The sequence below is a fragment of the Corylus avellana genome, chromosome 2, assembly GCF_965113065.1.
Source record: "Corylus avellana chromosome 2, dhCorAvel1.hap1.2, whole genome shotgun sequence".
NCBI classification, from domain to species: domain Eukaryota; kingdom Viridiplantae; phylum Streptophyta; class Magnoliopsida; order Fagales; family Betulaceae; genus Corylus; species Corylus avellana.
The window spans coordinates 22,473,497-22,545,585 of NC_142491.1; the positions used below are offsets into that span (position 1 = coordinate 22,473,497).

At 37.1% G+C, this 72,089-nt stretch overlaps 3 protein-coding genes, 1 non-coding gene and 1 pseudogene across 4 annotated transcripts in view; 3 read left to right on the top strand and 2 right to left on the bottom strand.

Moving 5' to 3' along the window:
* Positions 1 to 867, top strand: part of LOC132168532 (myrcene synthase, chloroplastic-like) — a 3,798-nt gene extending 2,931 nt beyond the window's left edge. Inside the window, exons 6-7 of the mRNA XM_088513360.1 lie at positions 80 to 328; positions 451 to 867. Of these exons, the coding sequence (XP_088369486.1) occupies positions 80 to 328; positions 451 to 789 (588 nt within the window). The 3' untranslated portion in view covers positions 790 to 867. The remainder of the gene's footprint in view (positions 1 to 79; positions 329 to 450) is intronic.
* A 4,649-nt stretch (positions 868 to 5,516) lies between these two features.
* On the bottom strand, positions 5,517 to 8,027 carry LOC132187866 (uncharacterized). Its single transcript, XM_088513346.1, has 4 exons — positions 7,779 to 8,027; positions 7,570 to 7,600; positions 6,365 to 6,519; positions 5,517 to 5,839 (listed from the first exon to the last, which is right to left on the bottom strand). The coding sequence occupies exons 1-4, from the start codon at positions 7,813 to 7,815 to the stop codon at positions 5,517 to 5,519; spliced, it is 546 nt and encodes a 181-aa protein (XP_088369472.1). The 5' UTR covers positions 7,816 to 8,027.
* Positions 8,028 to 28,337: 20,310 nt separating this feature from the next.
* On the top strand, positions 28,338 to 31,590 carry LOC148587503 (myrcene synthase, chloroplastic-like; annotated as a pseudogene).
* A 13,198-nt stretch (positions 31,591 to 44,788) lies between these two features.
* LOC132162675 (small nucleolar RNA R71) lies at positions 44,789 to 44,895 on the bottom strand. Its single transcript, XR_009438254.2, has one exon. It is a non-coding gene; the product is annotated as a small nucleolar RNA R71 (small nucleolar RNA).
* A 903-nt stretch (positions 44,896 to 45,798) lies between these two features.
* On the top strand, positions 45,799 to 49,802 carry LOC148587504 (uncharacterized). The gene is made up of 10 exons (XM_088512649.1): positions 45,799 to 46,056; positions 46,213 to 46,515; positions 46,641 to 47,228; positions 47,316 to 47,517; positions 47,609 to 47,703; positions 47,861 to 47,944; positions 48,046 to 48,216; positions 48,343 to 48,572; positions 49,214 to 49,323; positions 49,612 to 49,802. The coding sequence occupies exons 1-10, from the start codon at positions 45,799 to 45,801 to the stop codon at positions 49,800 to 49,802; spliced, it is 2,232 nt and encodes a 743-aa protein (XP_088368775.1).
* The last annotated feature ends 22,287 nt before the right edge of the window (positions 49,803 to 72,089 follow it).

Consider the following 72,089-nt stretch of genomic DNA (forward strand, 5'->3'; position numbering starts at 1 on the left):
TTTTTTTTTTTTTTTTTCATAAATATGTGATGTGTTATATATATTCCACAAATTCATTGTTCCACTATAAATGTTTCAGTGGGCAGATTTATGTAAATCTTATTTGTTGGAGGCAACGTGGTACCACATCAGATATACACCAAGCTTTCAAGAATACATTCAAAATGCATGGATTTCAATATCAGGACCAGTTTTATTAGGGCATGCTTATTTTTTTGTCACAAATCCTGTAACAAAGGAAGCTTTGGATTGCTTGGAAGAGTACCCCAACATAATTCGTTGGTCATCAATGATTTTACGACTCGCAGATGATCTTGGAACATCTAAGGTATGCAAACCAAAGTGCATATATACCTAAGAGTTTCATCAAGAATGTTTTTGAATTACTTTACACGAAGATTGCCTAACATCCTCATATTAACATATGTGTGTTTGTGTTTTAAAACACAGGATGAGTTAGATAGAGGTGATGTTCCAAAATCAATCCAGTGTTACATGAATGAAACTGGTGCAACTGAAGAAGACGCCCGTGAGTACATAAGGTCTTTAATTAGCACCATGTGGAAGAAGATGAATGAAGAAGTTGGATCTGCGAGTTCTCCCTTCTCTCGAACATTTATTGAGATCGCAATGAACCTTGGGAGGATTGCTCAATGCATGTACCAGTACGGGGATGGATATGGTGTTGTAGACCGTGAAACTAAGAAGCACATATTATCATTATTCATTCATCCTATTCCTCTACATATAGGGATCGACATGAAAGACGTACTAGAGACTCAACCTTAGCGAAAGTCTAGCATTTAGAGTTATCTTATTTCTCTATTGTTTACCACTTTATCTTTCATTGGAGTTAGAAGCCTTAAGGTATCTTAGAAGATAACAAACCTGAAGTTATAACTTCAGGTTTGTTTAGGAGAAGTTGATCGAATTCTATCCTTATTTATCTTGTCTGTGTGTTTTTTTTTTCGTTAAAGATGTTGAGTCTGAATAAATGGAGATGAGACATATTATTCCCAAATTATTGTCTTTTGTATTAATACCTTTAAATTTCTTGCTTTTACTTCTATTGGCATCTAGGATTGAAATGTTGTACTGTTACAAACAATTTTTTTATTTGGTGGTCATTAAAATTGCTTCAAACGTTTTCCCCTTTGATATTAATTTTTTTTTTTTTTTTAAGAGTTTTAATGAAGAAGAACAAAACTCTACTTTAATTTGTTTCATGGTTTTGACCGTTGGGTCATTAAACTTATTTTGCAAACTGATTATCATTAAAGGTTTTCTTACAAGCCACATATTGATTTATGTTATATATGACCGTTGGTCATTAAATATTTTCAGGACAGTTTTGTTTCTTCTAATTCATGACAGTTACAAGATCTTGTATATTCATGCAACAATTTAATAGCATGAATCAATAGCCACCAAAGAGCACCGTAAAAATATATTCATATATATATATTTTTCCTGATTTGATTATTTAGATATATATACATTATAGCCGCATAGAATAAGGGGCAATGTCTACCTATTGTCTTGTATTCTTTGTATTTTCTTTATATGGTTTTTTCATCAAGAAGATCAAAGGGTTGTTCTATTACTCTTCGTTATTGGAAGTGAGTCCTTAACGAAGGTAGACGCTATAGTCTAATCCTGGGAGGTTGCGTGTCAAATGATCTGATCGCACCGAGTTATACACTCTGGGAGGCACGAATCAACCTTTAAGGACAATGCTCTTGCGTGATTCTATAGCATTGTGAGATCTTTTCATACTCTTATTTTATCTCTTGTATTTTATTTATTTTATTATTAATATTCATATTGTAATTATTTTATATCAATGAGAATTTGTGCACCATCCAAAATTATTTCCAACATGAAATAAGGTCTTAACTTACTAATCATTAAGTGATTTTATTAACCCTTTAATTTGTTATTAAATGATCCTATGATCAAACTTGCATCAGACATATGATCAGTTATTTAACAGTTAACCTTCATCCAGGTTATTAACTAATTGACAGAGCAAGAAGAAACTGAATATTGGGCTGTTTGTACTATATTGTCTCCCATTTTATTGTATTGTATGCATCAGAATATTCGAGGCTGCGATAAGTACTGTTCAACAGGGGGCCTAATTTTTTATTTTTAAAATTGGCCGTGTATGGGTTCTTGATTTTTTAAGTGTACATATACCATATTCGAAAGTAGTAAAGGAATTAAAATCCTTGTTCACTTCAATTATTGTACTGCTTGGATATTTGTTTTTTTTTTTTTTAGAAAATGGAAATGGAATTGCTTTCACTTTAATTCGTAGAGGCGGTTTATTTAGTAAGATTAGAGCATCTTCAAAGGTAATAGTCAAAATAGTTACCAAAAAAGTACCACTCTCTATACCATCTCTAACAAGTTCTCTATTATCTTCTCTACTTGCTTTTAAATATCATTTTCATTATTTTTTTTTATTGTATTCTTGCCAACACTCAATCAAAGAAAAAATATTGGATTTTCACATTGAAGGAATAACCTACAATAGATTTTTCATTCTTTTCGTTGAAAATTCATTGAAATTAGATATTCATTGGCATCGAAATCAGTAAGGTGTTTTATTTTTTATTTTTTATTTTTTTATGTTTTTGAAATCATTCAATTATCCTCATACATCTTTAAGCATGCGTGTGATAAATGAAGGATCATACCAACAAACAACCTCATTAAACCAATAAACACAAAGCCATTAGCGCGTGTTGCACCATTGAAATGCATTCACCAACATCTTAAATGCACTCACTCACTCAACTTATCAGTAAATGCATCAAGGACCGAGGTCATAATTCACTAAATGCATTCACTCAATTACTACCATGTTTTTCATGGCTACAAAATGCCTTCAGAGTAGTAAATGTTTTTAATTACCGTTTATTTTATGAGAAAAACAATTGTTTATGGGGGAACAAGATAAAACAATAAAAAATAAATAGTGACATTTTCCTCGATTGTTTATTTCTTATAGAATATTAGAATGAATAGTAAATAGACAACGTTAAAGTAGCTAATCTGTTGAATACAAAAAAATAATAATAATAACTTATAATAGTCAAATTAGGTCATTTTCATGCTCTGCTGAAGATACTCTTATGCGTGGATTGTACAACATGCAGTAAAACGTGATTATTGTGTACAAACAGCCCATTAATATTACAACAGCCCAACATGCCACAAGTAAATGTACTATTTTTTTACTAATTTTATAACATATCATCATGATCATTAAAACTCCGAAGCTTTAATTTGGGCCCCGAAGCTTTTTTTAATCTAAACCATGAAAAAAACATGATTGTCCGCTAAAGTCTAATTCACAGACCATGACAAAGCCTACCACTCGATTGGATTTAACGACCACAAAAGGATATGTTCCACGTACAATATTTTATGAACCACCGTTTTACTCGCATGTATTACTATTGGAGATATTTCAAAATAAAATGGGTAGATTTCACTTAATTCACTTAAATTATCGTAAGTTGTAACGTGGGAATCTCATTTTTCAGTTTCTTTTAATTTCACTCTTATTATTAAGATTTTGTGGTAAATTAAACGGAAAACGGGTTAAATGTCTTTTAGCCTATTGTAAAATTTATAAAAATATAAATTTATCCTTGATTAAATTTTTTATTTAAAAAAAAAAAGGTAAAACAACATAAAAGAAAAGAAAGAAAAGCCACCCACGGCCACATCGTGGGTTAGTCTAGACTCACGGCTGGCTATGGGTCACCAAGAAATTTTTTCTTCTAAAAAGAAATTAAAAGAAAGGAGGGTGGGGGGAGTTTGGGGTATTCGATTAGAATACCCCCATTTTTAAAAGGTTGGGATGTTTTTGTTAAGAATTGGATTTATGAGAATATATAGATCATGACAAGGTTGAGAGCATTCACGTCCGATTAGTCGAATGTTATTTTGGCTAACTTCGATGTAAATTTGAGTTAAAATGTAGCCACCTCCGTCTAGCTAATTTAGCATAAAAATTGTTGAGCTAAAAAAAAAAAAAAAAACTCTTGATAAAGCGTGTACACAATTTTATAACGTAGGTGATTTGAAAAAGAAAAAAATATATATTTAAATAAAATAGTGGGAGTAACTAATACTAGAAAAGGAGATAGCCAAAATAAGAAATAATAATTTTTTAGTTAAAACTTTTTTCCTATTCAGGTTTCATTTTTACACTCGCTACAAGAAATTAGGTATTTAGGGGCGACTCAAAGTCGCCCCTCAAGGTTCTAAAGTGAATGCTGTTGCCAACAGCGTCGACTTGTCGACCCTAAAGGTGTCGACGCTAATAGTCCGACCCTAATGATCAAATGTCTGATTATCAGGGTCCACTTAAAAGTCGACCCTAATGATCACTTTTAGCGTCCACTTTATCGACCCTAAAAGTCGCAATGTTTTGACCCTATAGATGATGTAAACGGAAGCGAAAGTCGACCCTAATAGTCAGACATTAGCGTCCACTTTTAGTTAACCATTAGGGTCCACTTTGTCGACCCTAATGGTCATTTAAAAAAATAATAATAATAATAACTATCAGCGTCCAAACCAAAGTGGACGCTGATAGTTAATCATTAGCGTCCACAAAGTGGACCCTAATGGTCCAAATTTTTTTTAAAAAAAATTAACTATTAGCGTCCAAACCAAAGTGGACGTTGATAGTTAACCATTAGCGTCCACAAAGTGGACCCTAATGGTCCTCAATTTTTTTTTTAAAAAAAATTAACTATCAGCGTCCAAACCAAAGTGGACGCTGATAGTTAACCATTAGCATCCACAAAGTGGACCCTAATGGTCCTAAAAAATTAAAAAAGAAATAATCTGCGATCGATCGCACAATCGTGTGCGATCGATCGCAGTACCAGTAGGTTTTCGACATTTTGCGATCGATCACACTTGGAGTGCGATCGATCGCAAAATATAAAAAACCTACTTGAAAACCCTCTGGTATTGCGATCGATCGCAGAACCAGGGAACATTAAAGCATACTATTATCATTGCTAAGATTTACCTTGTAGCGAAATGACACTTTTCTTATCTCTCTATTGGAGTACTACTTTGTGGCTCTAGTTCCTTTATGGCAACAAATATTAATTTACATAATTCACCAACTTTTTTAGTTCTGAAAGACTTTAAATCATTCCAAAGAAATGTAATATTTTCCAATTATCAACATGAACTCAGCTTTGGGTTTTGGAGATAGACATTCTTTGGTTGAATTTTATGATCTTTGTTCTGTTTGTGGAAATGGATATTGGGGCAGGGCAAAGCATATCAAGTCATCACCACGTGTTAACTGCAATGATGATAAACTTGCTAAAAAGCTAGAAAAGTTGAAGGTGGGAATATGTAATATTTCTCTTCCAACATCAAAGTGTAAGTTCATAGTCAACTTCTTCAAGCAATCTCCAAGACTAATCGCTTTAAATAAAAATATGACTGTAAGAGAACTAGCAATAACAACAATATTATAACTGAATAAAATAAAAACTGCTAAGCTCATATCTGCTTTTTCCATCAGAATCACCCCCAGAGGAAGAAGTGTGAGGAACAGCTGCTGAGTCAGGCACATCCTCAAGAAGGGTCTGCAAGGAAGGTGGACGCAAAGTGCTTCTTGCAGCAGCAGCAAGAGAAGCAGCTGATAGAACTGGATGATCATTGTGCTCAGCATCATCATCATCATCACTAACAGCGGATACGCCCAAACCAGCAATAGCAGCCGTTGTGAGAGATAGATCCTCCTCCCTAATAATGTGCAAAACATGCCTCACAATATTACCGACAGCAAGCTCTGCAATTATGTACATAACATATTATCATAAGAAAACAAAGATAGATCTTAACACTCCATGTAAGTAAAAAATAAAAATAAAAATAAAAAAGAAGAACAAGAACAAGAACAAGAACAAGCAAGGTATCCCTTCATGATAACCATTCTATTCATGTGATTGTACAATATCCATCAGCAATACTGAAGAATCAGACAAGGATAAGGAGCCCGATTAAGTAAGCATTTTAAAACTACAAAACCATAGTATCACATGTTTCACACATCAAATTTAAGAATAAGTAGCACTGCTATTCATAAATTAAAGTATATTATTTCTGAGAAAATGGAAACATACAATAGCATTTAAATTCAAAGGAATAGTATTAATAACTTCTTTATGCCTTGATTTCATAGTTAACTGTTTGTTGGACTAGAAAAGTTACAGGCCCTACATAACATGATCTTCATTAATTGATGAAGTTCCCTCAAGAAAATATACTACTACATAATTTCTAGTCATAATAAACAGACTATCCATGCACCTACCCACAGGATTTGCAGCAATCAGCAGCTCCCCAACTGCCCTTACAGCATCCATCAAAGCTCCAGCCTGGTTTGTGTACGACACTCGCTGCTGTGAAATCACCGACCGAAGCAATTCGGCCGTCTGCCTTGCTGTGGCCTGCGAGCCCTCAATTTTACTGGAACCACAAATTATCCAAAAAAGAAGTAAATAACAAACTAACATATATAAATGAGCTTATAGTATCTTAAACATAGCCTTCGTATACCATCTATGGAGCTATACAAACAGTGCTGAAGATTTTACCGTTTTTTAAGGTTGTTAAGGAAATCATTCACAAGGACCTGCACGTCCGGCATGATTATCACCAAATTTCAACTAAAAATGTTGCATATATCAATCACAGTTAATATCATTTCAGTCCTACAAAAAGGCAAGCAAAAACAAAAAAAACCAATAATTCAAATTCTAAGCATTTATTCACACAATAAACTATGCATGCATAAGGAAACTTTCACTGGTTAGGTGAGTTGATCAGGGGTTCCATTTTCTTTCGTATTTCCTCAGTTTTCTCAGCAACCAAACAGAGAATTACAGAACCGGACAAAGCACAGCCTCAATAAACTTCAAAATAAGTGCCGGAATTTTCAGTATCAAAAATCTAGAAAAATTCACCTCAAAATACCGCAAATATAATTTCACCACAAAACATCTCCAATAAGATGTAGTTCAAATGGCACCCAAAATAAAATCCCATATCAAGAAACACACAAAATCAAATCAAGAAATTATCCAAAAATCAAAACAACACCCACCATTAGCGTTGACCCAATAATCCTCAAATTCCATATAAATGATTAAGAACATTTATGAATAGGGTCCCCAAAATAAAATCCCATATCAAGAAACACACAAAATCAAATCAAGAAATTATCCCAAAATCAAAACAACACCCACCATTAGCGTTGAGCCAATAATCCTCAAATTCCACATACTAGGGGCTTCTACAAAAAACAAATAGGGGTGGGTTTCTACAATTTTTCATCCCCAAATCCAAAATTAGCAAAATACTCTCAAATCATCCATAGGTATGCCAACATGAAGCGTAAATTTCAGAAATATGCACCAAGATTCGAAATTAAACCAAAGCATGAGAAAACAGGGTTTCGACGAGAGAGAATTTCGGACAGTTACGAAAAGAGAGAAGACGAAGAGGAAGAAAATTTACCCGAAGCTCTTCTTTCTTCCTTGCTCGGCAACTAGAGAAAGACAAATGTTCATTAGTGAGAGAGACAAAGAGATATATATCATATCACAGACCAAAAGTCAGATCTGAGATTAACGTAAAAAAATTGAATAAAACCTGAGAAAACAAAATATAGAGAGAGAGAGAGAGAGAGAGAGGAGAACGAGAAAGAGGACCGAATGAGAGAGAACCTAGCTGTGCGTCTGCAACTAGAGGGAGAAAATACATGGTTGTGTGTCTGCAACTTTGAATCACATCTCTCTCTCTCTCGCGGTTTCATCTGTCAATCTCCGTTTGTCCGTCACTCTCTCTCTCTCTCTCTTGTGTCGATCTCTCTCTCTCTCTCTCTCTCTCTCTCTAGCTCTCTCTCCTGGTATTGTGCAGAACTGCAGAAGGCAGCGGATAACATGAGAAGAATGGGTTAGAGAGGCGAAGAAGAAAAAAGGGGGAGATACAAAAAAAAATTTTCCAAAAATTTCACCCGCCACGCCAATGGATCTGCCGCGCCTTCTAATTTGTACCAAACTGACATATTTTTATATCAGCGTCGACTTAGTCGACGCTGATAACCATACTATCAGCGTCAACCTATAATGTTGACGCTGATTGTCCACTTTTTAATTTTTTTTATTTGAACTTATTAAAACAATTATATTAGCTTATTAATTTTTTTTTTTAAGTCAAAATTGATTGAAAAAAAAAATTAATTTTTTGGGTCATAATTAGTAAAGTTTCCTATTTTTCTATTTTTTATTTGTTAATATATATACATCATTTTGTAGTTTTCTCACACACACACACACACACACACACACACACATATATATATATATGGACAAAATTTTTCTCCAAACTGAGTTGAAAGAATTTTTTTTTTAACCTAATCTATAAAAATTACATATATTTATTGAACATGTAAGATGCACATGTTCGATTGAACCTTCAATTGTATCCAGTTGGATCGATCAATTGATCTTATCACGATCAATCAAACTAATTCACTATGATCGATCAGATGTTCGATCGAACCATCAATTTTTTCAAGTTTGATTGATCATTTGATCCTATCACAATAAATCAAACTAATTCACTAGGATTGATAGGATGTTCGATTAAACATTTGATCCTATCATGATCAATCGAACTAATTTATTAGGATCGATCGGATGTTTGATCGATCATTTGATCCTATCACGATCAATCGAACTAATTCATTAGGATCAATCTCAATCGAACTAATTCATTAGGATCGATTGAATATTTGATTGATAATTTGATCCTATCACGATCAATGAAATTAATTCAGTAGGATCGATCATTTGATCCTATCACGATCAATCGAATTAATTCAATTTCAATTGTTTCAATCATTTGATCTTATCACGATCAATCGAACTAATTCTTTATGATTGATCGGATATTCGATCAAACCTTCAATTTCAATTGTTTAAAGTTTGATCGACTATTTAATCCTATCATGATCGATCGAACAAATGCAGTAGGACCTAACGGATGTGTGAACGAACCTTTAATTTGTTTGAAGTTTGATCGATCATTTGATCCTATCACGATCGATCGAATATCAGATAATTTATATAAAATAAATAATGACATATTATTGGAGGTAAATTTTTGGGAAATAACATTTTAACGCCAAATCCTAATGGAAGGAGATATTGCATCAAATTATATGTTGGATGAGTCAAATATTAAATATGTTTTTATTATTAAAATATTAACAACAAATTTAAATTTAATAAATTTTTAGTATAAAAGATCATTAATGTGATATTTATCTTATAATTAATTATTAGCTTAAATTTTATTTTTATATTTTTTTATTTATTTTTCTACGCAATCATTAGGGTCGACTTTAGTCGACCCTAATACTTAAGTATTAGGGTCGACTTTGAGAGTCGACCCTAATAATAGGTCAATAGCGTCCACTCGTAGTGGACGCTATTGGTCATCAAAATTTTTTTTTTTTTAATTTTTTTTTTTAATTCTTCTACGCACTCTAGTCGACCCTAATACCTAACTATTAGGGTCGACTTTGAGAGTCGACCCTAATAATAGGTTAATAGCTTCCACTATTAGTAGACGCTATTGGTCATCAAATTTATTTTTTTAATTTATTTTTTTAATTCTTCTACGCACTCGTTAGGGTCGACTAATGCCTAACTATTAGGGTCGACTCTCAAAGTCGACCCTAATAATAGGTCAATAGCGTCCACTCTTAGTGGACGCTATTGGTCATCAAATTTATTTTTTTAATTTTTTTTTTAATTCTTCTACGTACGCACACTTTAGGGTCGACTCTCAAAGTCGACCCTAATAATAGCTCAATAGCGTCCACTATTAGTGGACGCTATTGGTCATCAAATTTATTTTTTTAATTTATTTTTTTTAATTCTTCTATGCACTCTTTAGGGTTGACAAAGTCGACCCTAATGCCTAACTATTAGGGTCGACTCTCAAAGTCGACCCTAATGCATAACTATTAGGGTCGACTCTCAAAGTCGACCCTATTGAGCTTTTATGTGATTTGTTTTTTCTTTTTTTATTTTTTTTTTCCATCTTTCAGCGTCCACTTAAGTGGACGCTATTGGTTAAGTATTAGTCGACCCTAAAAGTTTTTTTTTTCACCGCTTAAATTTTTCCCGCCCCTAGGATAATTCCCACGCGTATATTAGGGTCGACTTATTAGCGTCCACTGTAAAGTGGACGCTAATAGTCAACTTTTCGACCCATTATTAGCGTCTACTTCGAGGTGGATGCTAATACGGAACTATTAGGGGCGACTTTCAAAGTCGCCCCTAATAGTTGAGTATTAGGGGCGACTTTTGAGTCGCCCCTAGTAAGTCGCCCCTGATGAGTATCTTTCTTGTAGTGACTAGGCCATCATATAATTTTTTTTTTTCTTTTTTGAATTATGTGATTTTCTAGTGCTATTGCATAAAACTTGATGTATTTGTAGGTGTTAAATCACAACTTATCTCAAAACCTTAAGCTGATAGAAAGATGTAAATTTAATTACTTAATCATTTACGTGTGGGCTCAAACTCCCTTTTAATAGGTGAGACCCAACACCTAAAATATTTAATTGAAATAAGAGGTAAATAACCGAATTAAAGTTTGAACTCATAACCTTTAGATCTGATACCATGTTAAATCACTACTTATCCTAAAAACTTAAGTCGATAGAAATATGTAAATTTATTCTAAACCAGTAACTTTAAAAAGCCTCACCCACAATAAAATTTAATAATAATTAACCCACTAACCCTTGATATATGACAACACACCGGCCACTCCCTCGCGTATAATTACTTTTATTTATTTATTTAAGTGCGCATAATTACTTTTGACTTCTCACTTAAGTGATGCTACTGTACGTGGCTGCAAGCCTATAAAATATTTTATATGTTGATGATTTATCAATAAATAAAAAACAATATATCAGAAATAGAAACAGGTGCATTGAATTTTCCAAAGAAACATTCGTATAGCAGTTTTAAAAGAATTATGATCATCATGTTCATTTGAACTGTATAACATCAAATTAGTTATATTGGAGGGGTATTTTTGTCCCATCAAAATAAAAAGACAAAAATACTCATATAATATAACTAACTGAATATTATTCATTTCAAATGAACTGTGTTCCGTTTTAAAATGGGTGCATTTAATGGACCATGGCGGCTTAGCTATCAGGTTGAATTGGAAGGAAACGAGGCCATATTCATACTACCTTAAACATGCTATATCTCAAAGTAAAACCTTTGTATTAAAGCATCTCCAACAACAAAATAAATTTATCTTATTAATTATATTTAGCTAATATCACTCCATGTAGCATAGTAGATGAATATTTTATCCATTTTCCTTAAAGATATAACTCATATTAATCGTGGCAAGCATCTCAATGAAGACATTGAGGTCCGAAGAGCCATTCAAAGTTGAAGATTAAATTGAATACAAAATGTTAAAATATGTATATTTAGATAGAACATTAATATATAGTTGTAACCACTCATAATTGTAGTAGAAGTTGTATGGTCATATAATAAAAATCAATACAATGATCACACAAGATTTATGAGGAGAACATCTAATTCTCAAATCTTACAATTCGATCTCCTAAAAAAGATTGACCTTGGAAGCAGCAATGTAAGAGTGTTGAGTTGCACTTTGAAAAACACTAAACAGATAAATATCACAGTTTATGCTAAATTAACAGATATTTATCAAAGCAAACAATCACCAAAATATAAACAATCATACACAAGGATTTTGGTGACGAAGAGGAAACCTTTTACAAACTGATCTAAAAGTAAAACATCTCCGGGGCAGCCAAACCCAGGAAATCACTATCTAAAGATTATCTAGAGATTACAAACATTAGGAGCACTTACAACCCTTTGTAAGACCTTGGCTTTGTAAGATCGACAAGCCTACAACTCGTCCCCTTGCTCACAATCTTCTTCAACGTGATTCTCCTTTACTGGACCCTTCCGATAGACTTCTCAGTAAAGCTCAATGAAACTAACAATAATCATCTAAGAGGAATAATAAGGCTCACACAGATTTTCTCTCTAAGTACAGTCTCTCACGAAACCTATAGTAGAATTTCGTACATCTCTCTCTCTATAAAGATGTATATATACCCCTGACAAAACCCTAGACCTAACACACTTAAAATCACTTTTTTGTGCCTAAAACTTACGGAGTGTTTGGATAGGTTAATTGGCTGTCCGGACAGGTTAATGGGTTGTCCGGACAGGGCCCTGCAGAGCAGAAACAGAGTTTCTGGAACTGTTGTCTGGACATGGGGAAGGCATGTCCGGACAAGGCATGCAATGGGTGAAACTGCATTCTAGAAATGTTGTCCAACCTTGATCAACAGCTTCGATTGATGGGCGTTTGTGGTCTGATTGAGCTGAAATTTTGCAGAGATGTTCATGACACATGAATCTACATTATGGTAGAGATTGGATTCTGAGCATTCTATATCAATATTTGAGCCTATGAGCAGTAGGCTCTGCATTTTGGAACCGAATTAAACCAACACAAGAACTAACAAACTCCCAATTTGGCAATTCGGTGACAAAACCAAAATGCTGAGCCAATCCCATCATCTCCCCATATTTACTCTCCCTTTTTGTCTCAAAATGACAAAAGGTCTTCATGTTTTTTGAAACACTTCACAAAATACATCACGGCATATGTGGAACAAGAATTCATAAATAAAACTCATAATAAAAAAAATGACGTAGAATGCAAGATCATAAAGAAACATCAACAAAACTTCCCCTCAATGTACGACTCAATTATCAACAAGAAACTGGGAAAGCAAAACATGTTTCTCCCCCTCAAAAGTCAAATGAACACACAAGATATACACATCAATGACTCATGTATTGCACAATGAATATCCCAAACATGCTCCAAATATGCAAAATATACATGAGACTAGAAATGGCAATAAACTCATATTGCTTAACCCAAACAAAGAAAAATGTTACATTCAACCCATGCTTGTGTGGTGTATGTGTGTAAGCCATCCAAAGAGAAAAATTTTCAACTTACAAAATTAGGAGAAAGTTTCACCACCATGAGGTTTTGACAAGTATATCAAATCAAAAGGCAAACCTTATCATACTAGGGCCTAGCAACTCTCATCCTATACATTTCTCTTTGTAAAACATTTTGCACAAGTTTGACACAACGAAATAAATTCCTTTCGGAATATGATCTTTTGATTTTATTTGTTTCACTATTTTGTTTCTTTTTCTCTTTAAGAAAGTGTCCTTAAACTTTTGGTGCTTATCACAAAAGAGAAAGCATGAATTTTTTTAAGCCGTAGGTTCAACTAGCATATGGTCAATTTGAAAAAATATGACTAGTAAAAAAAAACCTCATATGGTTACCTAACAGACCTCACAAATAAAGTTAAGCAAAACCTCAATTTAAGCTTAAATGTGCACAAGAGATAAAGCATAGGCAAAACGTACCACATAAGCTCAGGCTTTAGGTAACCACAAAAATAAGTCTATTGAACACAAATTTTCATCTCATGCATATTAAAAAAATTCCAAGCCACGGGAAATTAAATCCATGAAAGCAACATGAGAAATTAATGGACTATCTAGGTGTATAAGACAAAAGAAAGAAAAGAAAGACAACCAAAGTAAAATATTTTTGTCTTTTGGAATTTTTTTCACAAAAGAAATGCAGGTAAATGAAAGACAATTCAAAGCAATAAAACAAGAATACAATGCAAAAAGAAAAAAAACAGCATGCTCTAGGATATGCAAAGATATGCAAGAAAATCAATCATAGGCATGTGGGTGACTCACCTAACATAAGGTGAGATCATCACCACTCCCCCTCAAGGGGTGAATGGTATCATCCTTCCTAACCCACACTTGAGAAAGCTTAGGTCTAGACTTATGACTTTGTTCAAACTTATCTAGCCTAGATAGCACTTCTCTCATCATTGTGATCAAACCCTCACTTTCTTTCCTAGAATAGGAATTTTCATTTATATGCACATGAGGTTTCAAATTAAAACAGTGAGGTCGAATGTGACCCACTTTTCCACAATGATGACATGTAGGGACAAACCTTTGAGAAGGTAATTTCCTAGGAGGATGCACGACTCTAGGTTTAGGGTAAGATGCATGTGGCTCAATGTAGATTTTCTTACCTTTCTTACCATGAGAAGTCGGAATAGTTGCTTGCTTTTCTTCACTTGAAGATTCTTCTACTTTTACTGGTTTAACAAAAACAATCTTTGAAGTAGAAGTATGGTTAGAAGACAAAGAAGGAGTTTTATCAAATCCGAAACCAGATTTGTCACCAAAATGTTTCCGAACATGCAACATTTTATCTAGCTTTTCGCTATAGGAATTTCTCAAATGATTTCTAGATTCATTCAGATCATTTTGAAGGGATTTAATTTTAGCAATTAACACATGATTTTCGGATTTAAGAGTATTTCAAATAGCATGTGAATCACTCAAAGTTTTCAACAAATTATCAATTTCAAGTTCAAGATTCTTAACGTCCTTGGCAATTTTCAAGTTAGTATTTCTAAGCATAGAAATTTTTTCCATCAAATTGTTAAAGGCATGTTGAAGATCACTAACTCCTTTTGATTCATTATCAGATGTAGACTGAACATCTGATTGATTAAAATCATCAAAATCATAAGAAGTAATAAAAGCCTTATAATTAGGAGTTTCTTCCTCATCGGTGTCACTCAAGGTAATATTGAAAGCTTTTTGGTCTTTTGGTTTATTACTCTTGAGGTTAGCACAATCCTTGCAAACATGACCATAGCCAGAACACTCATAACATTTTGGACCACGTGGGTCTCTTTCATTTCTCTCTTGAGTACTTTCCTTTTGTTTTCTAAATCTCTTGGAAATTCTATGTTCATTCTTGTAAAACTTTCTAGCTATCAAGGCAAGTTCCTTTTCATCTGGTGAGTCCTCATCAGATAACTCATAAGAATTCTTCCTATGAGTTCTAAGGGCAAGATCCTTATTTTTCCTAGGTTGACGCATGAAAAACTCATAAGTCTGAAGGGCACCAACTAACTCTTCTATCCTCATGGTATTAAGATCAGTGCAAGACTCAATAGCAGTTACCTTCAATCTGAATCTTTCAGGGAGTGATCTCATAACTTTTCTAATAAGCTTAGTGTGAAAAACTTTCTATCCTAGATTTATCATGAAATTTCTAATTTCACTAATTTTACCAAAAAATTCATTGAATGTCTCATCCTCTAACATTTTAATATCCTCAAACTGAGAAACTAACATTTGAAGTTTTGAAGCTTTAACAAGATTAGTTCCTTCGTACGTAATTTCTAGGATCGACCATGCATCCTTGGCACTATCACAATTTGGAATTCTAGAGAACTCAGTGTGTGAAATTGCCAAGCATAGAGCATTCATAACTTTGCCATTTGCCATACGAGTTTGTTTTTCAACATTAGACCATTCGGTTGTCGGCTTATCTGGCACTATAAAAATTAGGCACTTTATTGACGTGGCAAACAGTAAGTCTTGTTTGCCACATCAATAATTTTTGACGTGGCTAAATAAACACGTCAATAAACACTTTATTGACGTGGCGGATTTCAACACGTCAAATATTATTGACGTGGCATTTAGACACGTCAATAATTATTGACGTGTGTAAAAACCACGTCAATAATTTATTTCTGCACATCAAAAATTTTTGACGTGTTACTTTTAGCACGTCAAAAAATCTTGACGTGCCATTATTCCACAGGTCAATAATTATAATTAATTATATTAATTATACAATATGTATTAAAAAAAAATTGGTAGTAAAAATTAATTGGTATCAATATATACGTATAATTATACCTGATTCAAAATATTATCATGCATAAATCATTCTAGAAATGTTAATATGATAGCCATATTAATTTTTTAAAAATAGGACATACAGAATACATTTATTTTATAAGACCCGCAAACCCCACATGAATCCTTCCAACACAAAATATGTGTTGGTTGTTATTTCCAAGTGCCAAAACAAACATTTCATTTCTTTAATATTCTGGCATGCAATGTATTAATATCGTACTACCATTAATACACTGCATGCCAGAATATTAAAGTATTGGAAAGACAAAGAAACAACAAGCAAGCAATTATAAGGAAGGGGGTATTAGTTTCTTGTCGTGAACTTGACCTCCGGTTGTGCACCACTCTTGTTCGGTAAGTCCTTCACTTATCTCAATTGTTTATTGATCGTACGGTGGAAATGCTTGGAAGCTCGATCTGATTCTCGATGAGTGGATTACTGAGCCATCACAAAAAAATGGATTTTATTATCTGTACATCTAGAATATTAATTTATTTGTTCTCTAATTAGTTTTAAGTATATTGTATTGATAATGTGTTATATAAGAGAAAAAAATGATATAAATTAAAAATTTAAAAATTTATCTTTCAATTATTGACGTGCCTACTTATGACACGTCAATAATTCTTGATGTGTCACATATGACACGTCAAGAATTTCTTGAAGTGTCCACATGTGGCATGTCGGCACGTCAAGAAGTTCTTGACGTGTTCTGTGTTGACACGTCAAAACTCCTCATCGGGAACGCGCGAGGCCAGCTAGCTGGTTCTCCTTCTTTTTCTTTTTCTTTTTTTCTTTCTTTTTCCCTCCCTCTCTTTCTTTCTCCCCCGCAGGCGCCAAAGCCCTCCCCGTTGACTCTTTTTTTTCACCGCCGGCCGTTTTTCCGTCTCTGTCACAGTCACACGCATTCTTTCACCCTCGTTCTCTCTCTCACTAGCTAGCTCGCTACCGGCCAGCCGTTCTCTCTCACCCACTCTCTCTCAGTGGTTCTCTCTCTCAGCGGCCGTCAAAGGAAAAAACAAAAGAAAACAAATAACATAGCTACCTGGATTTTTTTTATCTACAATCCCCATATATAACAACTGCATAAATGTTATAATAAACGAAAAAAAAAAAAACAACAACAACAACAACAAATAACCTAGCTAGCTAGATTTATTTTATTTAGGGTTCCCATATATAAAAAATTCATTTAGGTCTAACAAATTTAGATTATGTAAATGTCATAAAAATAAAAATAAAAATAACAGCAAATAACCTAGCTAGCTAGCTAGATCTATTTTATCTAGGGTCCCAATGTATAATAAATGCATTTAAATTTAGACCTTAATTGTGTCTAGGTTGTTAGAATATTATATTTCCGCAATATTGTATTCTTGTAATATTCTCAATATATTACGGAAATATTTGATACCGTATTCATTATTGTAAATATGCTGATTTTATATAATTTTGTAATTATTGTATTTCTTTTCTTTTAGGGCCTCATTCAACTATAAATAGGCCATTCTATTGTACAATTGGACATACATCAAAAATACAAATTTCTTCTCTATAATTATCATTCTGTTGTCTTTTTCTACATGAGAAATCTTTTCAAAAATTTTTAAAACAAAATGGGACCCTCTCTCATCGTTCTTGTCCTTACACTTCTCAGCAAAATGGGCTGCAGAACGCAAACATTGTCACATCTTAGACACTGTAAGAGCTCTTCTCAGCTCTGCCTCACTTTCTGAAAGCTTTTGGGGTGAGCCTGCTCTCACTGCTATTTACACGATTAATCGTGTGCCTTCCCCAACTATTTACAACCAAACTCCTTATGAGCGCTTGTATGGTTGCACACCTAACTATTCTTTACTTCGCGTCTTTGGTTGTATTTGTTTTGTCACTCTTCCTCCACATGAGCGTACCAAACTTGAACCCCGCTCTCGCTTGTGTCGCTTCCTTGGTTATGGCATCACTCAAAAAGGTTATCACTGCTATGACTCCATTGCCCGACGACTTCGGATCTCTCGCCATGTGGAGTTCTAGGAACATAAAATGTTCACCAGTCAAATGCATTTTCCGCATTCCTCCTCTGCATATTCTCTTGTTTTCACTGACCCCTCTATTGCCTTATTTCCTGAATCATCTGCAGATAACTCAAGCTCATTGGACGAGCCTTCTACGGCTGCTTCTAATTTGCATGATTCGACTACGGATTCTCGTGCTGCATCACACACTTGCGAGCCTTCTCATGAACCTCGTCGTTCCAATAGGGTAAGAGCACCACCTGCCCATCTCCATGATTATCCTTGTTTTTTTGTTCTTGCTACTCTTCACGAACCTCACTCTTATCGTGAGCCTAGTGCTGACCCTCTTTGGCAGAAAGCTATGTCTGATTAACTAGATGCCCTCTCTAAAACCCATACATGAGACTTGGTGGATTTGCCTCTTGGAAAGTTTGCAGTGGGATGTAAGTGGGCTTATAAAATTAAAACTCGTGTAGATGGATCTATGGAACGCTATTATGCTCGTCTTGTTGCAAAAGGATTTGCTCAGGAGTATGGTATTGACTATGAGGAGACTTTTGCTCCTGTTACTCGACTGACCTCTGTTAGATCCTTATTTCCAGTTGCTGTTGTTCGTCATTGGCAGTTATTTCAGGTGGATGTTAAAAATGCATTCCTCAATGGTGATCTTACAGAAGAAGTCTATATGCACCCTCCACCTGGCTATCACCATCCGCCACTCAAAATTTGTAGACTCCGTCGGGCACTTTATGGTCTCAAGCAGGTTCCTCGTGCCTGGTTTACCAAGTTCAGTTCTGTGGTTGCTCAACAAGGCTTTGTTTCTAGTTCTTATGACTCAACTCTCTTTCTTCAAACTACTGATAATGGTACTATCCTTATCATTCTTTATGTAGATGATATGATTATTACTTGTGATGACATTTCAGGCATCTGTGCTCTTCAATCCTTCCTTAGCCAAAATTTTGAAATGAAGGACTTGGGGACACTCAGCTACTTCCTTGGTCTTGAGGTTACCTCGAGTAATGATGGTTATTATCTCTCTCAAGCCAAATATGCATCTGATCTACTTTCTCGAACAGGCTGACAGACAGTAAAACAGTGAGCAGCCCCCTTGAGACCAATGTCAAACTTCTAGCCACGGATGGTGAGCTTTTATCAGATGCTACTCTCTATAGGCAGCTAGTAGGTAGTCTCATTTATCTTACTGTTATCAAGGGCACTATGTTTCATGGTCTTCACTTCTCCTCTCATTCATCTCTTGAGCTCCGGGCCTACTCTGATGCTGATTGAGCTGGTGATCCTACTAATCGTCGCTCTACCACTGGATATTGTTTCTTACTTGGAACTTCTTTAATTTCATGGCGCAGTAAGAAACAATCTATTGTTGCTCGATCTAGTACTGAAGTTGAGTATCGTGCTCTTGCTGACACTACATCTGAACTTCTCTGGTTACGATGGCTTTTGTCCGACATGGGTGTTTCCCAGTACACTAGTTCTCCTATTTATTGTGACAATCGAAGTGCCATACAGATTGCTTATAATGATGTTTTCCATGAGCGCACAAAACATATTGAGATTGATTGTCATTTCATCCGCCAACATCTTCAGCATGGTATTTTACATCTTCATTCTGTCACCTTTGCAGATCAATTGGCTGACATCTTTACCAAATCTCATCCACCGGGACGACTCAATGATCTTTTATCTCCAAACTCAAGTTGGCAATATTGAGGGGGGATGTTAGAATATTATATTTCTACAATATTGTATTCCTGTAATATTCTCAATGTATTACGGAAATATTTGATACCGTATTCATTATTGTAAATATGCTGATTTTATATGATTTTGTAATTATTGAATTTACTTTCTTTTAGGGCCTCATTCAACTATAAATAGGTCATTTTATTGTACAATTGAACACATATTAGAAATACAAATTTATTCTCTACAATTATCTTTCTGTTGCCTTTTTCTACATAGGTTTTGCAAATGTAGATTATGTAGATGTTATAATTAAAACTAAATGTATGTGTTTATTTGTTAAAAATAAGCAAAAAATTGAAATGATGTAATTAAAGAAATACACTACAAAAACTAACAACTAACTAACTAACCTAGATTTATTTTATTCAATTAGGGTTCCAGTAACTAAAGCTATGGACAAGAGTTGGATGACAAAGTCTAGAGGTATGAGAGAATACAGAGACGGGTGTAAATTATTCGTGGACTTCGCAGTTATGAACTGTACAATCACTGATGGAAAAATACACTGCCCCTGTAAGGCGTGTCATAATAAGCAGCGCCACCCGCTGGGTTTCGTATTTGACCATTTGACAGGGGGTAAAGGAATAATGACTGCATACAGAAATTGGTATTATCACAGTGAGAAGCCTATACAGTCTCCTGTTGCAGTCTCTAATTCGACTACCACGATCACAGATGCGGGTATAAGCATAGAACAAGGTGATAACATGCACACAATGTTGCGTGATCTATTCGGCATGCACGGTGTCAAGAAAGACAATTGTGAGCCTTAAGTGGTGTTGCAGGGGAATGAAGAAACTGTGAATGAAGAAGCTGCTGAAGGTGACGTACTAAAGTACTACAACATGCTTAAAAGGGCAGAGAAGCCACTTCATGATGGGACCAAACATAGCAAGCTTAGTGCTATTGTACTTCTGTACAACTCGAAGTTCGTTGGCGGACTTAGTAACGTAATATTCTCATCTTTCCTTGAGTTCATCAATCAGTTGCTGCCTGCGAGTGATGAAGTTTTGCCAGTTAATACATATGAGGCGAAAAAGTTTCTAAGGGACATGGGACTCGGGTATGAGAAGATCCCGGCGTGTTGTAATAATTGTATGTTATTCTGCAAGAACAATAAGGATTTAGATTCATGTACCATTTGCGGAGAATCTAAGTGGAAGGATGAAATTCATTTGGATGAGGATGGTTAACCCATATCATCGAGTAAGAAATGCCTGGTCAAGGTGTTGCGGTGGTTTCCACTCATCCCACGACAACAGAGGATGTTTATGTCAGAGCATACTACCCCCTATCTGAGGTGACATGCAGAAGACCGATCTAAGGATGGCGTATTGAGGCATCCGGCCGATGGTGAAGCGTGGAGGGCATTCGACCATTTACATCCAGACTTTTCAGTGGACAATAGGAACGTCAGGCTTGCACTAACTTCGGATGGATTTAATCCATTTGGGAACATGAGCACAACGCACAGCACTTGGCCTGTAATGCTTGTACCGTACAACTTGCCTCCTTGGACGTGAATGAAACAAACGTCTTTTATACTATCCCTAATTATCCCGGGCCCAAAGTCACCTGGAATGGATATAGATGTCTACCTTCAACCCTCAATTGAAGAGTTATAGGAACTATGGACTGTAGGTGTACGCACATTTGACGTCTCCAAGAAAAATAACATTGTGTTGCGAGCGCAGTTGATGTGGACAATTAATGACTTCCCGGCATACGCAAATTTGTCCGGGTGGCCTAACAGGGGTGAGAAGGCATGTCCCTACTGTATACACTCGATAAGGTCCAGAAGGTTAAAATACAGCAATAAATCTTGTTATATGAGGCATAGGCAATACTTGCCCATGGATCATCCGTGAAGGAGGAACAAAATAACATTTGACGGCACGCAAGGACTAGAATGTGCTCCCGATGTGCCAGGTGGAGATGAAATCCTTAGACAATTAGAAGAGATGGCATTTGGGGATGAGAATGCCGGTAAGGCAAAGACGGATAATAAGAAAAAAAACAAGAAGTGGAAGAAGAGTGGGCCTACAGAACGAGGAGGAGACATTGCTAATGTATTGTGGAAGAATAAAAGTGTTTTCTTTAGGTTGCTGTATTGGAAAGATAATTTATTGTGGCACAATCTTGATGTCATGCACATTGAGAAAAATGTGATAGATAACATACTTGGCACAATACTGGACATTCTAGGGAAAACGAAGGACAACCTCAAAGCCCGCACAGACTTGCAAGAAATGGGGTTGAGACATACACTTCATCTGTACACGGGCGAGGATGGTCAAACATATATGCCCCCAGCTTGCCACACGATGTCTAAGGATGAGAAAACACATTTTTTGAAAGTGATTCGAAATGTATGGGTGCCAAACGGATATGCCTCGAACTTTTCTCGATGTGTACGACTTAATGATAGTACAATATCTGGTTTGAAGAGTCATGACAGTCACGTCATTATACAACAACTTCTCCTTATTGCATTTCATGGATCACTGCCAGGTAACGTGTTAGACCACTTGTTGGGATGCCTGCATTCTTCAGAGGCCTATGTTCAACGTCATTGACACAAGAGGATATAGACCGACTAGAGGGTGCCAGATGGAACAGGTCTTCCCCCCCAGTTTTTTTACCATAATGGTTCACTTGGCCGTGCACCTTGTCCGTGAATGCCGACTCAGTGGACTAGTATAATATAGGTGGATGTATCCGGCAAAGAGGTAAAATAACTTTACGATTATTCATCAATTTATTTTCCCTCCATTATAAAACCGTGACTAACTATAATGAATGAATTATGTTTATATGTTTGAGCCTTGAGGGGTTCAAATCTAATGTGCGCAATAAAGTGGCTCCTGAGGGTTGCATTGCGGAGGGCTACATTGCAACTGAGTTGATGGCGTTCTGCTCGAGGTATTTAGATAACGCACCAATATTTCACAATAGGGCTCAAAGAAACCCGGATGGTCAAAGTGGGCGGGAACACTAGTCATCCTCGACCGTGTCACTTTGACACAGATTCACTGATACATTATGTTTAACTCGGACGAGTTCCTTCAACTGCGGACGTAAGTCGTGTTAGTAGCCTATGCAAGTTCAATATCACCTTGCACCCTTAGTTGTGAATTATAATAGAACTAATTTCGTATTGTAGGATGCACATGGATACAATTAGACGATCATGCGATCGGGGGCGAACGACGGAGGATCAGTTGGAACCCCAACATCATGAACAGTTCTGCGATTGGTATCGTGACTACGTAAGACTAACATGATGTTTAACTATTACAGTCTGATTATATTTACTTATGGTTCATAACAACTAATGAAACTAACTTCTTTCTGGTCAATTGTACGTAATATACTCATAGGTCGATCGATTGGACGATCGACGCATGAAGGAAATACGTGACAACCTGGTAATGCATTGTAGAGGGCCGAAAGAGACAGCTACCAGATATAATAGATATGTGGTTAACGGGAAGCTGTTTTGCACTCTTGCAATCGATGCCGAAAAAAGGACGTAGAATAGCGGCGTGTGCGTGCCGATTGTTGATGGCAAAACGTACTACGGGAAGTTATCGGAAGTAATTGAGCTGGAGTACTTCGACAGGAGCAAGTACATTCTGTTCATGTGTGACTGGGTGGACAACACGAGGGATAGGGGGTACAAGGTAGATGAGTATGGCATGATGCTTGTCTGCTTCAAAAATCTTGTCCACCGGGGCCAGCAAATTACTGATGAGCTGTATGCGCTAACGTCACAAGTTGACCAAATCTTTTATGTCGAAGATGAAAGGGACCCTGATTGGGCTTGTGTTGTAAGGACTAAACCTAGAAATGTATACGACGTTGGTCAGAGTGAAGGTCCTGATGATGAATGTGCCAACTACCACGAGTGTGAGCCGCTCATATTGACCAACAATAATGAAGTGGACCCGCAGGATAACATTGACTACGTCTAACCAGACTTAGATCCAATATAATCGTATACATAATTAATTGAGTGCATGATGTGTTTCACAAGTAGATTTGAGTACCAGGGGGAAGAGTAGATGATGGAGGTCCCTACAGGTAGACGACCAGGAGTATAGACCAGTACTCCAGAGCATGTGGAAGGGCAGACCCAGATGGGGTATCAGTCTCAGCCATCTCCATATGACACAGACTAAGAGTATCATACGCCTAGTCCGCTGCCTATGATGAGCGAGTTAGGGATATGTTCACATGGCCATGTAGAGCGGTTATTCCCCCCTGACGAGAACACATGTTTGAACTACAGTGAGCCATCGCAACCAGAGTACAGCGAGACACAGGGACCGACGGACGTGGATGATGAGACAGGTGCCACGCATGACTCGCAGCCTGATGACTCTGGTCCACAAGTGTTGGGCAGTCGCCAAGTCTGGACAATAAGTAAGTATATATGCTTCAAATACCAATATTGAATACGTATATAAGTTATGTAGTTAGTATTGAATTCCAAATAATTAACATCGGTAATTATTAATGTGTTAGGCGTCGATCGAGATGGGCGCACCCATATTCAAGTGGTGGCCATTAAACCATCGAACAAGACGTGGGATGTCCCCAGCAAGCAAAAGGTCGTGTGAGAGTACAATAGAGCATGGCAGCCCGTAGAATTTAGCGGGTTGAAATTCCGAAAGATGACCGGCAACATCATAAGGAGCGGGAATTATGTTAGATTACAGGACGATTGGACGGAGGTACCGCCCCGTACGAAGGAGGACATATAGGACGCCTTGATGGTACGGTTAAGCTATCTGTTATATGTTAGCGTATGTATTTCATTATGTGAAATGTTGTTAATGCATGAATTATACGCCTTACTTTTTTAACTTGTGTAGGCGGACTTCTACATCTCGCCTTAGTACAATCTTGATGTCATAAAAAAGGACGCATTTTGAGATATGGGCGTGAAGCTGAAGAGTTGGAGACACTCGATGAAAGACACGATGAAAATTCTGCCAAGCGATACTCCTGACACCGTGAGGTGAAAATGGGTCACTATGCCGTTCAGAAATGCGACGCCTACAACTTGGATGTGTAGTTGGATAAATGGTGCGACCCGATGAATCAGGTAGGTCACGAGTATAGTTTCATTAATTCTAATTGTGTTAGGGCAGACATATTAAGAATGGTATTTGTGTAGGAGTATGCTGCCTATATGAAGGTATTGGGAGCAAAAAACAACACACCTCACTGCATCGAGTCGATGAGCTTTGCTAGGGTAACACTTGAAGATGTATTTGTCTTATTTTCCACATATATATAGATATATATACGTATCTAACCGTATGTTGATTTTTTTTTTTTTTTTTTTTTTTTTTTAAATTTTTTATGCAGACCTTATGTTTGGGCACTACTCCTACTCGAGCGCAAGCTTATATCTCGACACACACGAAGAAGGATGGTGACTATCCAAATGATGTGGTCAGGGGGAAATGTATAATTACTCACCGATATATATTTTGATAAATTATTTATGATTAACCTTCTTTATATGAGATACTAACTTGTTATTTAATGTACAAGATAGGATGAAGGAATTGATACCCATTGACCCTGCATTAATGTCAGGCGTGACTGAAGGGACGGTACGGTGGACACCGAATGACGCGTATGCTCAGGTGTACGGAAATAAGCCTGGTTATGCTGGCAGGGTCCGATAGGTGGGTCCGAATGTCCTACCGGTGCGGGGCAACATACATTCGTACTATACACCGTCCGGGGCACAGTCGCGGAACCCTGTGAACTCCTCGTTCTCACAGATGATGGATAGGATTAGAGAACTTGAAGAGGAGCGGACAAAACAAAGACGTACGATAGATGAGATAGCCAAACAGATTGAAAAACAAAAAGTTCAGATAGCAGAGAAAGATGCCATCTTTGTGGCCCATTTCCATCAACTTGAGGCCATGCTCGCGTCGACCTTTGGATCCACACCCGACAGAGGTAATGCTCTATTTGTGTAGTTTTTGTTATTCTTCGGTTAACATGACTATAGCCCGCATCGATCACTTTAACGGTTAGAATTGTGTCTCCACAAAAGTCCCCGTTAGCAATGCATTGTTCCTATGGTTCATTTTAGAACTAACGTATATTTGCATCACTGTATATCTGTGTTTTTGATTTTTTTATTGATTATCATTGGTTCACAACTTATTTGCAGGTAATGCAGATAAAGCGTTGGGGGATGACTATGTTGACTTGGACTGAGCACATGGTTTCTCATCGCTGTTAAGTTGTATATATATTTTGTTACTATTTGTTGATGTATATAATTAGATCAAACAATATGTTTGTTGAGACTAGTTGGAACTTACATGTGTTGTATATTTGTCTTTGATTGTATATTTGTAGCAGATAGAACAGAGATAGTTTGATTGTATATTTGTTTTGTGTAGTGTTGGAACGTATTTTCGATGTAGATATTTGTAGTGTTGGAACGTATTTTCGATGTAGATATTTATTTTGTTTTGTGTTGTGTTGGAACGTAGTAGATGTGTTGGAATTTTGTTTAATTAATTTGTGTTGGAATTTCAAATGTATTGGATGTATATGCAAATTGAATTGGAATTTCATATGTGTATTGGATTGGAAGTATTGGATATGTTTGATATATTGGATATGTTTGATGCATTGGATTAATTGGATGTATTGGAGATGTTTGATGTATTGGATTAATTGGATGTATTGGATATTGGATGTAAATGTAGATATTGGATTGATTGAATGTATTGGATAATGTAAATGTAGATATTGGCTTGAATTGAATGTATTGAATTTGATGTATTGGATATTGAATGTATTGGACTGAATGTATTGTATTGGATATCAGGTTAACCCGAATAATTCAGAAAATATATAAATGAAAAAAAAAAAAAAGGATTTTTGACGTGTCAAGTGTTTGACACGTCAAAAATTTATTGACGTGGTAAAATGCCACGTCAATAAATTTTTGACGTGGCACTATTTACCATGTCAAAAATTTTTGATGTGGTGAAACTGCCACGTCAATAAATATATTGACGTGGTGAAAATCTCCACGTCAAAAAAAAATTTTGACGTGGAATTTTCACCATGTCAATAAATTTTGATGTGGTAAAATTGGAATGTCAAAAAAAAAAATTTTTGACATTCCAGCTTCTGACACGTCAGAAATTTCTGACGTGTCAGAATTGACATGTCAAAAACTTGGATTTTTTTACACCCGCCTCTTTAACCGTCGAGACATGTAAAAAATGACACGTCAGAAAGGGTTTTCTGACGTGTCAGTACCATTGACACGTCAGAAATCAATAGTCAAAAAATCAACTAATTTTTGTAGTGTGGAGCTTTAAATCCAGATTCAATGACATGCCAAACGTCTATAGATTTTAAGAAAAATCTCATACGGGACTTCCAATAGCCATAATTTGATCCATTAAAATTAGGCATAGTGTGAAGGGTTTGAGACATCTAAAACAAGCAACAAATATCACACTCAGGAATTTAATCCTTCACGGAGTTAACCCGCTTTGATACCAATTGAAAAACTCTAAACGAAAAAAATATCACAGTTTATGCGGAATTAACTGATATTTATCAAAGCAAAAAATCACCAAAAAATAAACAATCTCACACAAACCCAGGAAATTACTATCAAAAGATTGTCCAGAGAATACAGACACTCAGAACGTCATACTATACAAATTAGGGTTTATGTACATACAAATTGGGGGGACCGGGACCTATCAATTTATTTTGGGGGAACAGTATAATTTTTTTTTTTTTTTTTTTTTTTACTCCTTAAAAAAATCTTTTTTGAGGAAGTAGGGGGGGGGGGGGGGGGGAGACCATGGCCCCAGCCGGTCCCCCCTCCCTCCGTCTCTGTGTGTAAGCAACGTCATTGCAAACATGTATTAATTATAGTGACTTTTTGGAAGCTAGTTATAGCAATTTGAATAATTGGTAATAACTTTTTTAAGGAAGTGGGGGACCATGGCCCCAGTCGATCCCTCCCTCCCTCTGTCTCTATATAATAGTATTCATTGGAAGCAAATTTTTCCCAAGTATCCATCCATTCAATCCAAAAACCACAGCAAGCTTCATCACTGAAAGCCTAGCTTCCATCAATGGATCTTTACCGTCTTGCTTCACTCGATCGGCAATGGCAACTTCACTCCACTACTACTCCCATCTAAAAGTCCCATCTCATCATTCGTGAAATCCACTAGTGTTCCTCCTACTTTCGTATGCATGGCCACCACCCAAATCTCAACTCCTTCCAATATTGTTCGGCGACCAGCGAATTACCAACCTCCCATTTGTCACTATGATTACATCCAGTCACTCACAAGAGTTTATGTACGTGGTATATATATATATATATATATATATATATATATATATATATATAATCTTTCTTTTTCTTTTACGTTTGTTATTTTTTTATTTTTAGTCTTAATTAGTAGTTCCCAGCTAATGAGAAAATTGAATTGGCAGGGGGAGTCATTCACCGAACAAGTTGATAAGCTGAAGGGAGAAGTGAGGATGATGTTTCACAAAGTCGTGGATCCTTTAAAAAGACTTGAGCAGATTGATATATTGCAAAGACTTGGAATATCTTACCAGTTTGATGATGAAATACGGAGGACCTTGGAAGGTATACACAATGCTAACCATGGTGGCAAAATGTGCAACAAGGAGAATATATACGCCACATCTCTTGAATTTAGATTGCTAAGACAGCATGGATATAGTGTGCCTCAAGGTAAACAACTTAATTATAGTAATCTATTTCTGACGAGGCTTAATATTTAACCCATATATTACTTTTAGTTATTGACTGGTGGGCTTTGTTGATTGCAGAGATTTTTAATAGTTTCAAGAATGAAATGGGGAGCTTCAAGGCATGCCTATGTGATGATATCAAGGGAAGCTATGCTTGTATGAAGCCTCATTCCATTCGGTAGAAGGCGAAAGTATATTAGAGCAAGCAAGAGATTTTGCTACCAAGCAACTCTCAGAGTACGTCAAGCAAAGCAAAGATCAAAATCTTACTGCTGTAGTGAACCATGCCCTGGAGCTTCCTCTTCATTGGAGGATGTTAAGGTTGGAAGCGTTGTGGTTCATTGATGCATACAGAAGGAGACACGACATGAACCCTTTTTTTCTTGATCTCGCAGAATTGGATTTCAACATTGTCCAAGCAGCCCACCAAGAAGATCTAAAAGAAGTGTCAAGGTAGAATGCATGTTTATTCTTATTCTTAACTAGCCTAGCTATAGCTTGCACTATATATGGGTGAGTTTTTATATTAAATTCTTCATAAGAAATCTTAGGTTGCCAAAAGCCGCGATATCAAATACATTGCGCACAAAAGTACATCTTAAAACATATTATAAATGGGAAAAAACAATTATACTTTCATATTATAAAAATTAAATTAAATTCAAACCAATGAAAAAATGTTCCTACCTTTATGGGTTGATTTGCACACTCCAATTCTTTCATCTTATATCCGCATACAAAAAAATAAGATCGTAACAAAAGCAAAAAATATAATTTAGCCCTCAAAACTATCATTTGTTTTGCAATTACGCCTCCTAACTTTAAAAAGTGATTAAGGCCCCCACATACTATTATTGTGTGTCATATTAGACACTTTTGTACTTTTCTTTGCAAAATACCCTTGATTTTATTAACAAAAATAAAATTAAAGATATATAAAAACAACCATTTGAAAAAAAAATAATAATAAAGGGGGCTAACATGGGAATGGCACCCATTTTTTTTATGTTTTCAGTTTTTTTTTTTTAATAATTTTATTTTTTGTCAAATGGTTCTTTTTCGATAACTTTCAGGTATTTTGGGGAGAAAAGTGTAAAAGTGTCTAATTTGACATGCAATGGTAGTATGGGAGGCTTTGATGTTACTTTTTAAAGTTTGAAGGTGTTAGTGCAAAAAAGGTAATGAGAAACTTCACAAAATCCCTTTAAACTTTCATGCATTTTGGCACTATTATATTGTCTCCCTTCATTACTTTTCTTTAAATCTTGTCAAAATTTTCAAAATATTCTTTTTTTTTTTCTTACAAAATTAAAAAAATAAATAAAAAATTGCAAAGAGTCAGGGACACTGGTCATGATTTAACGAAATTTGCAAAAATTCCTACGCTTGAATCTTTGCAATTTATTTTTTATATATATATATATATCGTGGTATTTTGACAATATTTAACGAAAAATCCTAATGAAGGTGGGACATTGCAAAATTTTGAAACGTTAACACCTTAGCTATTGGAAGTGCAACAAAGACACAATCCTTTATATGGCACGAATATGTTTGAGCCTTTTTCGAGATATATATATTTGTCAAGACATTTTCTCTGACAATGTGAGTTTTTTTTTTTTTTTTTAAAAAAAAAATCTTAGGTACGACACTTCTCGATTTTAAACCCTTTATTGGAATACTATTTTAAGCAAATTTTTAATCTTCATAATTGTAAATAAAGAAATGCTGCTAAGTATTCTTAAATATTCATCAATGATCAGCATTCTCTTTTGTTTTTAGTGTTTTTTTTTTTTTTTTTTTTTTTTTTTTTGTCTTTAAATTGTTTTGGAACATCACCTTTTAAATTGTTTCACATGAAGGTGGTGGAGGAGCACTAGCCTTGGCGAAAAGTTGAGCGTTCCGAGGGATAGGCTGATGGAGACTTTCTTATGGACAGAGAGTTATATTTCAAACTCGGTTTGGATATTGCAGGAAAATGTTAACAAAGCTCGGGGCACTAATAGCAACAATAGATGATGTTTATGATGTATATGGCACTTTGGATGAACTCGAGCTCTTCACCGATGCTGTTGAGAGGTTCGTATTAATAGCAGTACACCTCAAATGCTTCATATATCGCTATTTAACATAAAGAAACTGTATTAATTCTTTGTTATTCCAGATGGGATACCAATGCAATGCATCAGCTCCCAGATTATATGAAGATATGTTTCTTTGCTCTCCACAATTCAATTAATGAAATGGCATTTGACACCCCTATGGAACAAGGATTCCACATCATTCGGTACCTTAGAAAAATGGCATGGACTGGACTTAAAATCATCCTTATTTATCTTTAACATTCTTTTTTTTTTTTTTCATAAATATGTGCTGTGTTATATATAATTCCACAAATTCATTGTTCCACTATAGATGTTTCAGTGGGCAGATTTATGTAAATCTTATTTGTTGGTGGCAACGTGGTACCACATCAGATATACACCAAGCTTTCAAGAATTCATTCAAAATGCATGGATTTCAATATCAGGACCAGTTTTATTAGGGCATGCTTATTTTTTTTTGTCACAAATCCTATAACAAAGGAAGCTTTGGATTGCTTGGAAGAGTACCCCAACATAATTCGTTGGTCATCAATGATTTTACGACTCACAGATGATCTTGGAACATCTAAGGTATGCAAACCAAAGTATATATATACCTAAGAGTTTCATCAAGAATGTTTTTGAATTAATTTACACGAAGATTGCCTAACATCCTCGTATTAATATATGTGTGTTTGTGTTTTAAAACACAGAATGAGTTAGAGAAAGGTGATGTTCCAAAATCAATCCCGTATTACATGAATGAAACTGGTGCAACTGAAGATGTTGCCCGTGAGTACATAAGGTCTTTAATTAGCACCATGTGGAAGAAGATGAATGAAGAAGCTGGATCTGCGACTTCTCCCTTCTCTCGAACATTTATTGAGATCGCAATGAACCTTGGGAGGATGGCTCAATGCATGTACTAGTACGGGGATGGATATGGTGTTGTAGGCCGTGAAACTAAGAAGCTCATATTATCATTATTCATTCATCCGGTTCCTCAAGAGACTCAACCTTAGCGAAAGTGTGTTTAGAGTTATCTTGTTTCTCTATTGTATAGCACTTTATCTTTCATTAGGGTTAGAAGCCTTAAGGTATCTTAGAAGATAACTTTAGGTTTGTTTAGGAGAAGTTGAATTCTATCTTTATTTATCTTGTGTGTGTGTGTTTTCTGATAAAGATGTTGAGTTTGAATAGAAGGAGATGAGACATATTATTCCCAAACTATTGTCTTTTGCATTGAGGTTTAGGGTTATTATTGGAAGTACATACCCCAAGAATTGAAAATTGAAAAGGAAATTCAAGAAGAGAGAAAATAACAAATAGGAAAGAAAAAGACCCTAATTGCCCCAAATAAAGCAAACAGAGAAATAATTATGAAACATTTAAATTTAATTAATACTTGAAAATTGAATTGAAAAATAACAAAGATTAGATGCCTAGCTTTAATATAGGCTAGGCACCTCCTAATTTAACAAGGAAAATGAAAACAAATCCTAATTGGAAAAGAAATACATAATCCTAGTAGAAAAGATAGAGAAAACATAATCCTAATGAAAAAGAGAAAACCCAATTCTTATTAAAACACACATGCATAATTAAAATATCAGTCAATTTTAAATCTCTTCTGGATTGAGTTATTCTAAATGTTCCTAATTTTGTGTCAACAAATCTGATAGATTTGATTTGCTTTTTACATTGTAGTAGTCTTTAGTGTTTACAACTCTATTGTATACACTTCTTGTAGGAGGGCATTGCAATTTTCTTTCAATAATATTATAATTATTCCTAAAATAATAATAATAATAATAATAATAATAATAATAAATTAATAGTAATAATAATAATCTCACCACAAAGGTTCACTGAAATGAAATGTTTTTCCTTCGACATTTATAAAGGCTGGAAATATGTTTTTGAGGTTATATTTATGAGCTAGTTAAACATGAAAAAATTATTGAAGGCATGACAAAAATTTCATAAGTCATATGTACTGCCCTCCTCGTGCTGCTACCCACATCCCACCTCCACCATGCAGATGTCTCACGAGCTGTCACCTTTGCGCATCCCCCAACTTGACCAACAGATCTAAGGCTTACTTGTTCATTTCCCTCCCCCTCCTACGTACTATGCGTCCCTTTTTGCTTATGGAGACCACAAGAACTTTGGAATGTCTCAAAAATTGCCGTTTTTAACGACTCTTTCTTAGCTGGTGGACCAAGAACTACTGGACTAGGCCATTTTTTTTCGCCCATTCCCAATTATTTTATGTTCTTTTCTAGCACTATATTGATTATTTTGGGTGATTGTTGGGGTTTCTCACCCATTCTTTATATATTTTTTTTCAAAGATAAACGACCAAGCAACTAATTGAGTTGTGCTAGCTAGCACGAAAGTCATTGCACGTTAAATATGATGTTACGTGGCTAATTTTTTTATATTTTTTTATTTGAGAGCCCCTACTATCAGGTCCATCCTTAAAACACCAATTTTACAGCCTCCAATCAAACTTTGACACCTCACTTCAACACACCAAAATACAATAAGACTAAAACACATGTTTACATCTCCTTCTGACCCACCAATCCCTAAACCACTTCACCCCACCAACCAAACGCAGTCGCCGGAATCCTTGAAGTCACCGCTGGAGAGAGAGAGGAAGATGCCGTGACCTAGCATGGGTTAGCAGACCCACGCGGGTCTAGTCGGGCTGGGTCACAACCTGACCCAGCCTGGGTCTGCAGCCAAACCCAGCCATGGGTCTGGCCATGACCCACGGTTGGATGGCCAGACCCTGTCGTGGGTCATGGCCAGACCCATGGCTAGGTCTAGCTGCTGAACCAGCATGGGTCAGCTAGACCCACGGCTGGGTTTGGCCATCCAGCCATGGATTTCGGTGGCGCCTCTATATTCCTGCGGTGGCGTTTGGCTAGTGGGGGTGGAGTGGTTCATGTGTTAGAAGAGGGTGTAATCTGGTGTTTTTTAGTCTTAGTGTATTTTGGTGTTTGAAGTGAGGTGTCAAATTGTTATTGGATGATGCAAAAATAGGGTTTTAAGGACGGACCTAATAGTGTTAAAGTTTTGAGACATCTTAAACAAGAAACAAAGATCACACTCATGAATTTAATCCTTCACGGAGTGAACCCACTCTGATACCAATTGAAAAACTCTAAACAAATAAATATCACAGTTTATGCAGAATTAACAGATATTTATCAAAGCAAACAATCACCAAAATATAAACAATCACACACAAGGATTTTGGTGACGAAGAGGAAACCTTTTAAAAACTGATCTGAAAGTATAACCTCTCCGGGGTAGCCAAACCTAGGAAATCACTATCAAAAGATTATCCAGAGATTACAGACACTCGAAACACTTACAACCTTTTGCAAGACCTAGGCTTTGTAAGATCGAGAAGCTCACAATCTTCTTCAACGTGATTCTCCTTTACCGGACCATTTCGATAGACTTCTCAATAAAGCTCAATGAAAATAACAATAATCCTCTAAGAGGAATAATCAGGCTCACACAGATTTTCTCTCTAAGTATAGCCTCTCACGAAACCTATGGTAGAATTTCGTACATCTCTCTCTCTATAAAGATGTATATGTACCCCCGACAAAACCTTAGACCTAACACATTTAAAATCACGTGTTTGGGCCTAAAACTTACGGGGTGTCCGGACAGGTTAATGGGCTGTCCGGACAAGGCCTTGAGGAGCAGAAACAGAGTTTCTGAAACTGCTTTCCGAACATGGGGAAGGCCTGTTCGGACAGGGCATGCAATGGGTGAAACTGCATTCTAGAAAAGCTGTCCAGCCTTGAACAATAGCTCCGACCAATGGGCGTTTGTGGTCCGATTGAGCTAAAATTTTGTAGGGACGTTCATGACACAAGAATCTACATTATGAACGGTGGAGATTGGATTCTGTGCATTAATATCCTAAGCATAGTTAAACTTGAGAAAATTATTGAAGGCAGAACAAAAATTTAAGGGTTATACCTATCTGTAAAAGGTAAATGGATATAATTATGCCAAAATACTAGCATTAACAACAAGGTTTGTCTACAATCACCTGACCATGCTGAAAGTCAATTGTCTTTATTACTAGTAACTGAATATTTGCTTGAATTCTCTAATTTTATTTTTTTTCATGCTTGCTAGTCAAGCATGACTCAGTAAATGCTGTCACCTCTACGCACCCCCCCACTTGACCGACAGATCAAAGGCTTACTTGTTCCTTCCCCTCCCCCTCCTACTAGGCCTCTCCATAATAGATGCCCCATTTTGCTTATGGAGAGACCACAAGAACTTTGGGATGTTTCAAAAATTGCCGTTTCCAGTGACTCTTTCTTAGCTGGTGGACCAAGAAACTATTGGACTAGGCCATTTTTTTCTCCCCAATTTCCTATTATTTTTTGTTCTTTTCTAGCACTATATTGATTATTCTGGGGTGATTGTTGGGGGCTTCTTTCCCATTCTTTAAATATTTTGTTTTTTTCAATGATAAACAAGCAAGGTATTGAACTGTGCCAGTGCGAAAGTCATTGCGCATTAATCTTCATTTTATTAAGAACAAGAAAAAAAGAAAAAGAAGATTTGAATTAATATAATTGTCTAGAACACCACAACGTACTATATTGCTCACATTGAGACACACGTATACACACAAGTTTACTAGGGTAGATATAAATTGACTCTCCATTTGAATGAATGTTGTCTAAACTAAGTTTTGAATTCCAGGTGCGTCTACTGAGAACAATGCTTCAGTGGGAAGAGCAACTACACTCGGAAGGAAGTCTTGGACAGCCAAAACATGGTGGAAATTTTCATGTTAGTCCTGGCTCTGTTGTCCTTGGGGAAGTCGTGATTGTTTGTTGGCCCCGTGGTGAGATAATGAGGCTGAATACTGATAGCACAGCCACAGATGCTGCTAGAAAAGTAGGACTCGAGAGAAAGCTGATTTTGGTGAATGGCCACCTGGTATTACCCTGTACAGAGCTCAAAGATGGTGATGTAGTAGAAGTTAGAATATAAATAACTGTGTAGAGTCCATCAGTGTAAATATAGAGGAAAAAGAAATAAATTATCCCTATTTTATTGTATGCATTAGAATATTCGAGGCTGCGATAAGTACTGTGAATAGGGGGGGATAATTTTTTATTTTTAAAATTGGCCCTCTATAGGTCCTTGATTTTTTAGTGTACATATACCATATATTCTAAAGCAGTAAAGGAAATAAAATCCTTGTTCACTTCCATTATTGTACTGCTTGGATATTTGGTTTTTTATAGAAGACTTTCCATACCGAAAATGAAATTGCTTTTGCTTTAATTCATAGAGATTAGAGGCTGTTTATTTAGTAAAGTTACCGAAAAAGTTGTTTTTGCTTTTGCCTCTATTTTAGCTACTGTTTTTTCTATATCCTCTCTAGCTAATAAATTCCCTATTATCTTCTTTAGTTACTTTTAAATATCATTCTCATTATTTTTCTATTATATTCTTGCCAACAGCTCAATCAAAGGAAAAATATTAGATTTCCACATTGAAGGAGTCACCTACAATGGATTCTCATTAGATAATGGCGTAGTGTGCGGGTTTTATGCAAGTGTAGATGGGTTTTTATCGATGGCCATTGGCATGGATTTTGAGTTTTTGAACTTCGGAGTTGTAGGCAGTCGACATTGGATAATGATAGTTATATTGTGGGGTTTTGGTTTCCAAAAGTTATAGGACGTGTAACACACTTCATCTATTTTATTTTATTTTCTGTCCAAATTAACTTGATTTGTACATTGGTTTAACAATGGGTCTCCAATTTCAAATTGAGGGATACTTGTCGCGATTTAAAATTTGGAAAGAAAAAAAAAAATTGGAAAGAAGATTGAGAATGAAATATAATAATTTGAGTGGAAACTATAGACAAACAATGAATATAATAATTAAAAATTTAAAAAACTAAACCCTAAAAAGGCCCGTTGGGGGTGGCTCGGCCCCCCCTAGAGGCCATGGGAGTGGCAGAAGCCACCCCTAAAGCCCTTGGGCAAACCTTAGAGGCTATGGGGGTGACATGCCCTTGGGGGTGGTTCGGCCACCCCTAAATCGGCCTTGCGGGTGGTCGAACCACCCCCAGAGGCCATGAGGGTGGTTTCGGCCACCCCAGACGGCTGGTCGAGCCACCCATAGAGGCCATGGGGTGGCTTAACCACCCCTAATGGCCAAATTGGGGGCGGCCGGCCACCCCCATTGGCCAAAATGAGGTGGCCGGGCCACCCCACAATTTTATAATTTTTTATAAAGGTTTAGTTTTCTTAATTTTTTTAAGACATGTGGCATTGTTATGTGATGACACGTGCCAATATGTAATTTCGGGCTAACAGAATGTGATGGAGGTCCTAAGTTGGGCTTTTCTCATAAGTCAGGTACCATCTGTCATATGACTTGAAACCTAGGTACTAAAAAGGTAGTTAACCTTAAGTTTCGACCTCATTCAGAGAGCAAAATAGCTCTCTTCTCTCTCCTCATGAAATCCCCAAACCACTACAAGAAATTTACTCACCAGGGGCGACTACAAAGTCGCCCCGAATGCTCAACTATTAGGGGCAACTTTTGAAAGTCGCCCCTAATAGTTAAGTATTAGTGTCCACATGAAAGTGGACGCTAATAATGGGTCGAAAGGTTGAATATTAGCGTCCACTGTCCACTTTACAGTGGACGCTAATAAGTCGACCCTAATATACACGCGAGAATTATTCAAGGGGCGAGAAAAATATAAGCGGCCAAAAAAATTTTTTAGCGTCGACTTGATAGTGTACCAATAGCGTCCACTTAAGTGGACGCTAAAAGCTGGCAAAAAAATAAAAAAATAAAATAAGAGCTCAATAGCATCCACTTTGAAAGTGGACGCTAATACTTAAGCATTAGGGTCCACTAAAGATTAGGTAGAAAAATAAAAAATAAAATTGTTGACCATTAGGGTCGACTAAAAGTGGACGCTAAAGACCCATTATTAGCGTCCACTTATTAGCGTCCACTTTCAAAGTGGACGCTAATACTTAAGCATTAAGGTCCACTTTAGTGGACCCTAAAGATTAGGTAGAAAAATAAAAAAATAAAATTGCTGACCAATAGGGTCGACTAAAAGTGAACGCTAAAGACCCATTATTAGCGTCCACTTCTAATACTTAAGCATTAGGGTCGACTCGACCCTAAAGATTTGGGAGAAAAATTAAAAAAAAAAAAAAAAAAATTGCTGACCATTAGGGTTGACTAAAAGTGGATGCTGAAGACCCATTATTAGCGTCCACTTTGAAAGTGGACACTAATACTTAAGCATTAGGGTCCACTTTAGTCGACCCTAAAGATTAGGTAGAAAAATAAAAAATAAAATAAAAAAATAAAATTGTTGACCATTAGGGTCGACTAAAAGTGGACGCTGAAGACTCATTATTAGCGTGCACTTTGAAAGTGGACGCTAATACTTAAGCATTAGGGTCCACTAAAAAGATTAGGTAGAAAAATAAAATAAAAAATAAAAGAAATAAAATTGATGCCCAATAGCGTCCACTAAAAGTGGACGCTGAAGACCCATTATTAGCGTCCACTTTGAAAGTGGACGCTAAAAAGTGAGTATTAGCGTCCACTCTAGTGGACGCTAAAGAACTTGTAAAAAAATAAAAAATAAAAAATAAATTAAATTCAAAGCTCAATAGCGTCCACTCAAAGTGGACGCTGAAAGTATATTATTAGCGTCCACTTTGAAAAGTGAGTATTAGCATCCACTATAGTGGACGCTAAAGAGCTTGTAAAAAAATAAAAAACAAATAAAACTAGAAGATTATAGGTTCAATTGAACATCTAAAAATGATAAAATGTCCTTTTTATCCTCAAAACTTTTATAAAATTATAAATTTTCTCTTAATTTGAAATTAAAACTTTTATAAAATTAAACTCTAATAAAAAATGAAAAATTAGTTCGATCGAACATTCAGTTCAACTCTAAGCATTTTATATTACATTAGTGTATTAGTTATATTGATCGTGATACAATTAATAGAATTTGACATGATTGGAAGTTCAATCGAACATCAGATAAGATCAATTCTGATCGATACTAGTACATTAGTCCGATCGATTGTAATGCGATCAAATGATCTATTAAACTCTTTGGATTTTGTATTATCTTTATATATTAGTTAGATCAATAGTGACAAGTTCAAGAAAATTTCACGCTTCGAACATCGAATTTGATGCAATATCCCCCTCCATTCGGGTTTGGCGTTAAAATGTTAAATTACTATATATCTTAAAAATTTAAGCTCATAATTAATTATATGATAAATATCACATTAATGATCTTTTATACTAAAAATTTATTAACTTTAAATTTGTAGTTAATATTTTAATAATAAAAACATATTTAATATTTGACTCATCGAACATATAATTTGATGCAATATCTCCTTCCATTAGGATTTGGCGTTAAAATGTTATTTCCCAAAAATTTACCTCGAATAATATGTCCATTATTTATTTTATATAAATTATCAGATATTCGATCGATCGTAATATGATCAAATGATCGATCATACTTCAAACAAATTAAAGGTTCGTTCAAACATCCGTTTGGTCGTGGTGCATTTGTTCGATCGATCATGATAGGATCAAATGATCGATCAAACTTGAAACAATTGAAATTGAAGGATTGATCGAATATCCGATCAATCATAATGAATTAGTTCGATTGATCGTGATAAGATCAAATGTTTGATCGAACATCCGATTGATCCTAGTGAATTAGTTCGATTTATTGTGATAGGATCAAATGATCGATCAAACTTCTGATCGATTGTAGTGAATTAGTTCGATTAATCGTGATAGGATCAAACATTCGATGAAAAATCCGATCGATCCTAGTGAATTAGTTCGATTGATCGTGAGAGAATCAAATGATCAATCAAATGTTCGATCAAAAATCCGATCAATCAAACATCCAATCGATCCTAGTGAATTAGTTTGATTGATCGTAATAAGATCAAACATCTTATCGAAAATCCAATCGATCCTAGTGGATTAGTTCGATTGATCGTAATAGAATCAATTGATCGATCAAACATCCGATTGATCCTAATGAATTAGTTAGATTGATCATCATAAGATCAATTGATCGATTAGACTTAATACAATTGAAGGTTCAATCGAACATTTAATTGAACTATAAGCTTTTTATATTATCTTTGGATTTTGTATTGATCTTATAATTAATTATAAGATAAATATCAACTTAATGATCTTTATTATAAAAATTTATTAAACGGAAATTATTAGTTAATATTATAATAATAAAAACATATTATAGGAGAAAATAAAGAAAAACAAAAATAAATAAAATAAATAAAAATTAAAAAATTATAAGTATAATTTTTTAAAAAAAAATTAAAAAAAAAAAAATTAAAATTGAGGCTCATTAAGGTCACCCCTATTGAGTGCGAAAAATAAGCGCCATCCAATGGCGGGGTATCTGAAATTTTCGGTCCAAAAATTTCATAAACAGCGTCTTTTTTTTCCCCAAACCTTCAAAACACCAGAATCCTCCCTAACACCCCTCTCACTCACCTCCCTCATCACTCTCACTCTCAATCTCTCTACCGCTGCTCTCCCAAACTTTGACCGACGAAAGCTTTCATACAAGGCTTTGCTGAGAAGCTGAAAGAGGGAGAGAGAAAAAAAGAGAGAGGGTAGATCGTTCAGGGAAGCCAGAGAAGAAAAAGAAAAAAGAAGGAGAGAAAAATCATCGAGGTAACCTCTTTAAACTTTAAATTTTTGTAATTTTTGTGGCCGGTGTTCTTGTTGTTGTAGAAGATTTGGATTAGTTTTTGATAATATTGAATTTGCTTGAGGTGGATTTCGGTTGCTAAGAAGAGTGGTGTGAGCTTGATTTTTATTATTTCTCATTTTTGTTGGGTTAGATTTTGTAGTTGACTTTGATTTGTGTTTGGAGATTTATGTTGAGTATCTCAAATCTGAATTGGGTAATTCTAATTTGGAATTGCCTAGTGTTGGGTTGTGATAGATCGATGAGTCTAGAAAAGCTGAGGAAGCTGGTATTTTATTATTTTTATATTATTATTTTCTTTTCGTTTCTTGTTTCATTTTCTCAGCATCCAAACAGAGGAAAATCAGTAAGTTTGTGTTAGTTGTGGTGAATGAATGGGAGAGAGTGGTTGATGGGTTTGTTTTGTTTTGGTGATTGATAGCGTCGAGAAGGAACGAAGTGGCGGGGTGGCTAAGGAAGATGGTGGGAGTAGTGGGGGCGAGGGATTTACTGGCGGAGCCGTCAAAGGAGGAGTTCAGGCTGGGATTGAGAAGTGGGATCATTCTCTGCAATGTGCTCAACAAGGTTTACTCTGGAGCTGTGCCCAAGGTTAGCCTTTTCCTCATCCTTATCTTCATTTCAATTCTGTGTCTTTTTTGTTTTTTCAATTTGGGATGTTTAAGCAGTAGTTTTCCTGGTGGCTGTGCAGGAAATGGGAATTCCTACGTTTTAGGCGTCTGATCTGGAACAAGTATGTATTCAGGGATCGGGATTCTCAAAGACTTAGGGAATTTAATATCTCTGTTTTTCATTAAAATAGAAATTTCTGTTACTTTTAGCCCATTTTTTCACATACATCAGATGCTGAGGATAGAACAAATATGGTTTACGGATAGAAATTTGTATAGTAATTCAAAATAAATTTGTTAAATTTCACGAAGGGAAATCTAGTTGAATCTGTGCTAAGTAAGGTTGTGGAGGAGTTTGAGCATTGCATTTCAAGCCAATTTGAACTGGTATGTTAGCTTTGGTTATCCAAAACAATCATTTTTCTTTCTTTATTTTTCAGCAGAAGGAAACAATTTGGGCAGAGAGATCCTTTTTCAATATGGATTAGGTGATCAAATATGCTTTGACATTCAACCTAGGACTAGGAATTGATGCACATTCCAAATCAATAAACATGTTCTCTTGGATCCTAAACAAGTTTTTTTTTCCTCTACTTTTCCTATAACTTAATTAATACCTATCTGACTCGTTATTTTTTCATTTATTTGGAACCATTATACTTCCTTGTTGTGCTTTGACTCTCTATGTCTTGGTTTGGATACACTTGTTAACCAAGTTTCATAAACCTTTGTTGGTCAGTTTTTATGGAGGGTAGAATGTAGTGTGGGCCTTTTATGAAGTTTTGAAGTATTTGATAGGATCTTCAAAATGATGGCCTCTTGTATTGGACACAGTCAATCTTTGTGGCAATAGAAAGGATAATTTCAGATAGGATAGAACAACAAAATATATAGGATCATCAATTGAGCCTCTTGTTTGCATGGGAATGTATTTATGTGGGCAAACATAATTTGTTATTGAGGTCCATAAACCAACCCAGTATACAGAGATTAAGGCTTAGTTGAGTTGACTTTAAAGCTTCAAAGTGTGGATTTTTTTTTTATAAATATTTTGGCTGCTGTATTTTATACACAGAAAAGGAAATATTCTGATAAGTTAGGACCTCAATGGAGCAAGGAGGAGCTTGAGCATTTTTATGAAGCCTATCGGAAATATGGAAAAGACTGGAAGAAGGTATGCCTTTATTTGACGTTGTGTTTTATTTACACTTTTGGGATTTACTTAATTAGCCATAATTGGTTGTCTTTCATTATATAAGCAGCTTCTAATTTTTGTGGTGTAACTTGATATCTAATTTGGTTATGCATACATATGCAAACATTTTTCATGCTTTCTCCCTGTAATATTGTTTACAATAAAATTTTCTGTTCTAATGAGACAATTTATAACGTGCTCCAGTTTTGTTTTTGGTCTCTTTTCTATTATTGACTTCTGTGCATATCCAGGTGGCTGCTGTAGTACATAACAGATCCGTTGAGATGGTGGAGGCTCTCTACATTACAAACTGGGTTGGTAGCGTCCATTACTGTTAGATTGATTTATAACTAGAATCCATAAAAAACAAAGCTTTCTGTAATTTAGGAGTATTGATGTGTGCCAAATATTGCATATTCAAATTCAGATTCTGCACGTCTCAGTATTTTGACCATAACTTTTCGTTCGCATATCCGATTGAGATGATTCAAGCGGCGTTGGAAAGCTAACTAAAAATAGTACAATTCATTGGAAATAGGATTTTCCTAATTCGGAATTTTACTATTCGAAAATCGTCCCACAATAAAAGGGTTTAAACTTGGACGAATTTTATCCGATTTCAACTTGTAAAACCCTAAGTTTTAGGTCTATAAATAGGGAATTATCAAATTAGTTGGGGGGCTACGAATTTGAAGATTGCAGAGGAGAAAGAAGAGAGTTTAAGGTTTTCCTAACTTTTGAATCTCTACTTTGTGATTCTTATTTGTAAGTACTCGATTTTACATTATGAATTCAATCAATTTTGTTTTGTCTTTCAATAACATGAGAGGCTAAACTTTCAACTAAGGTTGAAGATGAAACCTCACTTATGATTAGCAACTTTGTTTCATGTATGTAATATTTCCCAATTTAATGGTTTAATTGCTCTATTGTTTTACTTCTAATCAATTGGATTGAATAACTCTTGGATATCTTTTGTGATTCAAGGATACACTTGATGATTTAAGATTATTCAATACAATTGATTGCTTGGTTTTTTTTGTTAAAAATTGGATTTCTCCTGTGATTTATTCTATGGATACAATTGATGTTTTGATAAAGATTGGATATTTTCTTGTGATTTACGGATACAGTTAATGATTTGATCGAAAATTGGATTTCTTTTGTGATTTGGGTTATGAATGGATATATGGGATCTTTTGATTAATTCTTTGAAGCAATAGTAAAAAAAACTTAAGATTTATATGTGAGAACTTTGGGGAATATTATAGATCATGAAATTATGTTGTTATGAATTTGTGAGTGCGGATTCCGAAACCTTAGTGCTTCGTCATAAGATTTCAATCACTTTAAATTGCTCATGCTTTTGCTTTTTGATTCAAACAAAAAAATCTCTCAAAAATTTGGAACTAGATTAGGGTTGAATTAATTTAGATTTAATATTGCTTTCAAGAATACAATTCCCAATGGGTTCGACCTCGCACTTGTAATCCATTAACTACAATTGATTCGTGCACTTGCGAGTTAAATAAATTTGCACGACAAGTTTTTGGCGCCGTTGCCGGGGAATTGTTTATTTTTTGAAACCAATTTATTTCTAGATTAGTTTTATTCTTCTACTAGTTATAATTAGGATTTTATTTTTTTGCAATTTGTTATGTTTTATTCGTGTTACTAATAAAAAAAAATAAATAAAAAAGATTTTTCTTTTTCTTTTTTTGTTGTTGTTTTGTTTGTGTTACAGCCCTGCTACGATCGAGCACACTTGTTGCCAAGACAGCAACCGCAACAGTTCAGTAGATTTTAGCCAAAATCTTTTGGCCCTTTTTCGTGAGTTTTTAGTTTCTGTTTAAATTAATTTATGCTTGCAATTGTGTTTAGTTAGTTTAATATAATTTAATTTAGTTCAATTCATTTCAGTTTTTAGTTTATTAGTTTGTTAGCTTGTTAGCTTGTTAGTTCCTATTTGCATTTTTGGTCGTAGGTCTTTAAATATGGAGTTAAACGCTTTTGATCCCAAAATTGAAAGAACAGCGAGAGAGAATCTAAGACAGCCACCAAACTCACCCATCAATTCTCAAAGTTCCGAGTCTGATTCGGAAAAGTCTGTTAAGATGGGTGAACGAAATCAACCTAGATCCCTTAGGGAGCTGTTCGTACCCAACATTACCAACACACCGTCATGTATAGTGTTGCCAGCTACTCGCTTTGAGCTGAAGCCGAGTACAATAGGTCACCTTCCTGCATTTAGAGGATTAGAGAATGAGAATCCATATGTTCAAGTGAGGATTTTTTTGGAAATTTGCGACATTGTAAATACGCAAATTGCCCCAGCAGAAGCGGTGCGTCTTCGGTTATTCCCTTTGTCCCTACATGATAGGGCAAAATCCTAGCTACTCAACAATAGACCTGGATCTATCACTTCTTGGGATATGTTGCAAAGCAAGTTTTACAGCAAATTCTTCCCAATTTCCAAAATCAATAACCTTCGTCTACAGATCACCAATTTCAGACAGAAAGAAGGGGAAAGATTCACCGATAGCTGGGAGAAGTTTAAAGAGGTTACTATAAAATGCACACCCCACGGGTTTGAGAATGAGGTGCTTGTTCAAATTTTCTATAGGGGACTAACACCAAGTGAGCGAAACTCACTTGAGACTATGAATGGTAGAGAATTCTTAAGTCTTACTGGGGATGAAGCCTATAAGACTTTGGACGAAATGGCTGAACTAGCACAACAATGAGATTTTCAAGATAGTTGGGACAGACAACAACCCGCTCCCAAGACGGGAGGCATCTATGAGGTGAGGAATGATGCTGAATTAAGGAAGGAGTTCAAGGTTCTTAGGCGTCAGTTTGACACTATGGTCTTAAACAAACCAGTGAATGCAGCAGATACTTACCAAGTTGATGCATGCGGGTTATGTGATAGTCAAACGCACTTCCCTCAAAACTGCCCAACTCTGTCAACAGAGTATCCAACTGAGCAAGTCAATGCCTTTAATGAGTATAGAAAACCCACAACTGGACTGTTTTCTGAAACTTACAATCCAGGGTGGCAGAATCACCCTAATTTCTCTTGGAAGCAGAATCAGCCATTGAACTAGGGTAGTACCTCCACTCAAACTCAGAATCAATACCGGCCATCTCACAAAGCTCAACCGCCTGTTTATCAGTCCACCACTCAAGTGCCACAGCCTCCACCACAATCATCACTGGAAGACATGATGAGAAAATTAATAGAAAAAGTCGACCAGTCCAACTCCCAAGCTATACAATAGCTAAAAGGTTTTACCAATCAAGCTATACAGGAGCTGAGGAATTCCAACATGGCTAATGGCAAAGACATACAAGAACTTAAGCAAGCCATGATCAAGGTAGAAGGACAAGTTGGCCAAATAGCAAATCAAGTAGGGGAAAGAGAAAGAGGGAAGTTCCCTAGTCAACCTGTGCCTAACCCAAAAGGGCAATTTGTGATTGGACCTCCACCTCTATGCATGGTCAGGAGCATGTACAAGCCATCGCCACTCTGAGGCCAGGCAAACAGGTGGATAATCAAGTGGACATGTCTGAAGAGGCCACTAAGGCTGCAGTAGAGAAGGAAAACCTGGACAAGCCTGCCGAAGACACAGGACCGGACATTGCCATTCTGATTACTGAGGATCCTTCCAGAAAGTATATACCCAAAGCTCCGTATCCAGAAACACTGATAGTGCCAAAGAAGAGCTCGGAGTTCGATGATATTTTGGAAGTGTTCAAGCAAGTGCAGATAAACATTCCATTCCTAGATGCCATCCAGCAAGTGCCTTCTTATGCCAAATTTCTGAAGGATTTGGTCACCATCAAGAGAAAGATGAACATCCCCAAGAAAGCTTTCCTAACTGAGCAGGTCAGCTCTATCTTCTAGTACAAGATGCCTGTAAAGTATAAGGACCCTGGATGTCCTACCATTGCTTGCAAGATTGGTGACAATCGAGTTGAGAAAGCTCTGTTGGATTTGGGGGCCAATGTAAATCTACTGCCATATTCAGTATATGTTCAGTTAGGATTGGGAGAGTTGAAATCCACTTCAATTACACTTCAGTTGGCCGACAGATCTATGAAGGTTCCAAGGGGAATTATTGAAGACATGCTGATCAAAGTTGATAAGTTCTACTACCTTGTGGACTTCATCGTCTTAGATACAGAAACGAAAAATGCAGAAATTCAAGTTCCAATCATATTAGGGCGTCCCTTTTTAGCTACGACTAATGCCCTAATCAACTGTAGAACTAGAGTCAGGAAGATATCATTTGGAAACATGACAGTGGAGCTGAACATCTTTGATATTAGCAGCCATTTGAGTATGAGGAGGTCAGAAGCACATGCTCAATTGAGGAGATAGTAGAGAAAACTGTTAATGAACCAGATATTGAAGACCCCCTTGGAGAATGTCTGATTGCACTGGGAAGTGACATGGAACTGGACAATCTATTGGAACAAGCTGACGGCTTGTTAGACTCAACTCCTGTGATTGAGACGGAGACTGCAAAAATTACTTTGACATCATCCCCTGATCCATCCTCATTAGCAGCTGAGCCTGTCAAGCGGGAGCTAAAGCCTCTACCAGACACCCTAAAGTACAAGTATCTGGATCCTACAGAATCTCTGCCAAAGATCATTGCTGCAGACTTGGATACTGATGAGGAACAGAAGCTGCTAGAAGTTTTGAGAGAGAATAAAGAAGCAATCGGGTGGTCAATAGAAGATATCAAAGGAATCAGCCCTGCAGTAGTGATGCACAAGATTCATCTGGAAGAAAATGCTAAAACTTCTCGCGAGCCACAGAGACGGTTGAATCCGGCCATGCAAGAGGTAGTTCGAGCAGAGGTAATTAAACTTCTGGATGCGGGAATCATATACCCAATCTCTGACAGCAAATGGGTGAGTCCCATTCATTTGGTGCCGAAGAAGGCAGGGATTACAGTTATCAAGAACAAGAAAAATTAGTTGGTCCCCACTCGTGTGCAGTCAGGATGGAGAGTGTGCATTGACTACAGGAAGTTAAATGCCGTGACAAGAAAAGACCATTTTCCTCTACCTTTCATCGATCAGATGTTGGAGAGATTCGCAGGCCATAAGTACTACTGTTTCCTTGATGGTTACTCCGGCTACAACCAAATTCCACTGGACCCCGAAGATCAAGAGAAGACTACTTTCACTTGTCCGTTCGGTACGTTTGCCTATCGCCGTATGCCGTTTGCCGTTTGAATTGTGCAATGCACCCGCCACTTTTCAACAGTGCATGATCAGCATCTTTTCAGATATGGTTGAACGTCACCTGGAGATCTTCATGGATGACTTCTCAGTCTTTGGTTCATCATTTGAGGAATGTCTACATCATCTCACATTGGTGCTGGTACGGTGCAAGGAGAAGAATTTGGTTCTGAATTGGGAAAAATGCCACTTCATGGTGAAACAAGGAATTGTTTTGGGGCCTGTAATTTTCCACAAAGGTATCGAGGTTGACAAAGCTAAGGTTGATCTGATATCTAACCTTCCTCCCCCACGGACAGTTAAGGAGATTCGGTCATTTCTGGGACATGCTGGGTTCTACAGAAGATTCATCAAGGACTTCAGCAAGATTGCAAGACCTCTATGTAATCTATTGGCAAAAGATGTTCCTTTTGATTTCAATGACAAGTGCCAGACAGCCTTTGAGATTTTGAAAAAGATCTTAACTTCTACACCAATCATTCAGCCACCTAATTGGGGGGTTCCGTTTGAGATAATGTGTGATGCCTCCGATTATGCTGTGGGGCCCGTTTTGGGTCAGCGAGTAGAGAAGATTCTGCATGTCATATACTATGCCAGCAAGACTCTGAATGATGCACAACTCAACTACTCCACTACTAAAAAGGAGTTGTTAGCTGTAGTGTTTGCTTTGGATAAATTTAGATCTTACTTGCTAGGATCTAAAGTCTTAGTCTACTCGGATCATGCTGCGTTGAAATATCTATTGTCAAAGAAAGATGCTAAATCTCGTCTCATCTGGTAGATTCTATTGCTGCAAGAGTTTGATATTGAAATTCGGGACAAGAAGGGTTCCGAGAATGTGGTAGCTGACCATCTATCCAGGCTGGTTGTGGACTTCAATGAAAATGCTATGCCGATTGCTGAGAGATTCCCTGATGAACAACTTATGCACATCTCTGAAAATCCTGCACCATGGTTTGCAGACATAGTGAACTACCTTGTCACTGCCCAGATGCCATCACATTGGACCAGGCAAGACAAATCAAAATTCTTGGCTGGGGCGAAGTACTTCTTTTGGGATGATCCTTACCAGTTCAAATACTGCCCAGATCAGATTATAAAGAGATGCATTCCTGAAAATGACCAGCAAAATGTCTTATCTTTTTGCCATGATCATGCATGTGGAGGCCACTTCAGTTCTAAAAAGACCGCGGCGAAGATTCTTCAAAGTGGATTCTATTGGCCCTCCATGTTCCGTGATGCCCATGCCTACTGTTCAGCCTGTGATAGATGCCAGAAGTTAGGGAGCATTGGAAGAAGGAATATGATGCCGTTAAACCCGATCCTTATTGTGGAGCTGTTTGATGTTTGGGGCATCGATTTCATGGGGCCCTTCCCTAATTCTTATGGGTATCTTTTCATCCATGTGGCGGTGGATTATGTTTCCAAATGGGTGGAGGCCATTGCATGCAAGACGATCACAGAATCGTGTTGCAATTTTTGAAAGAAAATATGTTCGCACGTTTTGGGACACCACGTGCCATCATCAGTGATGGGGGGAAGCATTTCTGCAACCGATATTTTGAGCAACTCATGAAAAAGTATGGCATTACTCATAAAGTTGCAACTCCCTACCATCCCCAAACAAGTGGGTAAGTTGAGATATGCAACAGAGAAATCAAGAGGATATTAAAAAAGACGGTGAACCCGACAAGGAAGGACTGGTCTCTTCGACTCAATGACGCTCTGTGGGCATACCGGACTGCATTCAAGACTCCAATTGGCATGTCTCCCTACCGACTCGTGTATGGCAAGGCTTGTCACCTCCCTGTGGAATTGAAGCACCGGGCTTATTGGGCTATAAAGCAGCTAAATTTCAACCTCACCAAGGCTGGTGAGCAAACGAAGCTACAGCTAGATGAATTAGAAGAATTGAGGAATGATGCCTACAACTGTGCCAAGCTATACAAAGATCAGATGAAGAAGATCCATGACCAAAACATTTTGAGAAGATCGTTTGAAGTTGGTTAGAAAGTCCTCCTTTACAACTCACGTCTGCATCTATTTCCAGGAAAGCTCAAATCCCAATGGACTGGACCATTCATAGTGCGTGCAGTTTCTACTCATGGAGCCATCGAAATCAAGGATTCTAAGAATGGATGTACTCTCAAGGTCAATGGTCAGCGGTCGAAGCTGTTCTTGGAACTGGAAATTTCGGAGAATGAGGAATTGCCTTTGGAAGATCCTACGTCATCTACTTAATCATCAGTGGTGAAAGGTCTGGCTGAAGACTGTAAACTTAGCGCTTATGGGAGGCATTCCTTTTTCTTTGGTATTTTTAGTCTTTTTTTTTTTTTTTTTTGTGTTGATTCGTTTATGTTCATTTTTGTTTTATTTTTGTGTTTTTCAGGACGAGTGTTGTCACGAGTAAGTTTGGGAGTCGTCTCTTTGCTCACTCTGGTTTCTTATACCTCTTGGTATTGTGTTTCTGCCTACATTGAGGACAATGTGTGATTCAAGTTTGGGGGTATGGAAAAATATTTCGTCTGTTTATTTTTGTGTTTATTTGTTAAAGTATTTTTTTTAAAAAAAAAAAAAAAAAAAAAAAATTGTGCTATATTGTTGTCAAATTTGAGTTAAACTGTAACTGTGATTTGCATTTCATTAGCTCGCTTAAAGGGTTGAACACATCATTATGTCATTAGGAGTCTAAGTCTCTTGACTTATTTTTGGGTAAAAGAGATTTCACTTGTTTTGAGATAAATTTTTATGAGCACATTAGCATGTTTTCTGTGAGGTATGATGTTTGAGCTTAGGCTTGTTCTCTTTGAGATTTGTTGGATGATCTATTGATAAATAACCATTGGCTTGCAAGATATAAAAATAAATAAATAAATAAAAAAGAGAAGGAAAGAGAACAGAAAGATCATGTTGAGTTTTTCACTGAGTAATCGGACATCTTGCCTCATTAAGCATTAAGTGTTCGCGTCAAAAGGTGTGAAGTTCAGTGTTAATTTATGATATGGCTAATCTAACTTCGTAGCCTTTTTAACTTAAGTTAATAAGCCCTTAGGGATGTTCTACATCTAGTGCCCTAAAGCCACCTGGCTTGGGAGTCATTAGCCTAACACTTGTTATAGGGGTCAATTAGAAAGCTTAAGGGAGTTAGACAGAGCCTGTAAAAAAAAAAAAAAAAAAAAAAAATGCATATCTTGCCTTGGTTGTTTCATTTGGTAGGGATTTTTACAAATTTTATGGAACTTGTCTTGAGTTTAAGCTGAAAGCTTCATGATTGTATGCTAATTACACTTTACACTTTTCAGAACATATGAAGTCTAAATTGTCCATTTATAAGTGATTTGATTCTGGATTTCCTTTTGACAGTGTTGATGGTATTTGTCCTATTAAGTTTGCTCATGAATAAGAACCATGGTTTATGTGAAACTTCTTTCTTGTTAACAACATAGTACTACAATGTTTGTGGGTATCATTCCTGTTAAGCCCTCACGAGACTTCACTCGTCCACTAGGGATGCCTAGGGGTTTAAAAGGCTTGTTGCATATGCTAAATGCAATCGTTTCTTCCACGAAAGAGGATTTATGTTTTCTTTTGTTTTGTTTTCATTCTATTTTTCGTTTTGTTTTGCTAAGGAACTAGCAAAAGTTAAGTTTGGGGGTGTTTGATGTGTGCCAAATATTGCATATTTGGACCCCTTAATTTACTTGTGTTAATCCTTTAGCTGTGTTATTATCTGATGTTCTGTGTTAGTTTTGTGTTTTTAGTATTTTGTAGGTGTTGAAGAAAAACTACTTTTTGGAAGAAAACACAGTTTGAGAAGATTTAGATGATGTGGTTAAATTTAACCAAATCCAAGAAATGGTTAAATCGGATTAAGGATAAGATTGGATAAAATTTCGAATTGGATTCAAATTCACATTCTACATGTCTCAGTATTTTGACCATAACTTTTCGTTCACATATCCGATTGAGGTGATTCAAGTGGTGTTAGAAAGCTAACTCAAACTAGTACAATTCATTGTGAAATAGGATTTTCCTAATTCGGAATTTTACTATTCAAAAATCGTTCCGCAATAAAAGGGTACAAACCTGGACGAATTTTATCCGATTTCAACTTGTAAAACCCTAAGTTTTAGGTCTATAAATAGGGAATTATCAAATTAGTTGGGGGGCTACGAATTTGAAGATTGCAGAGGAGAAAGAAGAGAGTTTAAGGTTTTCCTAACTTTTGAATCTCTACTTTGTGATTCTTATTTGTAAGTACTCGATTTGACATTATGAATTCAATCAATTTTGTTTTGTCTTTCAATAACATGAGAGGCTAAACTTTCAACTAAAGTTGAAGATGAAACCTCACTTATGATTAGCAACTTTGTTTCATGTATGTAATATTTCCCAATTTAATGGTTTAATTGCTCTATTGTTTTACTTCTAATCAATTGGATTGAATAACTCTAGGATATCTTTTGTGATTCAATGATACACTTGATGATTTAAGATTATTCAATACAATTGATTGCTTGGTTTTTTTTGTTAAAAATTGGATTTCCCCTTTGATTTACTCTCTGGATACAATTGATGTTTTGATCAAGATTGGATATTTTCTTGTGATTTACGGATACAGTTAATGATTTGATCGAATATTGGATTTCTTTTGTGATTTGGGTTATGAATGGATACATGGGATCTTTTGATTAATTCTTTGAAGCAATAGTAAAACAAACTTAAGACTTATATGTGAGAACTTTGGGGAATCTTATAAATCATGAAATTATGTTGTTATGAATTTGTGAGTGCAGATTCCGAAACCTTAGTGCTTCGTCATAAGATTTCAATCACTTTAAATTGCTCATGCTTTTGCTTTTTCATTCAAACAAAAAAATCTCTCAAAAATTTGGAACTAGATTAGGGTTTAATTAATTTAGATTTGAAATTGCTTTCAAGAATACAATTCCCTATGGGTTTGACCTCGCACTTGTAATCCATTAACTACAATTGATTCGTGCACTTGCGAGTTAAATAAATTTGCACAAGTATTATGGGCAATTATACCAATAGTTCTGTATGTGACTCTACCCTTTCCTTTCCTCCTATAAGCAGTGAATATTCTTCTTTTCATGCAAGCCATTTTTTAAAATTAAGCACTATTTTCACCTTTCTTGTATAATCTATTGCGCTTTCTTTTAATGTAATTGATTTGCATGAACTAATGATCAGGGTATGACCTGGTTTAATATTTCTTTTGTTTTTTTCTTAATACTTGTCACTGCTTTGTCTTGAACGCATTCTTATAGATTTGAATAAGGGTCATAGGGCTCATTTACTTCTATTAATTGCAAGCTGGATGATTGAATCTACTAAACCTCTTGGCAAAAAATAGTTTCTTTTGCATCCCAGTTATTAGATAGTTTAGAGCGGGTTTGTCATTTAGTTAATAATTTCTTCAAGTTTCAATAGTTAGTTCTGGTGAGATTCTTGATAACTAAAGTTAATAAATTTGTATGAAATTTGATCTTAAATTCAAAAATGAAACTGGTTTGCATATGTAAGTAATTTGGGCAAAACTTGGATGCCTAGTTAAGAAGGTAGGTGACATGAATTGAACATGCTAAACATCATGTTTTGGAATTGGGTTGTTGTATGAGTTTCAGAATGTAAGTTAGCAGCTTTTTGGCACGTTAGCTTCTATACAATTTTGGCACTATAAATTATTTTAAATAAGATAAATTTGTTGTTGCTGGACTGGTGACAGCACTTATGTTTTCAGCCACAGTTGATTGTGTTTGTAATGTTTTCATGATGGTTCTGCGATCGATCGCAAGTCGAGTGCGATCGATCGCATAAGGTCAAAAACCTTCTGGTTCCGCGATCGAACGCATGCCCAATGTGCGTTCAAGCGCAAAAGGATGAAAACCTACTGGTACTGCGATCGATCGCACACGATGTGCGATCGAGCGCAGATAATTTTATTTTTTATTTTTTTAGGACCATTAGTGTCCACTTTGAGGACCCTAATGGCTAATAGTTAATTTTTTTTTTAAAAAAAAAATTTAGGACCATTAGGGTCCAGAAAGTGGACGCTAATGGTTAATTATCAGCTCCACTTTGGCTTCGACGCTGATAGTTATTTTTTTTAAAAAAAAATTTAAGGACCATTAGGGTCCACTTTTGTGGACCCTAATGGTTAACTATCAGCGTCCACTTTGGTTTGGACGCTGATAGTTAATTTTTTTTTTAAAAAATTTTAGGACCATTAGGGTCCACTTTGTGGACGCTAAAGGTTAACTATCAGCATCCACTTTCGTTTGGACGCTGATAGTTAATTTTTTTAAAAAAATTTTTTAGGACCATTAAGGTCCACTTTGTGGATGCTAATGGTTAACTATCAAAGTGGACGCTAATGGTTGACTATCAGCGTCGACTATGACTTCCGTTTACATCACCCTTAGGGTCAAAACATTGCGACTTTTAGGGTCGATAAAGTGGACGCTAAAAGTGATCATTAGGGTTGACTTTAAGTGGACACTGATAATCACACATTTGATCATTAGGGTCGGACGATTAGCGTCGACACCTTTAAGGTCCAAAAGTCGACGCTGTTGTGAACAACGTCCACTTTAGGACTTTGAGGGTCAACTCGAAGTCGCCCCTAAAGACCTAAATTCTTGTAGTGAACCTATGCTTCCCCACCAACTAGTTCACCAACCTCAATCTCCAATCACAACCACAACCTCTAAACCTTTCATTGGCTACATACATTAATGGGCACGTTGACTATTTGCTGCTTTCAAACTCATTTTTAGACATGACACTTTCTATAATTTTATCTAAAAATGAAATTTTAAATTGCCAAATTACGAGGCTAAATGCTCTCTTTGTTGGAGTTGGTGGGTTTTTATTGCTGGCCATTGGCGTGAAATTTGAGATTGTTGACAATGGGGTTGTTGGCAATCGACATTAGATAATAATAGTTGTAGTGTAGGGGTTTTGTATAGGTGTTGATGGGTTTTTATCATTAGCCATTGGCGTGGATTTTGAGTTTGAGAACTATGGGATTGTCAGCAATTGACATTCGTTAATGATAGTTGTAGTGTGGGGGTTTTATGTAGATGTTGATGGGCTTTTTATCACTGGCCATAGGCCTGGATTTTTTATTTAGGGTTTAGGATTTAGAGGCTATTGGGGTGGCATGCCCTTGGGCAACCCCTAGAGGCTATGGGGGTGGCAAGCCCTTAGGCCACCCCTAGAGGCTATAGGGTTGGCAAGCCCTTGGGGGTGGTTTGGCCACCTCCAAATCGGCCTTGCGGGTTCTTTGGGGTTGTTGAACCACCCCCAGAGGCCATGAGGGTGGTTTTGGCCACCCCTAGACAGCTGGTCAAGTCATTCTTAGAGGCCATGGGGTGGTTTCGGCCACCCTCAAAGGCCAAAACGAGGGTGGCCGAAATCACCCTCAAACCAACCTTGGGGAGCCACCCCCAATGGCCAAATTGGGGGTGGCCGGGCCACCCCAAAATTTTATAATTTTTTTTAAAGGTTTAGTTTTTTTAAGACATGTGGCATTGTTATGTGATGACACGTGGCAATATGTTATTTTGGGCTAACGGAATGTGATGGAGGTTCTAAGTTGGTCTTTTCTCATAAGTCAGGTATCATCTGTCATATGACTTGAAACTTAGGTGGAAAAAAATAAAAAAGTGAAAACCTAGGTACTAAAAAGGTAATTAACCTTAGTTTCGACCTCATTCAGAGAACAAATAGCTCTATTCTCTCTCCTCGAGAAATCCCCAAACCTAGCCTTCTCCACCTACTAGTTCACCAACCTCAATCTCCACTCACAACCACAACCTCTAAACCATTCATTGGCTACATACATTAATGGGGTACGTTGACTATTTGATGCTTTCAAACTCATTTTCAAACAGGACACTTTCTATAATTTTATTTAAAAACGTACTTTTAAATTGCCAAATTATGAGGGTAACTGCTCTCTTTGTTGGAGTTGGTGGGTTTTTTTCGCTGGCCATTGGCGTGAATTTTGAGAGTGTGAACAATGGGGTTGTCGGCAGTCGACATTAGATAATGATAGTTGTAGTGTAGGGGTTTTGTGTAGGTGTTGATGGGTTTTAATCGTTAGCCGTTAGCGTGGATTTTGAGTTTGTGAACTATGGGGTTGTTAGCAATTGACATTGGTTAATGATAGTTCTAGTTGTGGTGGATATCAAAGCCCTACCTTTTTATTATCATCAAATCAAAATTTAATCTTTGTTTTGTTTTACTTTTGGAATTTATTTTATGCAAAATTTAGCAATCCTCGAGGGAATGATCCCGTACGTGCACCCTATACTACTATGTTGACCTCGTGCACTTGCGGGTAAAACATACAATTATTTGCCTATTAATTTAGGTAGATATTTGTAACAACAAGTTTTTGGCACCGTTGCCGGGGATTGTGGCAAATTTTGTTTAGAATTATTTTCCTTTAGTTGTGTTATTTTAATTTTCAATTTTCAATTTTGTTTTTATCAAAAAATCAAAAATATTTTCCGTTCTTTCTTAATTTCCTGTTTTCTGTTTGTTTCAGTTTTGCGGTGATAGCATTCTATTACCACGATCGAACGTCAACCGAGTGCGACCGAGCGCACTGACCTGCGATCGAGCGCAATTCCAGGGAGCATCTGGACAAGCAACACTGAAGTTGCTCTGACTGAAGAAGCAATTCAATTGATGCATGGTCGTCGATCTCAAGATTTAACCGTCATTCCACTCGATCCCGAAATTGAGTGGACAATTCGACAAAGACCTAGAGACAAAGAAGTTGTGAACACAATGGAAGATTTGCAAGAGAACCCACCAATAGTGCCAAGACCACTAGAGGCAAATCCATCACCGGTGCGGAGACAGATGAAACAGGCTTTCATCCGAACAAACCTCAATCAACCATCATGCATAGCATATCAACCAGAGGTGGAAGGAAATTATTATATTTCTCCTCAAATCCTTAATGCATTAACTCACTTCAGGGGCACAGCTACTGAGGATCCTAAAACTTGCGTCTGAAGGAGTTCTTTGATCTATGCAAGCTACAGCACATCCAAGGCCTAACTCCGGAGAGACTCAGGTTAGTCCTCTTTCCTTTCTCTATGAAAGATAATGCTAAACTATGGTATAATTCTTTGCCTGCAAATTCCATCCATACTTGGGAGGAATTAGCCACCAAGTTCCTGAAGAAGTTTTGCCCAGCCCAAAAAACAAGACAGCTTAAAAGGGAACTTCAAATGTTCCAACAAAGAGGTGGAGATCTTTTCTTTGAGGCATGGGACCACTTCAACTCATTGTTTCTAAAGTGCCCACATCACAATATCCCTCAAGATGATCAGGTACAAATTTTTTATGAAGGCTTAGATGATACTAACAAAGGGATGGTTGATTTAGCTTGTTTGGAGCATTTATGGAAAAGAGTAGTGAGGAAGCAATGAAGCTTTTTGAAACACTAAGTGAGCATTCCCAACAATTCTGCTCTAGAGGAAGGCGAGGAGTAAAAAGCAAAGGCATGTATGAAGTGAACTTCAATGGGGGATCTCCAAATCAGATGGCTGCTGTGGAAAAGAAGCTAGATATGATTGTCCAAGCCATGACTGCTTAGAAAATCTCACTTCTTCAATTGGACACACAAATCCAGGTATGTGCTATATGTTCCCAATTAGATCACACTACTGAGACGTGTCCGTTATCTCCATTTGCAGAACAAGAAGAGGTGAATTATGTGGGACAAAACAATTACCCTCACAAGAGCAATCCATACTCCAACACCTACAATCCAGGGTGGCGCAACCATCCCGATTTCTCTTGGAGTAACAATCAAGGATAGCAGAAGAGTCCCCAACAAGCAAGCCAACCAACTCAAGAGTCAAAGTTGAACCATTTGGAGAGTATGATACACACCCTGGTGACTTGACAACAGCAATTTATGACTGATCAAAAACAAATCAATACAGGGGCCAATCAAGCGTTCCAAAGAACCGATCAACCCATCCAAAGACTGGAAGTGCAAATGGAGCAAATGGCAAAGGAGCTGAGTGAAAGAAAGCAGGGAGAATTTCCATCCCAAACAATACCAAATTCAGGGGGTCACCAGTAGCTGAAAGCAGTCACAGTTCTCAGAAATGGCAAGGTCATAGGAACTGAAGAGCCACCTCAAGTATCTCCAGATGAAGCATCAACTTCCAAGGTAAACAAAATGGAGAAGGTGAATGCACCACCCTTCCCTCAAAGGTTAGTCAAACCAAAGAAAGAGAAGCAACTCATGGATATCTTTAAGACTTTGAGGAAAGTAGAAATCAACATTCCTTTATTAGAGCAATTAAACAGATTCCTTCATATGCTAAATTTTTAAAGGATTGTTGCACTAACAAAAGGAAGTTTCAGGAGCATGAGACAGTGGCCTTAACAGAAGAGGTAAGTGTAGTTTTGCTAAGAAAATTACCACCAAAGATAACAGATCCGGGAAATTTTACCATTCCTTGCAGAATAGGAGACCATCTTTTTGAGCATGCATTGCTAGATCTGGGAGCATGGGTTAATTTGCTGCCTTACACGGTATATGAAAAGCTGGGTTTAGGGGAGCTTCAACCAACCTCTATTGCCTTGCAATTGGTAGACAGAAGCATCAAAAGACCAAGAGGTATAGTTGAGGATGTGTTGGTAAAGGTAGGTACATTTATTTTACCTGCTGATTTTATTGTCTTGGATGTCGAAGAATCTCCTATGCCATCACCCTTGCCGGTCATCTTAGGAAGACCCTTTATAAGAACTGTTGATACTACTATAGGTGTGAAAAAGGGTACTGTAAGTATGAAGGTGAATGGTGAGACAATAGAGTTCAAAATATTTGATGCAATGAAATTACCACATGATGATTTATAGTGTTTTGATGTTTGTATGATCCAAGGTGTTAGTGAGCCAGTTTTGCAAGAACAACATAAAGATCCATTGGAGGCCACCCTCACCCATAGTTTCACATGGCAAGACATTGAGCCAGAACCTGAAGATGTTACGAATGACATCATTGAAACCGTGCACCTCCTTGAGGCCTCTCCAAAATATTCAAGTAAGTACACTCCTCCCTTTGAAATTCTTGAGCCTACTAATACTTCTCTTGTCCCTTCTATTGTCCAAGCACCAAAGTTGGAATTGAAGCAACTGCCAGAACACATAACATATGCCTACTTAGGAGAGAACAAGACACTATCGGTCATAATTGCTGCAAATCTGAGTTGTGGAGAAGGAAGAAAAGCTGTTGAGAGTTCTTAGAGAGCATAAAACTGCTTTGGGGTGGACCATTGTTGACATCAAGGGAGTAAGTCTAGCCCAGTGCATACATCAAATCTTCCTTGAAGACGAAGCAAAGCCAACCAGGGATGCACAGAGAAGACTCAATCCACACATGAAGGAGGTAGTTAAGGCAGAGGTATTCAAACTACTGGATGTGGGTATTATCTATCCCATCTCAAATAGTAAATGGGTCAGTCCAGTCCAAGTAGTTCCAAGAAAGAGTGGGATCACAGTGGTGAAGAATGAAGATGATGAGCTGATACCTACAAGAATAACCACTGGTTTGATGGGATGCATTGATTACAGGAAGCTTATCAAGGTAACAAGAAAAGACCATTTTCCATTACCCTTCATTGATCAAATGCTAGAGAGGTTAGCCAGCCATAGCTACTACTGTTTCTTGGATGGGTACAATGGCTATAATCAGATTGCAATAGCACCTGAGGATCAGGAGAAGACTACCTTCACATGTCCTTTCGGCACATTCGCCTACAGAAGGGTGCCTTTTGGATTATGCAATGCTCCAACCACATTCCAAAGATGCATGATGAGCATTTTTTCAGATATGGTGGAGAAATCCATTGAGGTATTTATGGATGACTTTAGTGTTTTTGGCTCTAGTTTCGATGAATGCCACTTCATGGTTCAAGAAAGCATTGTATTGGGTCATGCTATTTCAAGCAAGGGCATTGAGGTGGATAAGGCTAAGATTGACATCATCTCCAAACTTCCCCCACTTCTGACAGTGAAGGGGGTGAGAAGTATTCTTGGACATGCTGGGTTCTATAGAAGATTCATCTAGGATTTCTCCAAGATCTCTAGACCCCTCTGTGCATTGGTAGGGAAGGAGGCCAAGTTTGAATGGAATGAAGAATGCAGGACTGCCTTCAACACACTGAAAAAGTTGCTCACATCTGCACCCATAATGTGGGCACCTGATTGGAGTCTACCCTTTGAGCTTATGTGTGATGCCAGTGACTTTGCCTTGGGAGCTGTCTTGGGTCAAAGAATCAATAAGGTACCATTTATTATGCTTCTAGAACATTGAATGATGCTCAGCTAAATTATTCTACTACTGAGAAAGAATTATTAGCTGTCATATTTGCTTTGGAGAAGTTTAGGTCATACCTAATTGGTTCTAAGGTTATTATAGTCATTGATCATGCTGCTTTGAGATATTTGTTTGCTAAGAAAGATGCAAAACCTAGATTGATCAGATGGGTCTTACTTCTGCAAGAGTTTGACCTTGAGATTAGAGACAAGAAGGGCAGTGAGAATGTGGTGGCAGATCACTTATCCAGACTACCCCATGAGGAGGAAGGAGATGAGCTTCCATTGAATGAAAATTTGTTTCGAGATAGGAGGTCCTAGGAACCCTTTTGGTAGCTTTAGAACCTGTTTGGGAGGATAGGAGGATGGTTGAACCAACTGAGGTTCTACCTGAAACTCTCTGAGTGAACGTACGACCACGACACCAGACGTACGAGCCTTCTGAGCGGACGTATGGCCATGAACCCAAACATACGGTCAGAAGTGTTCCAGGGAACGCCATTTTGGCCAGTCGTCCGATTGCCTCTATTTTCATGTTCTAGGATCGTTTTAGTTGGATTTAGAACTAATGATAACTCTTTAATTAGTATTCAAGGTTATGGAGCCTCAAGAAAATTTTACGGAGGAACCTTACGACCTAGGTGAGTACAAACTGATGGATACTTGTTGTTACTTTTCCCGCATTGCACGTTTATTTTATATATATTGAACATGCATATTTTGCAACCTTCATGAAATACATTTTAGAACTACTATGAACTCACTTTTGCGAAAACGTGTGTTGATTAACAAGATAAGAATGAGGCTTGTAAAACTTTGCATGTAAAAGACTAATAAGATTAATTGCATCGTATAACTTGGTACACGGGTATGTGTTGGATAACAGCCGTGCACTTACAATATAGGTTTAACTTTATGGTCAAATGTGTGTGTGTCGGTTTTGGATCCAATGCTTTCGTGACCAAGGCATAACCATTCCCTAATGGATGGTCACTATAGGACGAACATCATTAGGGGTGTGAGCTACCCGAGGTTGGACTCGGTCATGCCACTAATTTTATGTACAGTAGAGTGCATTATTCGGGGCACCAGTATTGTACTACAGGTCCCTTGGGACAGCGTCAACCCTGTCGAGAATGGGTAATATCTCGGGTAGACCATACGGTTGAACTGTTACTGTTACTCATGATTAGAAGCATATATTATATCTATATCACATCCATGATAAACTGTCATCTCATAATATTGCATGTGCTTTATGAACAACAGAGTTCACCATTTAATGACGGGTACGCCACGTGCATTTATAATCACTAAGTCGTCGGACTTACCCTTGTATTATTTCCTTTTTTTCTCCATATGTACAACTATGTTGTTATAGATAATTTAGCAAAAGATGGATACCATAAAGCATCAGATTATTTTGGAGGATTCAATCCGGGAGATGCTTGAGGACTTATTGAAAGCTTAGGTGAGTACTCATGGTAACTAGTACTTTTGAGTTATGTTGTAGACTTAGATCTTTTATACATGCTTGCATATTAAGGTATAGCATAAATCCCTTGTAAAGATAATGACTTGTATAGTGTGATTTTAGCTACTTGATGATCTTCGGTAAATGCTCTGGTTGTAACAAGTATGTTTATAGAATCTTTTTGTTTTTGCTGTTTAGTATCCTCTATTTTTTAGTAGTAGAGGTCCCTGACTCTTGTTCGGAGTCGAATAAGGCTGGGAGACGAACCGTGGAATTAATTATCAGTTAATTAATTTCCAGGGCGTTACTGTTGGTATCAGAGTAGTTACTTTTCGGACCAAAGGAATTCATCTGTTAAGTATTAGGTCTAGATTTACCAAAGCTTTTGGCTCCGCGGACCGTAGGAGATGATCAACCAGTGCATAGGATTGATTTCGATGTATACAAGGGAGACAGATTTTTGAATCTTGTTGATCTTGAGGATGTTGGACTTGAGGATTTTAGGAATTCGATATGGTATTGAAGTCAAGGATATGACCGCTTTGATGATGCAACTTTGGAGATTAGGAATGATCTGCACTAAGATAGTTACATAAGGTCTTAACCTTAGATCTACATTAGCTCTTTGGATAAGGTGGTAGTAGTTTAGGCCTTTAATAAGGATAGATTTGTGACTAGGTTTGACGTTTTGAGTGAGACGCGACGTAGCGCTTTGAAGTAGGGGCTAATGATCGTTGTGACTACAGAGATCTCACTGCATGACAACCTTGGGAGCACTGACAGTAAGAGACCATCCCAACCTGAAGAAAAGACGAGGAACATTCTGGACGCCTCCCAAGCTTTGGAAACTGTGGCAAGTCTTCTGGTGAAGGCTTTGGTCAACATACGAGGAGAAGGGACTCCAAGTGGAATCAAGGGTTGCTCTTACAAGGAGTTTTATGAGCATCTTTCCCTGTGTTTAAGGGGAACCTGAACTCTAGAGAAGCAAGGGATTTGCTTACAACCTTGAAGGAACTGCTATGAGTTATGGACTGCACTGAGGAGCAAAGAGTCAAGTACGCGGCCTACAAGTTCTTTGGAGAAGCAAGGCGATGGTGGTACGCTAAGAGGAACTCGCTAGTGATGGAATTAGTAAGCGAGGAGGCTATTACGTGGACCCAATTCAAGGAAGAGTTCTATCGGGAGTACTCGTGGAGCTTAAGGAGGAGGGCACCCCAAGAGCTGCAGTCCAGTAAGAAACAGAGCCGTTAGTGCCATAGGTGTGGCAGGCTGCACTTTGGGAGATGCAAATCAAGGCAAAATTTGTGCTATGGATGTGGCAAGGTGGGGCACTTCATTCGAAACTACAACCAAGCCAAAAGGAATGGTACTAGTTTACTTGGAAGGAAATGATGGCAGAACAAGGGATAAGCGCAACCACTAGAATTGTTTAAGGCATGTGGGTTCACTTTGTTTTGGAGTTTGGAGCTAAGTTACTATATGTATACTCAGACATCAACAAGTTGTATTTTGTTTTGTACTTGCACTCGATTTGGGGTTTTGGACCTACAAGTGTAACATTTACTAAGAGTTTTGTTAATGCATAATGTTTGTTACGCTATGTTGATGTGTTGATGATAAGACTCCTGATTTTGTTAATTGCCAATTAGAAGGATGTTAAGGCTTGATATTTTTGAACTTGGATTCCAGTATATTGGTAAAGTGCAATTGGTGAATCTTGTACCTTTGGAACTTGTATGCAAGGATTACCTGATTTTGGGTTACATATAAGCTAAGAGATTCTCGCGAATCTTTCTGTAGCTGAATGGACTAAGGAGTTCTCGGGTACAACAACGAAGAAATCATACATCGATTTCAATGTATGAAGACTCGTTGAGGGCAATTAAATAAATTGTAAGTTATATTTATATGTTTTAAACGATAATTAAATTTTGTTAAATTGTTTATTTATTTTATTAGTTATATTCTTTAATATTTGGGGAAACTTCACTAAGCCCCCCTGAACTTTCGGCTGATTTTGCAGACCCCCCTGAACTTTCAAATCTCTCATTTTGGACCCCTAAACTTCCATTTTCTCTCACTTTGGACCCCTCTGTTAGTTTTCAACGTCAAAGTCAAACTGTCTGACTTTTTATGCCCATTATACCCCTACCCAGCCCACTTGAAATTCCAAAAATGCCCAAAACTAAGGCACCCACCCCAGCCCAAAATGATTTTGGGCATTAAAATTTTTTTTTTTTTACAAAAAAAGAAAGCAAAAAAAAAAAAAAAAAAAGGAATATAGGGGGAGAAAGATCGGGGTGGCTCCAGCCACCCCATGGGCCGATCTGGGGGTGGTTCGACCACCCCCTTGGCAAAACAAAAAGGGGATCGGAGCATTTGGGGGTGGCTGGACCACCCCCAAGGGGCTGGGGGTGGTTTGCTGGTATGGGGTCCAGCCACCCCCTTGGCCAAAAATGGGGTGGTCTGGCCACCCCATTTTGGCCAAGGGGTGGTTGGAGCCACCCCGATCTCTCTCCCCCTATTTTCCTTTCTTTTCTTTTTTTTGGCCAAGGGGGTGGCTCCGGTCACCCCTATTTTTCCCCCCCATTTTTTTCTTTCTTTTTTTGCTTTTTTTTTAAAAAAAAAAATTAATACCCAAAACGACGTCGTTTTAGGCTGGGTGAGTGTTGTAGTTTTGAAGTCTAAAACGGTGTAGTTTTAATGTGGGGGTATAATGGGTATAAAAAAGTCAAACCGTTTAATGTAACATTGAAAACTGACGAAGGGGTCCAAAGTGAGAGCAAATGGAAGTTCAGGGGTTTAAAATGAGAGATTTGGAAGTTCAGGGGGGTTTTGCAAAATTGGCCGGAAGTTTAGGGGGGCTTAGTGAAGTTTCCCCTTAATATTTTTAAATACGTTTTATTTTACTTTTTTTTCATTCACTAAAAAAAAAAACAATAAAAAAATAGCCCTCTTTGAACCAAAATTCTGACTCTGCCATTGATACAAGTTACACATCTACTACAACTATATTAACTATCTAGCAATCCATCAAAAGAAGGGGAAAATACCCTTTACCCCCCTAAACTATCCACCCATTTTGCATTTTTAACCCCAATATTTAAAAAGTGACACTTTACCCCCCCCCCCCCTCCTCCAAACTTTCAAATTGTTGCAATTCGACCATTCTAACTTCTTCTTTTTTTTCCCAAAATGCCCCCATCCCAAGTTAAAAAAGAAATTTAAAAATTAAGGGGTGGCCAGTCTGGGTGGCCAAAGCCACCCCCAGGCCCAACTGGTGTGGCCAGCCACCCCTTAATTTTTAATTTTTAATTTTTTTTAAACTTAGGATAAGGGCATTTTGGAAAAAAAAAAAAAAAAAAAAAAAAAAAAAGTCAGAATGGTCGGATTGCAACAATTTGGAAGTTTTGGGGTGGGGGGGGGGGTAAAGTGTCACTTTTTAAACATTGGGGTTAAAAGTGCAAATTGGTAGATAGTTCAGGGGGGTAAAATGTATTCTCCCCTCAAAAGAATTATCAATTATCCATCAACTATCACAAATAATCAAAGACAAAAAAAAAAAACCTTTTTCAACAAACAATGAAATTATCTATTATCACAAATACATCCAACTATACATCAACAAAACATAAAAAATATACAAGTTCATTAATACAACAGCAAAACACTTTCTCAATCCTAGTCAACACCATCATGACTGCCCGACTTCTCCGCAACAACTGTAAATGATAAAATAAACAATCAGCAAACATGATAGAATCTTATCAAGTCCTAAGCATTGAGCAACGTCAAAGTACACGAAGGTCATCTCAACAAATTCAGGTTTGTAAATGGCGCCTAAACCACAACTTCAACCTATCTACACTACCAACATATATGTTAATTCAATGGATTGAATAAAAAAAATGATTTCCAACCCAATCAGCTTGCAATAATATGGTAAGAATAAATATGCAAAGTTATAACAACTCCATTTTTTTTATCAAGTGTCCAAAACTCTAACTCCCAGCCACCACCAAACCAACTAAGAACAACCAATTTGAACAAGAGTTGCAATATTATTCCAAATTCCAATGATAATTAATACAAAAATCAAAACATAAATATAGTCGTGCACATATATGTACGATTATGCTGAACCACGATAACAATGTGTTGATAAACGGGATTGTTTTGAAGCCTGGATCCCCTGTTGGCTTTTAGTGTGATCGTCATCCTCAATTTATAATCTTACGTCCTCTACACATATTACGTTGCGAATGTGTTATACACATGCATATGTGGTAGAAAGATACGCACAAAGTGTGATTATCAAACAATTACTAACCGTTAAAATGATCGACATCGCAGATGACCGTGTTACTAAAAGAAAAGAGAAACAAAAAGAATATAGCATTACCTGGTCAACTCCCTACTGAGGATCTTACCATCACATGGCTTGGGGACTCTGTGTCTAGCACAGCCTTAAGTTGAGTCCATCCGGAGCTCGCCTGCACCATGGAGTCGAGCATAATAAAACGTGCCGCATACTCAGCATCTTTTGCTCCCATCCGGGCAGCCAAATATGCATCCATCTGCGTAGCCATCTGCTCTCATTGTACAGCCAACAGCGCATCCATCTTTTCCTTTTGTGCAGCCAGTTGTGCCCTATGATGTTCCCTTTCGGCTTAAAGTGCTTTTTCAATCATTTGTGAGACTACCGAGTTTCCAGAGTTCAGTGAGCGTGCTCCAGACAGTGTAAAATACGAATGGATGGTGCCACGCACTGGAAGAATCCCAGGCGCAACCCCTCAAACCTGGCCAGCATATTCAGGCTTATTGGAGTGCGTCTGGGCATATGCGTCGTCCAGTGCCCACCGTACCATCCCCTGGGTGACGCTTGATGTTGTTGCAGAGTCATTTGGCATTAGCTCTTTCATCCTCTCCTATAGGTTACATTAAAAGTTGGTGCGTTATCTATGTGTTTATCCTAAACAAGTTAATACACACATAGTAATAAAGACCTACAACTCTCTCCTGAACCTCATGACCTGGAAAGGTGCCATCTTTCTTTGTATGGGTCTTGATGTAATTCTGCTCTCGCGTAAGAGCCGTGCCCTCACTTTTGGTTTACAAAAAAAAGCAACATAAACATATGTTTAGATATATATTAAAATCTTTACATCTATATATATATATATATATATATATATATATATATATAGGGTAAATGACACACAAACCTCCTCATGGGACACCCTGGCGAAGCTCTTCGAGCCGGTGCAGTGTGGCGTGTTATTCTTTGATCGTAAGCCTCTCATATGCTCTGCAAATTCCTGCACAATTTACATTATTTATATGTGAGCCTTAACATAATTACAATTAACAAAACTACATAAATAAATTAAAACTCGTGACCAACTTGATTAGCGCGAACACACCATTTCCCCCAACAACATTTCCAAGTCCACGGGGTCATACTGGTTGAGGTTTTGTGTCGACGCCCTCACAATTGCAGGAGTGTCGCCCAGTTGAATTTCAAGGGGAAGTTTTAATTTGTGTCTGATGTTCTTCATCTTAACGCCCAAGTCTTTGAATGCGTCCTGTTTGATGGCGGCGATATTGTACTCAAGCGGGATGTAGAAGTGCTTTTGCATAAGTTAAGAAATAAGAAATTATTGACGGAGTCCTATATTTCATGGTTGAAACGTATTTTAGAAAATAAATTACACATGCTATCATAAATTAATAATATCTAATTTACACATACCATCAAGGCGCTCCATACATCCTCCTTCGCACGATGTGATACTTTCGACCAAGAATCGCTTATCCTAACAAAATCCCTGCTCCTGATAATCTTTCCGGTCATCCATTGAAATTTTGACCGGCTTAGTCCTACGGACTACCACGCACTATTATACTTGCACACGTCCTTTGCTCGTCGGGGATCCCTCACAACTTGTGCGAGTCAGTAATGGTCAATACAGCAAAATTATTGCCTACATCTTGATTGGTGTTTAACACATGAATGAGTACCGATGTTATTTGAAAGAGAATACTAACTATAGAACATATATACGTATATATTGGTATAACTAGCATACATATATACCTATCGTCCGGACCTAATTAAGACCCAACACTTGCTGCTCAGGGTCATTGGCCTGCGTGGCCTGCGTGGCACCAGTCCCATCATCAGTCATGTCCTCCAGGGGCTGTTTATCATCCATCTCATCCATCTCCGCACTGTTGTGTGGTTGCTGATCAAAATGGCCGTGTGAACACAACCCTAGTTGGCTTTATGACATTGGCAAACTGGGCATGGATGACTTCGAGTCGTACGGTTGCCGATCAAAATGGCCGTGTGAACACAACCCTGGCTGGCTCAATGACATCGGCGGAGATAGCATACGAATGGACGTATTTGGCTCGTATGCACAGCCCAGAACATCTTCAATATATGAAGACAAAGTCTTGACTCGAACCGGTCTGCCCTTCCACAGGAGGTGGAACTAGTTGATATGCTTCTTCTTGCCTCATAAACATGCTAGTGTTCTAAGTCTCATTATCATGGTACAACCCCAACGCCTATGCTCCCGGCGTCACTCACACAAATGGTTGTCTTCGTGCTCTTGTCTTCCCCCGATAACTCATACCAACCTGCGAAATACATCACACACCTAATTAATATTTACAATAACTAAATATGTACCAACATATATAAATGACTCACATGTTTAAAAATAAAATATATTCCAATTACTCAATGTATATATTAATTTCATGTACAATATACAACAATTACCAATCAATGTACAATATTTAAATTTTATTGAATCACATACGCTTCGGTTGGTACTAAGTCGGGTCAGCCGTATTCAAAGTCATCATGCGGATCATGATTATGATTACTGTTCAAGAGGAGCAGCTCACTCTAGTGGTAGTTGGCACATTCATCATGAGACCCTTAACCCTGACCAACGTCGTACACGTTTCTAGGTTTAGTCCTTACCGTGCATGCTCAATCTGGGTTCCTTTCATCTTCGACGTAAAATACTTGGTCAATTTGGAAAGTTAGCACATATGGCCCATCCATAATCTGCTCTCCCCTGTTTACAAGGTTTTTGAAGTTGACAAGCATGAGGCCAAACTTGTCCACCTTGTATCCCTTATCACTTGTGTTGTCCGCCCAATCACACTTGAACATAACCTACTTAGTCATGTCATAATACTTTACCTTAATTATTTGGGTTACTTTCCCGTAGTATGTCTCACCATCAACCGTCGGTACGTACACTATTGTTCTGAGTCCTCTTTCCGACATCATGTGTAAGAGTGAGAAACAATTTGCCGTTACCCACATATTGTTATATTGGAGTCCTCTACAATACATTACTAGTTTTTCACCCATTTCCTTTCTTCGTCAATTGTCCAATCGATCGACCTGTGATTATATTAGAATGGATGACGCATAGTTAGTGTGGTGAGGAAATATGAATGAGAAGAAATTATTTTGTACTTTAATAGGTATACATGACATTAGTCTTACGTAGTCACGGTACCAATTGCAAAATTAATCAAAATGTTGGGTTTCCAACTTATCGTCCATCATTCGCCCCCTATTGCATGCTCGCCTAAGCCTATCCATGTGCATCCTACAATTTGAAATTAGGATTTTATAATTCACAACTAAGGGTGTAAGATGAATGAATATGATTATGCTAGTAACACGACTCACGTCCGCAATTGAAGGAACTCATCCGAGTTAAGCGTAATACATAAGTGAATATGTGTTAATGTGCGTCGGTCGAGGTCGACTCGTGTTCTCACCCCTTTAGACTCATCCGGGTTTCTTTGGGCCATATTGTAAAATGTTGGTGCATTATCTAAATACATCGAGCCGAACGTCACCAAATCAGTTGTTATGTAGCCCTCCGCACTGCAGCCATCAGGAGCCGCTTTATTGCACACATTACATTTGAACTCCCCTAGGCTCCTTATGACGACCCGCTTAATAAAACATGACTAAAAATTTTTCGTTTAAAAAAAAGCATTACCCACAATAAAGCGGATTGTCACAGTGGCATGGCAATACCGCAGTATGCCACGAACCCATGCATTAACCTGATTGACAGTTTAATATGCCACACAGAGCTATATGCATCATCAATGATTCATCAGAGTTCATATCTTTGCAGCGGAATATAAATAACATTACACTTACATAACACATTAGAGCTGACTAATACATCTATGTAAATAAAGTCTTACATACAAAATAATGGCTATACAAAAGTTTCACATGCAACACGAGCCATATACCAAATGCCAACATATAAGCATATCCTTGAATGCTCTAACAAAGAGGACTAACAACTAGTCCAACAAAGTTAACCTCCCACGCATCTAGACCTCCAACGTCGCCCAAATACAAGGCTACAAGATCCTCATCTATTGTCTATGTACCTGCATCCACAACATCGCCTGGACCACGGGAATCACCACCACCCGTGATACAGGCGGAATTATGAGCCCGCCGTCTCCATGAAATAGAGACGCTCAGCAGTATAAAACTCGCTAGGCATTCCAAAAGAGTTGTCATTTGAAAACATACTCGCAAATTATATGGCTTAACAATAAATCATTTTGAAAGTCATCATGCAACATCTAGCCATAACGGTATACATATGTCATCTTGCATCATCTAGCAATAACGGTATACATATGTCATCATGCATCATCTAGCCATAAAAGTATACATATGCGTCCGTCCCATACCAGTCACATGTGCATACTAATACGTCTAGCATAAAGATCACACAAAACCAATCATCATCATCATACAATCATATGTTATGCGTGCTCATACTCATGTTCATCATCTTGTGTCAGTTCCATTGTGAGGCCAACTCTCGGTAGTGAGACAATACTCAATCACCACCAGAGTTATTCATGAAGCACGCTCAACGGTAGTGAGACCACACTCAATCACTACCGAAGATGTCACCTTTTTTTCATTATGCATTGGGCCAACTTCACGGTAGTGAGACCATACTCAATCACCATCGGAGTTGTCACTCTGATTTCCATTATGCATTGGGCCAACTTCACGGTGGTGAGACCACACTCAATCACCACCGGAGTTGTCACCCCGATTTCCATTATGCATTGGGCCAACTTCACGGTAGTGAGACCACACTCAATCACCACCGGAGTTGTCACCCCGATTTCCATTATGCATGGGGCCAGCTCTACGGTAGTGAGACCACACTCAATCACCACCGGAGTTGAACCCCGTTTCCGTTATGCATAGGCCAGCTCTACGGTAGTGAGACTATACTCAATCACCACCGGAGTTGAGCCCCGTTTCCGTTACATTGCTCATGCCTTGATCATGCGTATGTCGACGAATCATTGAACTCATGTGCTATCATAACTCTTATCATAAAATCATAAAATCATGTAAACCAACCAACGCTCATAACAACATAATCATCTCATTATTTTGCAAACCCATAAAGCTCATAGAAACATTTCATTAAACATTCAACCAACATATCTCATAGAACATCATCAATAGTCATAGTATCTTAAAACAACATTCATCAATCGTTCAACCAAAACATCTTTTATACTTTAAAAATAGTATCTTTTTGCCCAGTAAGTAAAATACTTACTTTGTAGCCTGCAAATGACTCACGACTCAAGTAATTCTTTCGAAGAGCTCCATTGATTTGATTACCCATACCACACATTGGAAGACTAGATCCAGTCCTAAGCCTCCAATATCACATTACATGCCTGCAATTAACCGCATCATTAGACTTGGTTAAACTATCAAACTCTACACCTTATTACACATATAGCTACCCACAAGCTCTCACGTAACATTGCTTACTCTCCTAGACCTTAACTAAGCACCAAAAACCCTGCAAATGAGCCAACACAACTAAGGCCTTATTCTAATTAATTGCTTTGCACTAAGACACCCAAGGTTACCATATTCTTACACCATGTATTAACTTGATTACTACATACACACTTAATGAATTCCATCTTTACATAAGCAATTTATTACTTCATTAATTCATGATATGAAAGTATATTTGGTACTTATATCATTTAAACGCATATTAAGTTAATCCAATTTCAATAATGCGCTTATGTCACTTTTATTGTACATATATATTTAATTACAATACTAAGTGAATCCAAAGTCTAGTTATGCATTTTTACAACATAACCAATTTATACATATAATACTCTAATGCCTTAAGGTTATATTTGGGCAACCAATAATATACAATCATCTCATCTTAAATCATTTTATGTAATGCTTTATTCTTTAATCAAGTAAATGCATTGCTTAACAATTCTAATTAGATTAAGTCTTTAACCATTCTCATTGTCGTTTACCCCAATTTATAATACTCATAAACACTTACGATAATTACCATGATTCTAATATGACATTATAACCTAAACCCATATTCATCAATTTCTATTATACCGATGAAAGCCTAGGGTTAATTAACACTTTAAATGTAATTAACCCATTCAAACAATATTCCTACTGTTCACATACCAAAAGCCCCAATTTAATTCATACTATAACAATTAGGGTTTATGCCCATATTTTACCAATAAGTAAAATTGGAGTTTCAACCCATTAACTCCATAACCCGGAACTT

Excerpts from the sequence above, each read along its gene's own strand:
- LOC148587504 (XM_088512649.1), top strand. The coding sequence starts at position 45,799 with ATGCATGGTCAGGAGCATGTACAAGCCATCGCCACTCTGAGGCCAGGC. Across the intron at positions 48,573-49,213 it reads ATGCCATCACATTGGACCAG|AGAAATCAAGAGGATATTAA; the intron begins GCAAGACAAATC and ends GATATGCAACAG. Across the intron at positions 49,324-49,611 it reads TGCATTCAAGACTCCAATTG|GAAAGCTCAAATCCCAATGG; the intron begins GCATGTCTCCCT and ends ATCTATTTCCAG.
- LOC132187866 (XM_088513346.1), bottom strand. The coding sequence starts at position 7,815 with ATGTATTTTCTCCCTCTAGTTGCAGACGCACAGCTAG. Across the intron at positions 7,601-7,778 it reads AGTTGCAGACGCACAGCTAG|TTGCCGAGCAAGGAAGAAAG; the intron begins GTTCTCTCTCAT and ends GTCTTTCTCTAG. Across the intron at positions 6,520-7,569 it reads GGAAGAAAGAAGAGCTTCGG|TAAAATTGAGGGCTCGCAGG; the intron begins GTAAATTTTCTT and ends TTGTGGTTCCAG.